The sequence below is a fragment of the Lygodium microphyllum genome, chromosome 24, assembly GCF_053477565.2.
Source record: "Lygodium microphyllum isolate KBCC chromosome 24, Lygodium_microphyllum_v1.1.10, whole genome shotgun sequence".
Lineage (NCBI taxonomy): Eukaryota > Viridiplantae > Streptophyta > Polypodiopsida > Schizaeales > Lygodiaceae > Lygodium > Lygodium microphyllum.
Window position 1 is genome coordinate 45,986,547 of NC_141158.1, and position 72,089 is coordinate 46,058,635.

The following is a 72,089-nucleotide window of genomic DNA, read 5'->3' on the forward strand; positions in this document are numbered from 1 at the left end:
TTTGATGGCATCTATGGGTCAACAAATCAGCTAGGCAAGCTCGAGTAGAATCCTCCACCTTGAAGGTGTAGTCAAACTCTTGGAGTTGTATCACCCACTTAACGATTCTAGCTGAAACATCCATGTGCTGTAAGGCATAGGGAAAATGCTCTTCTGTCGTGATCACTGTGAATGGCCTAGGGAGAAGATAAGGACAAAACTTTCTTACAGCAAACATTAGAGACAAAACCATCAGCTCGACCATCTTGTACCCTCGTTTTGATGCTGTCATTACTCTACTAGAAAAGTAAACCGGTCTCATTAGGCCAGTTTTAGCATCCTTTTGTATTAGTGCTGCCCCTAAGAATCTTCCCCAAAACTCCGATTGACAAAAAACTCTTGATCCCAACACGGCTGTAAAATTATAAGAAGGGTGCTAAGAGCCTTCTTCACCTCGTGAAAGCACCTTTCGTTGTCGTCACTTCATAGGAGCTCCTCAGAGTGGGTTAACTGTTGCAGTGGAAATATTAATTGGGAGAGGAGATGAATGAACCGCCCCATATATCGCACCTTCTGAATGAAAGAGGTTAGTTGCTTCACAGAAGATGGTGATGGCACCGCCAATAGGGCCTTAACTTTGTTTGGATCTGCTTCAATGCCCCTCTCACTTACGACATGCCCTAACAAAGTTACACTGCTTTCGCCAATGCGACACTTCTCATGGTTTAATTGCCCCCCCATTTGTGCAAGGCGGTTGAAAGCTTCATCCACCTTCCCTAGATGTAAAGCCTTAGAACTATAAATACAAAAATCATCAATAAAGACCCTGATGGATTTTCCAAAATATGGTTGGAAGACATAATTCATGAATCGCTGGAAGGTAGCTGGGGCATTTGTTAATCCAAATGGCATTACTTTGTAAGCAAAACAACCCCAAGGTGTAATGAAGGTTGTCTTCTGTTGATCCTCCTCAGCTATTCGGATCTGGAAATAACCTGAATACCCATCACAAACAGTGTATCTCTCATGCCCGACCACCTCGTTAAGTATTTCATCCTGAAAGGGAAGAGGAAAGTGATCTCTCTTTGTTGCAGCATTTAGCGGCTTGTAGTCCACACAAATCCTCCATTTTCCATTCTTCTTGGGTATCACCACCACAGGTGAAACCCACTCTGAGTCCCCTATTGGATAGATGAAGCCTGCCTTTAAAAGTCATTGCACCTCAGTGAGTAGAGCGTTTTGTTGAACTACTCCCAATCGTTGTAGTCGCTGCACCACTGGTCGTGCTCCCTCTTTTAGATTAATGTGATGTTGTACTGTTGTCACACCTGTGATGTGTTCATAATCAGAAATAAAAAGTGTAGAGTGTTTTATCACCACTTCCATGTAGACTGCCTTCTCCTCAACTGATAGATCCTTAGCCAACATTTTTTCTAACCCCTCCTTCTTGACCTTTGGAAGCTGCTCTGGAACTACACTACTAAAAGGCCCTTTTAATGTAATCCCCATCACTTCTAAAGAGCTTTCTTCCTCCTCATTAGAAGACTCTCCCTCTGTCATAGATGACCAACCCTCGCTGGAACTCCATTCATCAGCGGTGGTCTCTAACACAAGATCCTCTTGTCGGCCCTCCTTCATGTTGTAGATAGTGCTCTTCCATTTTTTATGCAGCCCCTTTTGTGGCCTTAGCTCTAAAGCCCCTGTCTCCCAATCTTGTCTGGCTTTCATTCCCATTAGCCATGGTCGCCCACGAATGAGCGGATAGCTGTCCCCCTTCACTAGCATCACATACATGTCAAGCTCCAATTGCACTCCACACACCTTTACCTTGACTTTCTTTATAACTCCCAAACAATTTACTACTACATTGTTAGCCACTTTGGCCCCAAATTTAGTAGTTTCATTTACCTCTAATCCCAAACGATGCATCAACTTTTCCATCATGACACAAATCTCTGCACCTCCATCCACATATGTCTTTGAGACTCTCTGCCCATTGATTTCGGCTTCCACTAGAGGCACAATATCTTTCATCTTTTTAGCCTGGATTGCATTCACATGTCTATTCTTCATGGGTCTAATGCTTACCATCTTTGACCATTGTCGCTGCACTGTTGGAGACAGATATAGTAATTGTGGCCATGAAATTTTTGGCCCTTGATTCCTCACATCAGTAAGCAAATCATAAGCTCTAGTACCTTTACCCAGGGAAAAATCATGTGGCTCAATGTGTCAGCGTGAGCGAGCCCTCCTATTTTTACTGTTGCGTGTCTTTGCAGCCATTGATGACTCTGCTTCCTCTTCCATGTTTTTAGCCTCCTTTGGTGGTGTAGGCTCCATTCTCTCAATTCTACGGGCTTTCTTCACCGGCATTGCTTCAACCTCTACTACTTTGGCCTTCCCTTTGACATCACTCTCATCTAAACTAATTATCCTAACATCATGATCCTCTGGCAGTTGGACAGGCAAGGGAGGCACCTCTGCAAGTGGTCGAGGATGCTGGAGAACTTGAACCGGTGGTGGAGGCCTTGGATTCGGTGGAACATACCTTTCCCTAGGTGGTGTCACTTGTTGTTTTTCCTGGAAAACGCCTAGGATGAGGGCAAAAGTACATACCATGGCCAGTCTCCCCACAATTATAGCAAACCTACTCTCTTTCTTGTCTTCTTGGACCTCGATTGCCTTTATTTATGAGGGGCGGGGGTCGTACTCCTTGCACCAAATTTAACGAAAGGCTTTCAAGTTGATCGGTAATGCATTGTAGGAGCTCTTGCTGTGGTATCTCTGATTCAGGTGGGGCCTCTGCTATTTCTCTAGGCCTTGGCATGGTTGGTAAAACCTGTATGGGCTCAACTCCCCCCTTCAACTGGGCTTGATATTTCAATTTTCTATCTTTCTCCCTCGCATAAGTGACTGATTCTTCATAGGATGTGGAAAAATTTCCTTTGACCTTATCCCTTAGTAGAGGATGGAGTCCGGCCAGAAAACAATCTTTCTTAAGGCAATCAAGTACTCTTTCTCCCTCGGCTAAGGAGGTTGTCTATTTATCCCACAATTTTATAAACATGCCTTCATAGGCTTGGTACTCCCCTGCTATAGTTTGACGAAGATCTAAGAGTTGTCTCCAAATATCTTCAGGTGGCTCTATATCTTGGTACTTGTGCATGAATGCGGTCTTGAGATCCTCCCAATTACCCTTTGTAGCCTTTGAGAGAGCTTGATACCACACTCGAGCATCACCCTTTAGAACTAAAGGAAAGGCTCGTACTTTGATTGCTTCATCATCCCGGCCTGTGACTAGAAAGGCCATTTCTAAGTCATCCAAAAAGTCCAGAGATTTCTCCCCTTTGTGCCCAAAAAAACTTGGAAAAACCATGATAGGAAGATGTTGATTTAGCTCAATACAAAATAAACATGAACATGTCTAGGCCCAAGTCATATCTTATTAAGGGTAGAATAAATGGATTTACAGATGCATTAATCTCAACAAGACGACAAGGGCCCAATAAGACCCTTATAACATTTTGAAACCTGAGCTTTGTGCTAACAATTATATTCACGGTTTGTCTAGCAAGTGGACCGATAGGTCCGTACAAGTCCCTATGGTTCATGGGATACACTTAGAGTAGAATGAATATGTGTACATTGAAGGAGATGTTATAATCCAAAATAGGGAGTATTATGGGATCAGGAGACAACAAGATCTCTCTCAACCTCTCGGCTCCAAAATAGAAGACCAACCTTTGTTGAAAATGTATCTTTCTACTAATGCACACATCCACTCGAATGTTTTGAACCGATTGAAAGTTGTAGAAAGTAGGAGTAGTCATTTATGCATTAACTACAAATTTACACTACAAACTTTCATGAAGCGTGTTGTTGAAGCTATGGCCTCTTAGATCCCACCATTCGAGAGATGCGAAGGATTTGCTCACCACTGATTAGCGTAGCTTTTGTGTGACCATCATCAGCCTTGTAAAGTTCATAGGCTTCGATAGCTATTTTTCAATTACTTTGAGTCTTCTTGCTAGTAGTAGTTGAAGCGCATCACCATATGTAGCCTCTCGCCAATACCGCACACTATTGATGTGTAACTTACCCTCCAAAAGCTTGTTAATCTCCGAATTTGAAAGCGCATTCACCACTTGAAGACGAAGCTCCCTAGGGAGTGTCTTTACACTAGACACCAAGCACTCAACACAATGCCTTGACCTAGAGACTTGATGAGAGCAAGATTTCTCATGAATCAAAGAAGGGTGTGTGTAATTAACTTGCTTTACCCGCATACGTGCCGTTTGTCGATAAACATCCTTCTTCTCTTGAGCTTATTTTGGAGACCATAGCGGTACTCTTGAGCGGTGAATCCCTTGAATAGGGTTTGATGAAGATTCCTCCTTAGTGATTTCTTGACAAACACTCGTTGAAGAAGAGGACAACTCCTTAGATGTTTCTTTCTTCATAGAAGTTGTAGAGCATAGCTTGAGAACTCCTCAGTGGGGGCACAAAAAATGAGGGCTGAAATGATGAATGGGTTGCCTCTTACCCATCCAACCTCCAATCCTCACTAAGCGAACTAAAGAGCGGCACCACCTAGCCAAAGGGCTAGGACATCCCTTTTCTCAAAGAGAATCAAGAGAACCAAGACACAAATTTACAAGAGAGAATATATGTACTAGACACCATATTGGAATAGAAGAGAAAGAGATGAGAGGAGAGGGAGACAAGAGGAGAAGAGGTAAAGGAAGCTTGCCATTATGCTACATGGAATGAGAAGATGAGAAGAGAGGGAGATAATAGGAGAAAAGGTAGAGGAAGCTTGCCATTATACTACATAATAAAAGAACTTACTCATAGCTTATCTCAAAGAGATGAGGATATTGTAGAGTGCTCTCATGGACTTGTCATTGTCTCCCCCCTTCATTCTCCATGGGCTCTTTATATAGCCTCCATGAGGGATTAGATTAAGCTAATCTTCTTGATTAACATAATCCTAGATGATGTATGGCATCTTTGAAAATATGGAGAATAGTGGATGGGACAAGTCCACACCTTGGTCATCATGCAAGAAGCCAAGGGTGGTGGTAGACAAAATAGAGAAATGGAGCTAGATTACAAGAGGTGGGTGCCCAAAGCACATTATTATAATATATTTACAAGAAGGATAGAGTGGAAAGTTGGTGTGGTGAAAGAGAGAAGAAAATTGCATGTAGCCAGTAGTCTGCGTCTTTGTAACTTCAAATCCGTGAAGAATTTGAAAAAAATTTCTTCTGCAACTCTGTAGACCAGGTCAAAACCGATCGAGCATCGTGAGAATTTTCTTGAAATTTGCTTTTTCTTGGGAGTTATTGAGATTATAAAAAACGGCTTCTAAAAGCTGCTTTGACTTTAGTCCCCCATATGTATATAAATACATATAAGCATGTGACAAAATGGGTCCGTGCTTGTAAGCTTTTGTGCAAGATCTAAATGACACCATGATGTGGATATTGACTTGTGTTCTAGGGTGAGGTATCCTCTAATGATGGTGATAGATTCCAGATCTTAGTGATGCAGACGGAGCCCATGTGTAGTTGGAGGCTAGCTCTTTGAAAAATCTATGCATTCACTCAACTCCTAGGTGTAATCCATTTTCATCTTCACTAAGATAACCATCCCTTTGACCCTTTACATTGACATGCCTTCTAAGAACTTGTTCCCCCCATTTGCTAGAGTTATCGTAATCGAGAAGCAATGTAGCATACCTAGTGCTTGAAGAGTAAACCCAAAGTGATATGGTAAGCTCTTGATAGGGGCTTTGGCCAAAATTTTGTGGTAATAATCCGGGTTGTAAAAAAGCCGGATCAATATGTACTCCTTCTCCTTGAAAGGTATAGATGGTAGAGAAGGAACAGTATAGTGAGACCTCTCATCAATTGCAAGGTTTGCATTTCCTTGGCTCTCCTCAATGATGGTCTCAACTTTAAACTGAGCAACATCCAGCTTCTCAGCAATAGAAGCCTCCAAATCTACAGCTACAATCTCCTATGTTTCCTTTTCATCTGCCATGTCATCGAATATACAAAAGCTAGGAGACTTTGCTCCTTCTAACTGTTGCTCATCAGCTTTCATAGGATATTTGACAAGGGTGAAAACAATAAAAGCAGCAAACTTTGACATAATCTTGCAGTTCTTGGAATGAGTGGAGCACAATATGTCTCTTGCATAAAACCTGTCCAGAGAGTGGGCACCATACCTCCTAGTAAACACTGACTTTTCATTGCCTGTTGACCCAATAGGAACATAGACATATTCCTTTGTATCAACTTCAATAGCAGAACCTGCTAGATTTTCAAACTCCAAAAAGTCCTCCAAAAAATATTTTTTACAATATTGCAAAACACTGTCAAGATCCCAATCAAGATTAAAGACATTCTTAACAACTCCATAGAAAGAGAGATCCATGCCATTTTGAAGGATAAAGTCAAGAAGCCTCTCTGATGTAGTGACATCAGTAAGCTCTCATACTCCAAGAACTCTCATTGCAGTCTTTCCCTTCCCTCGAGATGTCCTTGGCATTCTAACACTGGTGGTGGAGCATGGGGAAGAAACAGAATGTATAGGCTCATCACATGTTGAAGCCCTTGAGCTTGTAGAAAGCCTTCTCCTTTTCCTACTCCCTGGCAGAACCTTGGAGCCCTCAAAATCTTGAGGTTCAGACATATTTCCAAGGCTTGTATGATACAGCGCGATGAGATACAAATGCTAAAGACATATATTGCTACTCATGTCATATCGGGACAAGAATCTGGGAACGAATGAGAATCTGGGAATGCAAAAGGCGGCGCCCAAAACGACACGAGAAGGCAAACCCGAAAAAAACGAACACTCGCCCTCGCACCATATCGGGTTAAGAATCTGGGAACGAACGAGAATCTGGGAATGCAATAGGCCATGCTGAATCGAGACAAGAAGAAGGCTACACTTGAAATGACGCGAGAAGGCAAACCCAAAAAAAACAAACACTTTCCCTCGCGCCCTATCGGGAGACGAATGAAGAAGTCCAAAAAGGTAGCCGAAAAAGCCGTACAGATGATCGACACCTCCTTATATAGGGCATGCAAATATGCCACGTGGCACTAGCCATTGGGCACTGACACATGGCATCCACACGTGGCACTAGCCATTGGGCACCGACACGTGGCACTAACCGTTAGGCCAAGACACGTGGCACTGTCGTGATGTAACACATGGCCGGAAAACACGTGGTGAAACCGGGGTGCAACACGTGGCAAGCCCAAGTTGCGACACGTGGCAAACAACACGTGGGATGAGACACGTTAGCAAGACACGTGGCAAAACGACACATGGCCCGATCGTTAGTCGACACGTGGCATATAGACGTTAGGTGGATACTTGGCATAATTAATGCGAGACACGTGTCACGACACGTGGCATGGTTGACGAGGGTATATAAGGGACCCTTTTGCTTACGTGTACACTTTACATTATCTCGAGCTCTCACGCCGTGCTTGCCCAATACGGAGTGATCCCACTTTTGCGCCTATTGCGTTCCTCTCCTGTCACGTTGTATCGGTTTCCCTCACCCAATACGAAGTGAGGGTGCTTCTATGTCTTTCTCGGTTTCCTCATTTCGCGTCGTTTCATGGCCCCTTGTTCGATATGGAGCGAGGGTGCTTCTACGTCTTTTTCAGTTTCCTCATTTCACACCGTTTCGTGGCCCCTTGTTTGATACGGAGCGAGGGCGTCTTTCGATGGTCCACATTATTGCCCTCTCGCGTTATATCGGGCTAGCTTTTCGCGGGAATTGGAGTTATGCCCGTCTTCGATACGGCGCGAACGCTTAGATCCGTCTTCCGCGTTTATTCCTCCTCGCGTCGTATCGTGCCTGCTTCCCACCAAGCAAATGCTATCTAGTCAAATTTTCTAGAAAATTCCTATCTCTCTTTTGTCTTTCTAGCTCTTTTATTTTCTCCTCTGCATGGCAAGGACAAGGCAAACTGCAAGAAAATTTTATGTAGATAAGAAGGACATTGGGGGTAGAAGGAAGTTACAATTTGATGAATCTGAGGAGGAAATCCCTTCAAATATTGCTGAGGCTGGGCCATCAGAGGCCCCAAAGGATATTGCCATAGAGATCCCCCCTACACCAGGTGTTGGCCAAGCATCTTCCATGGAGTTAAATCATTCCAGTGCAAAGAATATTTCTTCTCCTGAAGTTGAAGAAGTTAAGGGTGAGGCTTCCCCTGTGGAGGATTCATCCCCTCCAATTGCATCGAGCCTACTTCTGCTGCACCCAGTGAGCCTCCCAAGCCACAAAAGAAAAAGAGAAAGTCTCGGTTCTTCTACAGGTAGAGGTGTTTTAGTGAGATTAGAAAAGCCCAGAAAGCCACATAGGACATGATTCCAAAGGCTAAGAAATCTCTGACAGATTTTCTAGAGTGGCAACTGTCTCTGGTCTTCATAAGAAGTGGCAACTCTCAGCAATTCTTTCTCTACAAGAGGGGATAAAAGATTTTCTCATTGATTTCATGAACGATGCTTACATTGCCACTGCGCATGCTCATAGAATTACCCTAATGAATAAAGATTTCAGCATGATCAGCAGAATCAGGTATAGGTTCCATAAAGTGTTGAGGCCCTTGCCTTCCACCGATCAAAAAGCCTATGACATCCTTAACATTCCCCCGAAATTGTCCAGGAAAGGGAAAAAGCCAAAGGTCAAGGATGTCACTCACCTTTACTCTACAAGGGGTGCCACTCAGTAGAAGTCTATCTTGAAAGAAAAAAGGCAAGAGGTCTTGGAAACTGAAGACGAAGTTTACAAGAGGAAAGCCGCATCACTTGATCCCATCAACTACGAGAGGATGGGTAAAGTGTATGGGCAAATATTTGTGAACGTTTGTGCGGAACGTAAGAAGGAGAATTACCTTAGTATATCACCTGAGGACAAGCCCATGTTGGAGAAAAGGGATGTCCAACTATCTGACTCTGTTTTTTTTGTTGCATAAGGTAAGGCTTATAGGTTCAAGTATATTTTATATGTAATTTGTATTGATTTTGATCAATTCAAACAGCTTTTACTATTGACTGTAGGGCATTCGTCTCCTCTCTCACTCCTGATATCCGTAAAGCCATATATGTTGTTGATCAACTTCTCTCACTGGAACTATTTGCAAGATCTGGGTCTAATATTGCACCATTCTTTCCTACTTTTGATAGTGTGACAAATTACCACATATTTTTCCCTTATGTAGAAAGGTATTTTTCTTTTCTATAGAGGAAAATTTATATTCATTTGTTTTCACCCTTCTGCTAACCTCTATTTTGAATTTGTAGAGGGCATTGGAGTCTTATCTATATCAATTGTCTTACTAAAGAAATTATCTTTATGAACTCTCTCAGTGGTGTTCATGGCCAAGCACGAATGTATGTTGAAAGAAAATTACTTGCTTTGATTATATTTACAAATTATATTTTGAACTAACAAGGCTTCCTTTTGTAGTGCTGGTAGACTTGTTTCTACGTTTTTGGATACTACATATGAGGATCTTGCTGATCCTCAAAAGCCTTATATGTTTCTTCTACAAGAAGTACCGTTGCAAAGTGATGTGCATTCTTGTGGATGGAGAGTTATATCAAATATTTGCAGAACAGTGGATTCAAAGTTGCTACAAATAGAAAGAGTGAATGTAAGTTATTAATTTCATTTGATTTTTGTGTGACCCTTATCATGATGCCTTTTCACTAACTTATAACATTTATTCTTATAGTGTAGAGACTATCTTGATTCGTATGTTTGGTGAATAAGGGAGAGATGCATTGAGTTGATTTTGGACAAGGCAATCACACTATATGATCCTAAATCCCCTCTTCCTCCCAAAACTTCAATGGCCAAGGGCACAAGCAATGGAAAGGGCAAAGGCAATGGTAATGGCAATGGCAAGGAAAAGGGAAAAGGCAATGGTAACGGCAATAGCAAGGGCAAGGGAAAGGGCAAAGGCAAAGGCAATGGCAATGGCAATGGCAAGTCAGCCACAAAGACCGCTTCTGCCAATGGTAATGGTAAGGGCAAGGGCAAGGGCAATGGCAATTGCAATGGTAATGGCAAGTCAGCCACAAAGACCACTTCTGCCAAGTCTAAAAGAAAAGGAATGCCAACGCTTTCTCCTCTGAAATTTGATCCATCCCCTCTTAAGCCCCAAGAAAAGAGAGTACCTGTGAAGGTGAAATTCTTTCAACAATCAAAGAAGAAAGGCCCTATGAGAAAAAACATCTTTGAAGAAATCGAGCCACAAAGCCAACAAAGGAGAAGGCAATAGATAAAGAAGAGTCAAAAGAGCAAACATAAGCATACATAAGCCTTATTATTTTGGATTTGTACATTTATTTGACATTTTTGTACCTCATGATGTAATGAACTTCTTTTTCACTTATAAATCGAATGTAATGTACATTTGTTTCTATACATTCGAAAGGCAAGTTGCTTCATGATAGCTTATGAGTTCCCACTAAGAAATATCTTAAGTATAATCACTCAATTAAGATAAATTCTTGCAAAGTTTTCATTATCAAGGCTCAAAACTCACAATTGTGGGAGACAAACAACTCGTACAAGAGAAAGAGCACTCGACTCTTTTACCAATTGTTAGGCCATTCACTTTGAACTTATATCTAGGGGATATATTTTCTAGCAATTTCAAGGTATCCCTCACATCTTTCAGACTCCAATTGGAAGTAACATTCACCTCCTTTGCTTCTTCACGCGACAAAACGTGCACCGCAAGTTTATACGGTGTGGAATCTATATCGGAATCCAAGGGAACCCAAATACCCAATCTTAGTTTGTATCTCCTGTAATCAAAGCCCAAAGCAAGAGTTTGGGGAGGGATATTGTAAGACAAAGCTAAGGATTGAGGGCATGCACTACACCTCAAGTTATCACCCTTATGGTCGCACTCTCTAGATTTCCAAAGCGTCCCTATAGTGTTGTCTAAATCCTCTTCCGAAAAGTTTCTACTTAGCTAGGATACTTTTGTTCTTTGTAAATTTGCTGTTTTGAAGTAAGCCACGAAGATATGGAGACGTACAAACCATGATAAACGTATTCTTCTTGAGATCGTTCCAGCTTTCATGGACTTTTGAATATCCTGAGATATTTTGAATTTGAAACTCTGCACCATTGCCTTGTCAAGAATCTCCTAGTTTAGAGATGAAAGACTTGGCAATGGCAAATCTTCGATATGCCCATACCTATCCGCTCTAGAGGGAACCACATACTGCGCATAATATATAAAAACCTTGCATTCACTAAAAAAAGACACAGTTTGATTGGCATAAATAATGTCTGTCAATACCTTATGAATGGCATGGAAAGTCCCACTTAGGCTTTCCACAGGTTGCCATTCAATACTTGTTGACGGAAAGATACGTGCAATGTCAAATCAGTTGTTAGTACTTGCCTAAATGGAAAAGAATTACATACGTTATTCAACTAATAACTTACAATGTGTTTGTTGGGGAACACGTGCGTTTGGAGGCAAGTGCATATCCTTGGCCATGTAAACATGTTGCACCTTGACAAACCACCCTTCCGGTATAATTTTGAAGGTAATGATACGCCCCTTCCAGTGATGTTTTATATCATCTCATTTTCTTCTTTTCACCTTATGAGAGCCCTTGCAAGATGGTACAATGGTAACCCAATTGTTTACACTAAAGGTTTTGGGCTCCCAATTTCCATCTGCTCCCTAGCTATAGATTGTGCAAGAGTGTATTAAACAAGAAGGGCACCTAGAGGAAGCCATGAAAAGAATAAAAGCACAGAGAAAGAAGCTCAAAGAGGGGTAAATGAACTAAAAAGTAGCGTCAAGAACACAAATGAATATGTATTGGGTGCCAAAAAGAATATTGAAAGATCTTCTGACTTTCAAAAAACTCATTATTAATTTCATCACATCTTTGTCACATATTTTGTCAGATTTGTGCGTAAATAAGGTCTTTGGGACTCCAAAACATGCCAAACTTTGAGGATTTTGGCTAAAAAAGAAGAGAGAATCACGAAATAGACTCCACTATCTCTAAAAAAGAGGAGACAAGAATACCATATTCTTGCACACAAGGAAAACTCTCTTTGGCCTGTTTCTTAATCCCGTGATTAACACAAGTACATTTTTGAAAGTGTTTTTTGCCCTAATGTACACAAACTATACAAAAAAAAGTAAAAGAGAGAGAGAATGTACTCTCCCTCCCTCTCCCTCTCTCATTTCATCCTGCTCCCTCTCCCATTTCCTCCCTCTCCCTCTCCCTCTCTTTCTCTCTCTCTCTCCCTCCCTCATTTCCTCTCCCTCCCTCACCCTCTCCCTCTCCCTCTCTTTCTCTCTCATTTCCTCTTCCTCTCTCAATATACACAAATTATACAAAAAAAATAAAAGAGAGAGAGAATACACTCTCCCTCCCTCTCCATCTCGCATTTCCTCCCCCTCCCCCTCCCTCTCCCATTTCCTCCCTCTCCCTCTCCCTATCCCTCTCTTTCTCTTTCTCTCCCTCCCTCTCCCTCTCTCATTTCCTCCCCCTCCCTCTCTCTCTCCCTCTCTTTCTCTCTCATTTCCTCTCCCTCTCTCAATATACATAAATTAAGCCCGAAACAAGTAAAAGAGAGAGAGAATGCACTCACCGTAAAGAGTCTAAGAAGGGTTTGGCGAGCCGCTCCTCTTCGCAATAGCGGCTCCTCTTCGCCCTTCGTACACCTCCTCCTCTTCTTCGCGAACAACGGAGGTGGTGGCGGCCGCGGTGAGAAGCCTTCTTTCTCTTCCTCTAAGCAAAATAGTTGTTCTCTATCTCTCTCACTCTCCCTCTCGAAAACTTTCGTGAATGCGCGAAATGAAACGCGCTCCGGTTTCGACCTGCGTTTTTTTTCTCTGTGGAGCGTCGCTATTTGCGCCACTCTCAGCGACACCGCTGTTTATCGTCGCTAATCGGCATCGCTATGGCCTCATATCCTTGTAGTGATGCTCTATAATTGTAAAATGCATGTGACATGCTAAAATTAATGTTATGTACAGGGTATCCATCAAGCTCCAAAGCTCCACTAAAGTAGCTCCAAGGATGTGAATCTATTGATGACATGTTTAGGACAACTAGCCTTACAAAATTGAAATCTTAAACAAAATCCATATACATGTTGATTCATCATGTGGTTGACTAAAAAGATAATTGTTCCAAATCTTTTTGCTTATGGGATCAATGTTACCTCTTGTCCTATGTGGTTTTATCAGGCACAAAACCTATGTGGTTTCATCTAAACAAGATATGCTTCTAACACACCCTCCTTTGAATTTCTTATGTTAGAAGAAGAGAATAAATATAGGAAAGAGAGAACTGAAGACATGCAACCACTTTTTTTTTTTTTGGTGGATTACCTGCTTTTGGCTTCTTGAGGTTGATATCATGAGCTACAATAGGCATCATCACCTAGTTTACTATACTTTTTGCCTTTTGGATACATACAAGTTACTACCTCCTTGCTGCAACCATTCTTATCTTGTTTTCCTCCTCTACTTCTTTACACTTCTTCACAAAACGAAATATGTCTACATGAGTGGTTGAATATCCGATACTAGGATCACTTTTCTCTCTTTTATACAAATCACAATCCTAGTACTAGTTAGTTGAAATTTTCATCTCAAAACAAAGCCTCACTCACACACTGAAATTCGCTAAACAGAGGACTCATCCTTGGGTGTGATCATTGTAATGCAACTCCAACATGAAATTGATATTCATGCGACAAGCCATGGCTACATTGGAGTGGTGGTGCTAATAGTCTGGATGCCTCCTTAATCCTCCTTAACCTTTGTGCTGGTATTGCATCCCGAGCTTCATCACTTCTAGGCCATTAGAGCTCAATAGCCTCTTGCTACCACACTTGATTACCTTTTGATTTGTAGCCTCAAATTAGGTTATGTGGTACTAATGTTGGTTGTGGAGCACTACTGATTGCTCAATATGCATCGTATACTATGGCTCAATGCTCAACCTCAAGACATTGTGCTTTTTGGTTATTCAAAAACTAAGGTGTTTTAAGCCTTAGCTTTTTCTTCCCATGTTTGAAGAAACTTAAAAGCCTTTAAAGGCTTTTAGCTTTCAAGCTTTTCTCAAATCTCTTCCTCAAAAGCTTAAACATTAAGCTTTTCGCCACCCCCTGCGTTCACAAATCTTGGTCGTTGTATTGCCCTTCTGCGGTCAACGCAGTCTTCATCATTAGACTTCAAAGTTTGAATCTCTGACTTCAAAGCCTCATTCTCGACCTGCCTTGCCCTTGCACTTCTCTGTAAGGATTCGATGGCTGTTGACTTCACCATGTCTGTCCGCGTGTCAAAGCATCTTTTTTGCCTGCGATTTATAGCCGTCATCTCCGTTCAGTAGGCTATATCTCTGTCACATCTGAATTTTGTCGCCTAGTGTTGGCCGACGAATTATTTGCCACCACATTTTCTTCAATCATTATTAGCCTATGGGAATAGTTCATTCTTCACGGCTCTCAAGGAATAGTTCATTCTTCACGGCTCTCAAGGAATAGTTCATTCTTCCAGAAGCAGATTGGAACCTCAACAAGCCACTGACGATTGTGCATGAAGACATACGGGGTGTCCAAAAACAATTCCCTTCCACGATACCATGGCTGCTGAAGAAATCCAGTATACGTGAATTAATATACCTTCTATATACATCAGCCACCCTTGCAATATTCAACTGAATGTCATCGCCATCGCTCACAGGCTAAATTGCTGCGTTTAAAAATTCCGTCAACTTCGACTTCAATAAGAACTGGTGGATTTTGACAATAAAAAATGATTCATTGAACTAAAGGGTCCAAGATAATTCTCTTCGTGGAGCAAACCAAAATTTAGCATTGCGAAGATGCTTAAAATAGTCTCTTCTACCTAATTTCATGGAGCCACTAAATGCCACTTCGAGGGCTTTTAACTAATCTGGAAACCTCTTAGCAAGCTCTATGAGCTTAAGTCTCCCGATTTTTCCTTATGCACGTCCAAGAAAATTTGCGATAAACTTCATTTGTGACTGGGGTAATGGTCGGACCAAAACATCTGATGCAGATACAACCAAGGATATTGTCTCATCAACATTTCCAAGGATAATGATATCTTTTCAAGTATGAAAAGCACTTGTTCCACACTTGTGTGTTTGGTATCCCTGGGGTGTAAGAAAAATGGACCAATGCAAGGATACCACCCAATCTTTAGACAAATGATCACCAACTCCACTTGGAAAAACAAATATATGATCACATCCACTAGGGGGCCTAAAGTATGGCATCTGCTACAAGATCTACTAACATGAACAAATATATGGTTGATTTCTTTGTCATTCAACCCTCCACTCATTCACATGCACTTCACTTAGGAAGGTACAAAAAGTAGTTGTGCATCTTCATAGACTTGAGCCAAGGTCCTTCAATTGGGTACACACCATAGTTATCACACTGAACACCATGATGTACCACTTGAACAGGAGACATGCCACACTTGCTTCCACACAAGAACTCCAATCATGTCTCTTTAGTTTCAAGACAGTTCTATTTTTCTGCCCATCTGCAATAGTTTTGAAGCAATTCTTGAAGAGTTTCGTGCATTGATTGAAGCAAAGTTGTTACAAGAAGCTTCAAATCTACCACTGGTGCATGTACTTATTATTTGCTTGATTGCATTTGTAGTCCATTTGAAGAAGACTATATGTAAATAAGCATCAAAGTTGATGTCATCTTGTAGCTTTGGAAAAAGCTCTAGCCGATGCTTTCTAGTTTAGTACCTCTAGAATAATGACAAACACGATTCAAAGTTCAATTTAGTTTAATCAAAGTTCCTCAATGTCTTCAAACTTCTCATCCAAATAGTATTCTGACATCTCAAGTATCTCCACTTCACTATGTTGTGCCATTACTGAATCTCACCATCGCTTGAATATCCATAATGGTTTGTATACCTCCTTCCATGTCACAACTCTATAGAAACAGAATTTGTATCCTTTTTCATTAATTTGTCTATATAATGATTTATTAAATTTATTTCCTTTTGCACTAATTAGATATAAAGAAAAGTGCATTGGAGCTGGCCACTAATGAGTGGTCACAGGTTATGGTGGATCCACGCGGTGGGTTAGAGAAAAGATAGTTCACACTTCCACCTATATGACCCGATTGGGCACCTGTGACTAGAACTCACGCATATCAGGGTTAGACTCGCACATAGAAAGGATTGATGCCTTGAAGTGTGGGCTAGATCCACCAGAACAGACAGTTACAATCAACAAGATGGCATGATCATGAAATGCTTGTATAATGTGCATGTGTGGGCTGAAAGCTTGAAATGCACATTTCTTTGCATAGGAAAGTCACATGAAGATTCGAATACCATTTTTGCGATGTACACGGAAAAAGCTTTCATATGATACCCATATTGGGGGGGTCCCTAAATTTTAGGAGATCCCTAAATTTTAGGAGGTCCCTAAATTTTAGGAGCCTCGAATTAGCCTAAAAATGCTAGTCCTAAAAAATAGGGATGTCATTCTAAAAATAGTAAGTTCTGTACTCTGACTATGCTTACTAAATTTGATTGTTTCTATTCTTGACAGTATTCAACCCAAAAAGGAAGGCCATAGAGAAGAGACAAGTGTCAAGACACTTGTCACACAAGTTTCCAAGTGTCCCACCACTTGTCACATCTCATGACATGTGGCTGGACACTTGTCTTGTGCTACTCCACTTTCCCCTTTTGTACTAGCTCTCCCCTCTCCTATAAATAAGAGCTCGTTTTTCTTCATTCATCATCATTTTTCTTTGCTGTAAACTCATGAACAGCACCCACAGATAGCCAGAAACTGGCCCCATCCATCCCCATCATCATCCCCCACTTCTCCATTATCAAATTCCTCCATATTCCCTCTTCTATCACTGTTTTTTTTTTACAAGTCAGCAAGCCTGTAAATTCATTACAGCACCTCCTTCTCGAGCTCTTTCTTCCATTTTAGCTACAAGAAGTAAGCCCTATCCATGTACTGCTGATCAACGATGGAGAAAGGCTGAATTTCCCTTTTTCTTTTCTCATATTGTAAAGAAATCAGTTCTTATCATTGCATAATAGATAATGCATGTGTGTTTGTACATCTTTGCATGATCTTGTGAGAGTGAGAATTACTTCTTCTCACTCTCAGGTTGATTGTAACTGAGCTCTTCCCTAAGGGACTTGGGTTGAGCAGAAATACATTCCTTCGGGGGGGGGGAGGGGGGGGGTTGCCCATCTTCAACCCTCAATCTTGTCTCCATTACTTTTACATTTTCATGGCTATAATTTTGTGAGTAATTTTCATTTTTAGCTTTAAGTGTTCATTCTCTTTTATATTAAATCTTGAAAACAAGCGAATATCATAATTGTTAAGCATACTACGTTGTTCGGGGCGTTTACAGTGGTATCAGAGCTTTGGCTCGGTCCTTACCCCCAACACTAGTAGTGCTTACAACTATAATTTTGTTTGTTTTCAGCCCTTGCATTGAGTGCTTGAGCATATTTTTTTTCTTTAATCTCAATGGATCAATCGAGTGCTATCCTTCAAGCCATTCAAAGTCTTAGAGAGGAGAATCAGCAAATTCGTGAGCAACTTCTCAAACTAGAAAAAGTTGAGAATCCCAAAGAATTCAAGGAAAGAAGCCCCTCTACTTCAAGGAGACAAAGCCATACCAATGAAAGGAGCCGATCAAGAAGTCCAACTACTTCTAAGAGGCAGTCCCATTCTACTTCAAGACAAAGAAAGAGATCGCGTCGAAGCTCATCCTCTTCTTCAAAGTCATCTGGCGCCTATTCTGATGGATCCTCTTCTAGTAATGAAGAGTCACACCCTTCTCGTGGAAGACCTCATCATCGTCAAAGGCGTCGACATTCTTCACCCTCGTCTCCATCTTCATCCCCATCAAGCACTTCATCATCTTCAACCTCAAGATCCGAGCATGGACGAAGGCATAAGAAGAAGAAGAAGACTAAGTCACTATCTCAACTTGAAAAGAAGATCAAGTTCAGTATGTATGATGGTTCCCGAAATCCTGATCTTCTTCTGAAGTTTATTCGTCAATTTCAAATTTTGTATGGTCATGACAAGTATAAAGAAAAAGAAAAGATTAAGTTTGCAGCTTTACATTTTACCGACTTAGCCCATACTTGGTGGACGGGGTTGGAATATGATCATGCTGCCCCAAAATCATGGCGGTCCTTTGTTCGCCTGATACAAAGCCAATTTCTTCCTGTTCATTTCAAAAGAGATGTAAAAATGGAATGGGATCGGCTTTGGCAAAGGAAAAATGAGTCACTTGGTGACTATACCAAGAGATTTTGGGAGCTACTTTTGAAGGTCCAACATTTCAAGAAGATCAGCAGTTCGGAAAAGCTTAGGAAGTTTCAAGGAGGTTTGCATTTTAAACTTCGTACTGCTCTTAATCATTATCATTGTTCTAGTCTCAGGGAACTCATTGACCATGCTGAGACATGGGAAATGGAGCACAATGGTAACAAATCATTCCAAAAGAATGATAAGAAGAGAGTAGCTGATGATGAGGAGTATTGAGCCCCAAATGAAGGACAAAAACAGTGGCAAAAGCAGCCATCAAATCAAAAGAAGATGAAGCCCTATGCACCTCCTAATGCTCCTCAATTTCGCTCCAATCTATACCCACAAGCAAAGCAGCTTTCCGAAGAAGAAAAGCAACGCTTCATGAAAGAAGGGAAGTGCTTTAAATGTGGACAAACAGGCCACATAGCGAAGCAATGTTCAAACAAGGGACAAAGCAAGGTTTCTGACAACAAGCCTAAGTCGCCAGTGAAAATCAATGCTATTAGTGATGTAGTTGCAAACACAACTCACACTCCAGAGACGCGCAAATTATTAAAAGCTTGGGGACAGTTGCAAGGTAAGCAAGCACTATTCTTGATAGATCTTGGGGCAAATGAAAATATTATTTCCTTGCAATTAGCTAAAGAGCTTGGATTAAAGAATGAAGAGATGGACACTCCGGCAGAATTTCGCCAAGCTTTGAATGCTGATGAAGGTGACACAGTGAAGACTGTGATACCCTACATTGGCAAGCTCAAGTTTCAAATTCAAGGCTACAGTGACGAAGATACCTTCTGTATCGGAGACCTTGATGGTTGCGATGTGATTCTTGGCATGCCCTGGAATCATAGAGTAGATTCAACCATTTTCTCTCAGAAAAAGAAGGTAGAACTCACCAACAAAGGCAAGAAGTACGAGATCCAAGCTGGAGTTTCTGGAGACACCATACCTATGGTAAGCCATATGCAAGTCTCTAGAGCAATTAAGGATTGTGTTCAATGTTGTCTGTTTTATGTCACTGATGTAAAAGATAATATGAATGCTAAAAACCAAGAGCAACTTCAGCTCTTGGAAAAGTATAAAGATTGTTTTTCGGAAGATCTTCCTTATCAGCTTCCCCCAGAAAGGCCAGAAGACCATCATATTGATATTATCCCGGGCAGTTCTCCTCCTAATATAGCACCATACCATGTGAGCCGTCCTCAACAAGAAGAAATCAGAAAGCAAGTCGAAGACCTACTCAACCGTGGGCTAATTAGGCCAAGTAGCTCACCATTTTGTTCATCCGTTCTTCTTGTTCAAAAGAAAGATGGCACATTCAAGATGTGCATTGATTATCGAGCCCTCAACAAAATCACTGTGAAGAATCGGTTTCCTATTCCCAGAATTGACGACATTTTGGATCGTCTAGGAGGCTCAAAGGTTTTCAGCCGCATTGATCTAAAGAGTGGTTATCATCAAATTAGGGTAATACCACAAGATGTACACAAAACTGCTTTCCGCACTTCATACGGTCTTTATGAATTCTTGGTGGTTCCTTTCGGATTAACCAATGCACCAGCCACCTTTAATCGAATGATGGAGCGCATCTTTAGAGAGCATCGACAATATGTCGGTACTTTCTTTGATGATATTCTTGTCTTTAGCAAGAATGAAGAGGAGCATCATCAACACTTGGAAATTGTTCTACAATTACTACAACAAAATCAACTCTTGGTAAATGGTAAAAAGAGTGAATTTTTCATGCATAAAATAAATTACCTTGGGCATGTCATCACTTCTGAAGGGATTCAGATGGATCCTGAAAAGATTAGGATAATCCAAGAATGGCCTCATCTTCGTGATGTACATGAGGTGCGATCGTTTCTTGGCTTATGTTCTTATTACCGCCGCTTCATCAAGCATTTTGCACATATGGCTTCTCCACTTCATGACCTTACAAAGAAGAAGATCTCTTTCCAATGGAAGGAAAAAGAGAAGGCAGCCTTCACAAGGCTGAAAGCAGCTCTTACTTCTGGACCTGTTCTTATCATTCCAGATCTGGTAAAACCATTTGTGGTGGAAGCAGATGCTTGCGGTGATTGTATTGGTGCAGTGCTAAATCAAGAAGGCCATGCCGTAGCCTTTGAAAGCCGCCGTCTAAATGATGTAGAGAAAAGGTATGACATTTATGAAAAGGAGCTCTTAGCAGTGGTTCATGCTTTAAAGATATGGAAACATTATCTTTTAGGCAATGAATTCCTTATTAAAACCGATCATCAAAGCTTGAAGTATTTCAAGACTCAAAAGCATTTGCAGGAGAAACATGCAAGATGGGAAAATTTCTTGTCTATGTTTCATTTTCAAATTATGTACACTCCAGGGAAACAAAATGTAGTTGCTGATGCACTTTCTAGAGTGCCTCGCATTGCAACTATTACAGTGGCTCATCATGAAGATTTTCAAACGATGAAGAATACTTATGATGAAGGTACTGATTTTGCAGCAATTTGGTCAAATTTACAGCAAGGAGATTCTCATCCAGATTATTCCATCAAAGACGGTTACCTTCTCATGAACAATCGCCTTTGTGTCACTCTTCCTGTTCGACAAAAGGTGCTTAAAGAAAGTCATGAACCCCCTTATGCAGGGCATAGAGGGAGGGCAGCCACTCTAAGTGCAATTGAGCACTACTTTTATTGGCCAACATTACGAAAAGATACACATAACTTCATTGAGGCTTGTCTGGTATGCCAAAAATCCAAATATGATAGGCAGAACATTCCAGGATTGTTGCAACCTCTTCCAGTGCCCAAAGATCCATGGGAATCTATCACAATGGATTTCATCTCAGGTATTCCAAGAACACCTCAAGGTCATGATATGATTTGGGTCATAACTGATAGATTCAGCAAACAATCACATTTTATTCCATGTCATAAAACATTGAAATCCTCACAAGCTGCAAGACTTTTCATTCAACATATCTTCAGATTACATGGTATGCCTTCTGAGATCATTTCAGATAGAGACTCCAAATTCACAAGTAACTTTTGGCGTGCTTTATTTGAGAATTTGGGAACCACTTTAAAGTTCTCTTCAGCTTTTCATCCTCAAACTGACGGCCAAACAGAGGTGATGAATCTCACTCTTTTGGATATGTTGAAAGCTTATGTTAGTGAACATAAGTCACAATGGGAGAAATATCTTCCATTATTGGAGTTTGCTTACAACAATACAGTGCACTCATCCACAGGGAAAGCTCCAAATGAAATAGTACAGGGTAAAGTGATTCCTCCTCCAATTATTCGCACTAAAGATAAGATTTTTGCTGCTGATGAGTTTGCTTCAGATTTAAAAACAACAATGGATCAAGTTCGAGCCACTATCAAAGTGGCCCAAGAGCGACAAAAGAAGCAAGCAGATAAACGAAGAAGACATTTGGCTTTTGAAAAAGGTCAATATGTCTTGCTAAAGTTTGATAAAAGCAGGCTCAAACAAGGTTCTGGTCAAAATTCATCTTTTCCAAAGCTCTCCAGTAGATACTTTGGACCCTTCAAAGTGATTGAGAAAATACATGAAGTTTCTTATCGACTTGAGCTTCCTACTCATTGGAAAATACACAATGCTTTTCATGTAAGTTTGCTAAAACCTTACATAGGACCAGAACCAAAGGAACCCATTACTGAAGATCCCCCAGAAGTTGAAGAAACAGAGCAACTCTTGGAACCTGAAAAGATTTTGTTTCTCAAGGATCGAACCACGAGAAGTGGCCTTGTGACACGAAAATTCTTACTAAAATTCAAGAATCTACCCACAACAAATGCACAGTGGGTAGATGAAAAATTCATGAAGGATTACCCAAATATTCTAGAGCAATATCAAGAAGCTTTTCAGCTGAGGACAGCTGAATAAAAGCCAGAGGGCTGTCACAACTCTATAGAAACAGAATTTGTATCCTTTTTCATTAATTTGTCTATATAATGATTTATTAAATTTATTTCCTTTTGCACTAATTAGATATAAAGAAAAGTGCATTGGAGCTGGCCACTGATGAGTGGTCACAGGTTATGGTGGATCCACGCGGTGGGTTAGAGAAAAGATAGTTCACACTTCCACCTATATGACCCGATTGGGCACCTGTGACTAGAACTCACGCATATCAGGGTTAGACTCGCACATAGAAAGGATTGATGCCTTGAAGTGTGGGCTAGATCCACCAGAACAGACAGTTACAATCAACAAGATGGCATGATCATGAAATGCTTGTATAATGTGCATGTGTGGGCTGAAAGCTTGAAATGCACATTTCTTTTCATAGGAAAGTCACATGAAGATTCGGATACTATTTTTGCGATGTACACGGAAAAAGCTTTCATATGATACCCATATTGGGGGGGTCCCTAAATTTTAGGAGATCCCTAAATTTTAGGAGGTCCCTAAATTTTAGGAGCCTCGAATTAGCCTAAAAATGCTAGTCCTAAAAAATAGGGATGTCATTCTAAAAATAGTAAGTTCTGTACTCTGACTATGCTTACTAAATTTGGTTGTTTCTATTCTTGACAGTATTCAACCCAAAAAGGAAGGCCATAGAGAAGAGACAAGTGTCAAGACACTTGTCACACAAGTTTCCAAGTGTCCCACCACTTGTCACATCTCATGACATGTGGCTGGACACTTGTCTTGTGCTACTCCACTTTCCCCTTTTGTACTAGCTCTCCCCTCTCCTATAAATAAGAGCTCGTTTTTCTTCATTCATCATCATTTTTCTTTGTTGTAAACTCATGAACAGCACCCACAGATAGCCAGAAACTGGCCCCATCCATCCCCATCATCATCCCCCACTTCTCCATTATCAAATTCCTCCATATTCCCTCTTCTATCACTGTTTTTTTTACAAGTCAGCAAGCCTGTAAATTCATTACAGTACCTCCTTCTCGAGCTCTTTCTTCCATTTTAGCTACAAGAAGTAAGCCCTATCCATGTACTGCTGATCAACGATGGAGAAAGGCTGAATTTCCCTTTTTCTTCTCTCATATTGTAAAGAAATCAGTTCTTATCATTGCATAATAGATAATGCATGTGTGTTTGTACATCTTTGCATGATCTTGTGAGAGTGAGAATTACTTCTTCTCACTCTCAGGTTGATTGTAACTGAGCTCTTCCCTAAGGGACTTGGGTTGAGCAGAAATACATTCCTTCGAGGGGGGTTGCCCATCTTCAACCATCAATCTTGTCTCCATTACTTTTACATTTTCATGGCTATAATTTTGTGAGTAATTTTCATTTTTAGCTTTAAGTGTTCATTCTCTTTTATATTAAATCTTGAAAACAAGCGAATATCATAATTGTTAAGCATACTACGTTGTTCGGGGCGTTTACATTCCATAAATTCCATTATGGAGTACACACCTTGGAGTCTTCGAATTCTCTTCATATGAACTTGTTTATCATGCAATGTGCTCGAGCAAGAATAGGCTATGAAATAGAACTTCATGTCCAATCATTTATGCAATTTGAAAAATGTATGTGATGCAATCAATCAGTCAATACCTCCACACAAAAATTATGAATGCACTGTAGAAAATGTGCCGAGCCTAACTACATGTGCTTGTACATTATGCAAAATGCAAACAAAAAGACACACAATGAAATAAAAATTCCTAGTGACACTGACTAATGAGATCAAATTCATGGAAAAAAACTCCGCCCTCAAGTTTGCAGTGGTGGATGCATAGCGTCACAACATCCGTTGCCTCCAAGCCTGCACATCCTCCGAGTGGGCCACACCTACCCATTCTCATCATCACCAAGCTCTATGATCAACATAATCTTCTCATCATCTGCAGAATCATTTGCAATATCCACATCCTCATCAACATCATCTCATGGCTCAAGTCGTGGCTCAAGTCCATCATAAAACTCATCATCCAACTCCTCAACTACATTGGCTGCCTCATCTCTTCTCTTGAATAATTTGATTTTCTTTCCTGCAATGAGAATCTGCAAGGCTATACCATCAAGCTTTGCTAAGGAATACGTAGCATTGTCATGGACATATTGTACCAAATAAGGCCCACACCATCGTCTCGAAACCTTGCGAATAGCATTGTACTAGTTGTCTAGAGACTATTGTCATAGACCAACACCCAATCTCTCTGCTTAATCTCTTTAGGTCTCAATCTGTCTACTATCAAATCTTTCTTTTCTTCAAATTCTAGCCTCTTTGAGATTCTAAATATCCCTCTCAATATCTTCAGTTCTCCTCTCCAATTGACGAATAGGAAGAGCCAAAAGATCTTGTTTAGTCATCTCATCTAGTTGCAATGGTAAAGCACTGCAAGTGAGTGTGCAAGTCTCTGTAGGCATGATTGGTTTTTTCCCATACATCAACTCAGCTGGCATATATTCATCCACCCCATGCTTTGGCCAGGGCTTTCACAATTGGCAGATGGCCTCTTTCACTCTTCTCGTTACCTTTTGGATTATATGATAAAGTCAAAGCAAGTTGAATTCCAAGTCAAGAGAAAACACCCTAACCTCATCAGCATCCAGCTCACCTCTATCTACAGTAATTTTCCCAACGCATCCATACTTGCAAATAACATCCTCCAACACAAACTTAGAGACCACTGAAGTAGTTTTTGTTCTCAATGCTCTTCCTTCCACTTGATTTATGAGATCCTCTTGTGCCAAAAACAATGTAACACATTTGCCACAATCCAACAGCCATAGTAATCAAATTAAGAACCCACTTGTAGTGAATATATACCCAGTAAGTAGGGTAAAGCTTATCTCTATGCCTCACTAAAGAAAACAACTGACAATCAGTGCATGTCTCAACAAACTGTGAGATACCTCTGTAAATGCCTCTCCACTAGTAGCGCTCTCCAGTCTTCTCATAGGTTGCCCAAACAACTCGATGTCCAGTCCAAAGACTTTCATGAAACTCTTTCATGATTCGCACATGTGAAGCTTTGTCACATACAACTCTAAATGGCTGTCATCCTCACTTCCATGGATGCTTCCAAAGTAGTCCAGTCCACAAGAAGAAACCATAAGCTTCTCTTTTGATATTCTTGAGGTCCGCATCAATCCATCCATCGTGTCTAGACATGGTACTCAAATAACGACCAATTTGTAAATACTCTCATGTATACAAAGATTCATCAAAGTTCTCCAAAAGCATACATAACAAGTATGATCAACATGCATGACTACAAGATCAGCCCCATCATCACTACAACAGAAACGAGGCATACACGCTGTCGTGTTGCTGCGCATCCGAGTCGTATACACCTCCATTTCTTTTGTTGTGCATTTGTGTCAATTTCTGCGTGTGATTTATTGTTTGTGTGATGCATTTTAGTAATCCGCAGCCAATGTATATATTTCCTGCACTTTGGATCCAAGAAATCATTAGGAATGGACTCCTAAATCTTCTGCTCTTGTAAACAGGGCTAATTTTTATTGTTTTCGTGAGGCAAGAGCTGAGGCAAAGGTCATGGTGTATGCAAGCTCATTGACACTGTAAGAGAGGGCTGGGTTGTATTGGTGAATTATCATGGTGATGCATCTCTATTATTGTTCTAGGAGGCTGTGTTCCTGGTACTGCCCTCTGCACAGCCCCAAGCAAGTCTAAGCTATGAGAATTCTCTGGACTGAGATATGTGGAATAATGGGATGATATGTATTGTCATCACCCTAATCTTTACTAACACCTAAAGACGTGTGAAGCACATGTTCTCTAGTGATCCAAAAGGCAAGAAGTTCTAATGAAAATAAAGCTAGTCTATTCAGGGAGGAGGATATTTTTGAAAAGGGAAAAAATGGCGGGCTGTGTGGCGAAAGGAGAGGGAGCAATGCTAAAGGGGAAGAAGAGAGCTCTAAATCGGGGAGACTCCTATCGCTTGGTAGACTTCATCTTCCACAACGGCAAGGGGGTTGGAAGGCCATACTACTTGGAGTATATAGCTCATGTGAAACAGAGATGGGATATGAAGACCATTGTTGATCTTTTTGCAAACGAGTTTAGGCAGAGACCCCGTTAATACTATGCATGAGCCACCTGTGACTGCTGGCTCAGTGGACATTCTAGAGTTGGGATCAGATGTGGTGACTGTCTGCAAACCGCCTTCTGTCCCTGTTTATGCTTGTGGACAATATCGGAAGAACTCCGTCCTTGGAATTTTACAGGTGGAGCATCAGCTTGGACTTCTTTATCCAATCCATCGCCTTGATCGCCTGGTGTCTGGTCTGCTTATTCTTGGAAGGAATGCTCACACAGCCGATCGCTTTCGCCAAGAGATAGAATCTGGGACAGTGAAGAAAGTCTATGTTGCAAAGGTGCAGGGTGCCTTTACAGATAAAGAGGTAGAAGTGACTATGCCTGTGATCTATGATGCTAAAGAGGGAAGAAGCACAATTGAGGAGCGAGAAATTCAATTAGAGAAAAATGGGACGAGAAGACCAAAGGGGCAGACTTATCAGAGAAGGGAGGAGGATATGGGTGCCGTTCGTGAGGTACACACGGCCCATACACTGCTGAGCCCAAGGCAACCGCACCACGCCTTCATACGTTGCCTTCACTGACACTGAACGCCTCATCGGTGATGCTGCCAAGAACCAGGTCGCCATGAACCTCACCAACACTGTCTTCGATGCCAAGCGTCTAACTGGCTGACGGTACACTGACGCTTCCGTCCAGAGCGACATCAAATTGTGGCCTTTCAAGGTCTTTGCTGGCCCTAGCGATAAGCCTATGATCTCTGTGCAGTACAAGGGTGAGGTCAAGGAATTCGCCGCAGAAGAGATCTCATCTATGGTGCTGACAAAGATGAAAGAAATTGCAAAGGCTTACCTGGGAAGCACCGTCAAAAATGCTGTCGTTACAGTGTCTGCCTACTTCAATGACTCATAGAGGCAAGCTACAAAGGACGCTGAAGTCATCTCTGGTCTGAATGTCATGCGGATCATTAACGAGCCTACTGCTGCTGCCATTGCCTATGGTCTTGATAAAAAAGCTACCAGTGTTGGGGAGAAGAATGCTCTCATTTTTTATCTTCAGGAAGGTGAAACACTTAAGGAATCATTAGCTTGATTCAATGAAGATGAGCAAATTCACCACCTACTAGTGGAAACTACTCTCATGCTTTTGAAAGTTGGTTGATACTATATAGTGCAGGGGCATTAATCAACTATAAAGTGCTTCTACATCTCTGAGAGGGCCCGTATACTGAATTAGGAGTATCTACCTATGGTACAGGGTCAGCTTAAGTTGGCTTTAATCATCATCCTCTCAGTTTTTGCCATTATCCTGGTTACAGCACTGGGTACATGAATCAGATTTTACTTCTAGGATCTTACTTGTATGTCAATCTGGACTACGGAACTTCAGCCTTCTTTAATACTCCTAGCTCTTATAATGGTTATGGATATGGTTCTAGATGCATTCTTTGCAAAGTTCTCTTCACAAACAGGAAACTGAATATGTTCAGATTTTTCGGAGCATGAGCTTCATGTAACTCATTTTGACAAGAAAGATAGTGTATTTTGGCATCAACAATTCAATTTTCTTCTTGTTAGTCTCTTCCATTGTTGTACCTTGAACCCCGTGTTCTGCAGCTCTTGCACGAACTCTTTGACATTTCTGGTGAACCCGACGTGAAAGTGCTGTGTCATCAGCAAGATGGGAGACTCGCAAGAAGAGATGACAGATGATAATGTCATGAAGAACCTGTTTTAGTCATTTACCATGTATATGCAACAGCAAGTTCATGCAAAACGAGACAGTGATGCTATGGATGCCTTGAAAGCTGTCCAACAGGAGATGAAGCAGTTTAATGGCCAGCAAGTGTCAACTTACATGCATTTGTATGAAGAAAAGATGAAGTTTTTTGGAGTTTCTCAAGATGTTTGGAGCCGCTACTTCTTGCGGATCGTGGTGCGCGCTCTTGAAGGTCGAATTGCAGAAATTCAAGAGGCACATGCAGGTTGGGATGAATTTAAAAAGGCATTAAAAGATGAATATTTCCTGGAGGATACAGGTCTTATGATTCGCAGAAATTTTTTAGCATGGGTTTCTATGCCTAATAAGGGACTTTCTGTTACCGCTCTTCTGCGAGAGTTTGAAAGCCGTTATGATCAGTTGGATGGGACTGAACAGCAAGCTTTGGAGATGCAAAAAGTGGAGTTATTTTTGCAAGCTGCAGATGCTGATTTACAGGAAAAGTTGGATGATCTTTTGGAAGATCAAGCTACTGATTCAGGTTTAAAGACTGATTGGAGACATGTCATTGATGCTGTGAATGCTCTTGTCAAGAAGCAGCGCAGGAGAGTTAGATTGCATCGTAATACAGGATTAGTTCCTGAAAAATCTTTGGAGACTTCTTCTTCTACCCCTGCTGCAATTTCTTTGCCTAAGCCTACTCCTCCTGTTGCGAATCCACCAGTTCCTGCTGCTCCAGTGCCCTTATCTGTAGATGATGTTATTAAAGGCTTGGCGGATTTGACGATTGAAGCAGTCAAAGCTGAAGTTGGTAAGTTAAAGGAGCAACTTATGTCAGTACCTGCTGTAGCACCAGCTCCAGTGACTGCTTTTCCAGCTGGTCAAAGAAAAGGGCGTCGATGTATTTGGTGTGATAGTACAGAGCACCAACACTGCAGAGATTGTGATGCTTTTCAGGAAGCACGTAAGAAGAATGTAGTGTTATGGGGACAAGATGGGAAGATATGGCTGACAGAGACTGGTGCTCCTCTTGACACGAACTTTGGTAAGGGAGGTATGAAGAAGCTTGTTGATGATATGGCTGCGCGATCAGCCTATGTGAGTGTTAGAGGAGATGCTTCAGCTTTTGGAGTCCAGCTAGAGCAGAAATCTGATGGAGACTCTGCTTTATGGTCTTCTGCCTTGGAGATAGCGAGAAGAGGGAAAGTTCAAACTTCTACTATGACTTGTGTGGGCTCTAGCATCCGAGGAGAAACAGGATGGGATTCTCCTATTGACAGGTATTCTATTTTTGCTTATATGGCTAAAACGCAGGGTTTAGATGCCATGGTTGAAGAAAAGAGAAGAAGAGATGAGGAGGGTCCTAGTTCCTCCAAAAAGACTAGAGGGGGTGACTTTGTTTCACCACCTGTTACAGCTCCACCTATGTCAAATTCTCCAGCTCAAACAGATTCTGATCAACCAATGGGAGATAAGCAGAAAGAAAAGAGGCAACCAAGAAAAGAGCCAGGATTCAAGCTCTTGTCAGACCTTGATATGCAAACGGATATGAGTAAGATTTTTCATGAAAGAATTTTGAATAGTGAAGTCACTTTTACTGTTGGAGAGGCTCTTGGGATTGCTAGAAGAGAAATACAGGATCAGATGCAGGATCTTTTGCGGAGGAAACGACATGCGATGGAAGGACCTGCTTTATAGGGATTGTGGCATGGAGCTCTTGGAGAAGAGCATGATGATGCAGTGATGGTTGAGAATGCTTCTGTTAATCCGTAATTGGAGAAAATAGTGCAGCCTATGCAGTATGAAGATGATGAGTCCCCTATTCTCATTCCTCGCAGCCATTTTTCACGAAGTCATTGGGCTAGAGCAACCACTGAGACAGTGGTAAGGATTGGAGAGAAACAAATTCCCTTGATTGCTTTAGTTGATCATGGTTCTGAAATTAATCTTATTGCTCGAGGTGTTTATGAGAGTGGCAAGTGGCCTATGGATGCAGAGCATGGCTGGCGCATGAGAGCCGCCAATAATACTTCTGGTGATATGTATGCTGCTTGTCCGAGTATCAGAATTTCTATTGGTAATGTTGAAGAGGATTATCATTGCTTTGTTCAGGATTCATGCTCTTATCCAATTATTCTTGGACAGCCTTTCATTACAGAAGCAAGAATGGAAACAAAAGTGATGGATGACGGATCAGCTTATGCGCGGATACGCAGTAAAGATGGTATGCGAGCTGTTCAGTTTATGACTGTTGGGGTAAATCATCCGAGAAACAGGGACTCCTTGCGTGAGGCACCACTACCTGCGAAGGAGTTGGATTTTCATTAGGTACCGCTGTCTTGCGAGACGCCAGTGGTACGGAGCGGAGAAAAGAGGAGATCTCGCCTCCTGGCAGCCAGTCTTTCTCCAATAACTTTGTTGGGTTTACTTCAGATAGTTCAGTAAGTTATCAGAAAATTTCAGATTTGCCTAGAGCTGCCAGGCAGTACATTGGTCGTAAGGAGAAAGAGTTGAAGAATGCATGAATTTTGCAAGCAGAAGAGCATGTGGATGGATTGTATGAAGGGATGTCTTATGCAGATACATTGTTTGAGATGAGAGCAATGCTGAAAACTGATGTATGCAAGGGTTCAAAGATCATACCTGTGCAAACCTTGGATATGTTTCAGGAAATTTCTGGTTTTATGCTGCAAACAGAGTTAGAGGCTGAGAAAACTCAGCAAACTGAATTTATGGCTGATCTTGATCAGCTAATAGAACTGCAGAGGGCTGAATCCATTCAGCCAACAGAGTTGAATGTAGAAAAATTTCTGCATACAGAGTTTCAGGATGCATCTATGCAGTCCATAGAGCCGAGGGCTGAATTCATTCAGCCAACAGAGTTGAATGCAGAAAAATTTCTGCATACAGAGTTTCAGACTGCACCCATGCAGTCCATAGAGCTAAAGGCTGAAATTTTTCAGCCAACAGAGTTGAAAGATGCTGAAAATTTGCAGAAATTGCAGCAAAGGAAAGAGTGCTTGAATGATGCCAAGGTTGACACAAAATATAAAACAGTTGATAAGAAGGTTAAGCCGGTTGCAGGCCCGCTTCCTTCTGATAGTGATGAACAGATTGAAAAAGCTATGAAGCAGCCTATGTTGAGGGATCCTGCAAATATTGGACATAAGTTTACAGCTGAAACTCTTGCAGAATTGAAGATTGGAAATGAGGATTTTTTGCTTCCAGTGGAAAAAGAATGTTTTAGAGAGATGCTTGGACGTCATGGTAAGGCATTTGCTTTCTTTCCACATGAAATTGGCTGCATTAGCCCCGAATTGGTTGCACCTATGGTCATCTTCACTGTTCCTCATGTACCATGGAATATACGTCCTATACCTATGCCTAAAGCACACTTGCCAAAGCTGATAGAGTTGCTGAATGAGAAGATTAAAATGGGGATTTTGGAACCCTCTTCTGCACCCTATTCTAACAGGTGGTTTACTGTTCCAAAGAAGAATGGTACTTTGAGATTTATTCAGGATATGCAACCCGTGAACAAAGTGACAATCATGAATGTGGGTACAGGTCCAGTTGTGGATGAATTTGCTGAGGCTTTTGCAGGATGAGCCATCTATTCACTAGGTGACTTGTATTCAGGTTATGATCAGTTTCAGCTTGCCTTGGAAAGCAGGGATATTACTACTATGCGGACACCTATTGGTCTTGTGAGGATGTGTACCTTACCTCAAGGTGCTACAAACTCAGTTGCTCATATGATGAATGCTATGCATAGAGTTCTTCGAGACTATATTCCGCAGTATACCATGCCTTTTCTAGATGATGTGCCTATTAAGGGATGTGCAGAAGAAGAAAAGAATGAAAGTCTTGATTTGCGTGGATGTAGACAGTTTGTGGCTGACCACTTGATTGCTTGTGAGCAAATTTTGACACGATTAGAGGAAGTAAATTTGACACTTTCAGGGCTGAAATCTGTCTTTGCTGTTAATGAAGTCATCATAGTTGGGCATATGGTTGGATATTATGGTAGAAAGCCTTCTCCTACAAAGGTGGATGCCATAAACAGGATTGCAGAGTATTGCTCAACTACTTCAGAGGTGCGGAGATTTGTGGGAGCTTGTGTATTTTACATGATTTGGATTCCTCATTTTGCTCATATTGCAGATGTTCTCTATCAGCTGCTTCGAAAGGGGCAGAAATTTCATTGGGATGAGAAGCATTCAAAAGCCATGCGTAAGCTCAAGAAGCTGTTGCAATCAGCTCCTACTTTACGCAGGGCGGATTATCAATGTGGACGGCCGATCATGTTGACAGTTGATACCAGCCCTATTGGCATAGGTTGGGCTGTGGGACAGGATGATGCTGATGGAAATAGGTATGCAATCCGCTTTGGAGCTAAAGTTCTTAATGAGCGACAAAGGAGATATCCGCAGATTAAAAGAGAGTTGTGGGGAGTAGTCACTGCTCTGAAGTGTGACAAAGGATATTTTATTGGAGCTTCAGTTATTGTGGAAACAGATTGTTTGCCTTTGCTTGGCATGATTACTAGTTGCTCGACTCCAGATATAGCGATGCTTCGGTGGATTGCCTATATCAAATCATTGAATCCAGAATTTCGACACATAGCAGGGAAAGATAATCCAGTTGCAGACATGCTTTCTAGAGCGAGATATGAGGATGAGGAGTCAATGCTTGCAGAAGATGATGAGACAGAGTTTGCTGCTTCTGTCCTTATTCATGATTGTCATGTATCTACTGTTGAAGCCTTTATTGAAGAACTTTATGTTGATGAATGGCTGCAAATTGGACAATATCTAAGTTCATTGACTCGAAGAGCTGATTGGACAGATGATGAATTCAAGAAAATCAGAAGGAAGGCTTATGGGTATTTCTTGAAACATGGTTTTCTTTGGAAGCATCCAAAGAAGAGAGGAGGCTTGCCCTTGAGAGTAGTTTGTGATGTAGCGATGCCGGTACAGATTATGCGAGAGTTTCATGAGAGCTCATGGGCTGGACATAGAGGTGTGTGGGCTACCTATGAGAAAATCAAAGGAAGATACTGGTGGAAAGGGATGTATAAAGATGTTTCTCATTTTGTGGAAACTTGCAGGGACTGCCAGCTTTACTCTTTAGTGCGACATCGTGATGAGCTGCATCCGACTTATCCACTATGTATGCATTACAAGTGGGTGGTAGACTTGGTTACTTTGCCAGTGGGACTTTGGCAGATGAGATATCTTGTCCTGGCTAGGGAGGATCTTACAAACTATGTTGAAGGTAGACCGTTGCGGACGAAGACCACCACTACAGTATGTAAATTCTTATTGGAAGAAATATTTTGCAGGTATGGATGTATAGGCAAGATTACAGCTGATCGTGGAGAGCTAGATGCTGATGAAGCTAGAGAATTCTTCTCACGGCTTGGGATTAAATTGGCTCTTACTACTGCCTATAATCCAGAGGGAAATGGCAAAAGTGAAAGAGGACATTCGCCAATAGTTAAAGCATTGGCAAAAGCTTGTAGAGGTCGGATTGGAGATTGGCCGAGATTACTTCCTTTTGCATTGTGGGCTGATCGCTCTACACATAGTGTGACTACTGGATACATGCCTGCGGAGTTGATGTATGGGCAAAAACCTGTCATGCCTACTGAAATTTGTGCTCTCACTTGGAGTGTTCTTCCTTGGCATGAGAATTTATTAAGGGAAGAGCTGTTAACCCTTCGGATTCGTCAACTAGAGAGAAGGGCAGAAGATGTGCAGCTAGCCGTTGACCGTTTGAAGGCAGCCCGTCTCAGAAATAAGGACAGGTTTGATTTAAGGCATCACTTGAGGCCTAGAGCCATAAAAGAAGGAGATTGGGTTCTAGTCTATGACAGTAGTCTAGAAAATCAGCATAGTAGCATGAGAAAAATGGTTCAAAGATGGTTTGGACCGTATGAAGTGAAAAAGGTTTTTGACAATGGTACCTATGAGCTGGCTGAATTAGATGGAACAGTATTGAGGGTGCCTATTGCTGGAAAACGAGTCAAGATTTTCAAGAGAAGAGAAGATGACAAATATGCACTTGAAGCATTGACAGAAGAAGAACAGATAGGAGAAAGAGAAGCTGATGAGACAGAAGACATAGATGATGAAGCCGATGGAGAAACAGGTCTACTAGAATCAAAAGATGGACTTGACCTGTTTGTGGACTTGAATGATCCTGGATAGTTGGCACATACGGAGGATGCGCAGGTTTAGAGGGGGTGGATGTCGTGTTGCTGCGCATCCGAGTCGTATACACCTCCATTTCTTTTGTTGTGCATTTGTGTCAATTTCTGCGTGTGATTTATTGTTTGTGTGATGCATTTTAGTAATCCGCAGCCAATGTATATATTTCCTGCACTTTGGATCCAAGAAATCATTAGGAATGGACTCCTAAATCTTCTGCTCTTGTAAACAGGGCTAATTTTTATTGTTCTCGTGAGGCAAGAGCTGAGGCAAAGGTCATGGTGTATGCAAGCTCATTGACACTGTAAGAGAGGGCTGGGTTGTATTGGTGAATTATCATGGTGATGCATCTCTATTATTGTTCTAGGAGGCTGTGTTCCTGGTACTGCCCTCTGCACAGCCCCAAGCAAGTCTAAGCTATGAGAATTCTCTGGACTGAGATATGTGGAATAATGGGATGATATGTATTGTCATCACCCTAATCTTTACTAACACCTAAAGACGTGTGAAGCACATGTTCTCTAGTGATCCAAAAGGCAAGAAGTTCTAATGAAAATAAAGCTAGTCTATTCAGGGAGGAGGATATTTTTGAAAAGGGCAAAAATGGCGGGCTGTGTGGCGAAAGGAGAGGGAGCAATGCTAAAGGGGAAGAAGAGAGCTCTAAATCGGGGAGACTCCTATCGCTTGGTAGACTTCATCTTCCACAACGGCAAGGGGGTTGGAAGGCCATACTACTTGGAGTATATAGCTCATGTGAAACAGAGATGGGATATGAAGACCATTGTTGATCTTTTTGCAAACGCGTTTAGGCAGAGACCCCGTTAATACTATGCATGAGCCACCTGTGACTGCTGGCTCAGTGGACATTCTAGAGTTGGGATCAGATGTGATGACTATCTGCAAACCGCCTTCTGTCCCTGTTTATGCTTCTGGACAATATCGGAAGAACTTCGTCCTTGGAATTTTACAGGTGGAGCATCAGCTTGGACTTCTTTATCCAATCCATCGCCTTGATCGCCTGGTGTCTGGTCTGCTTATTCTTGCAAGGAATGCTCACACAGCCGATCGCTTTCGCGAAGAGATAGAATCTGGGACAGTGAAGAAAGTCTATGTTGCAAAGGTGCAGGGTGCCTTTACAGATAAAGAGGTAGAAGTGACTGTGCCTGTGATCTATGATGCTAAAGAGGGAAGAAGCACAATTGAGGAGCGAGAAATTCAATTAGAGAAAAATGGGACGAGAAGACCAAAGGGGCAGACTTATCAGAGAAGGGAGGAGGATATGGGTGCCGTTCGTGAGGTACACACGGCCCATACACTGCTGAGCCCAAGGCAACCGCACCACGCCTTCATAGGTTGCCTTCACTGACACTGAACGCCTCATCGGTGATGCTGCCAAGAACCAGGTCGCCATGAACCTCACCAACACTGTCTTCGATGCCAAGCGTCTAACTGGCTGACGGTACACTGACGCTTCCGTCCAGAGCGACATCAAATTGTGGCCTTTCAAGGTCTTTGCTGGCCCTAGCGATAAGCCTATGATCTCTGTGCAGTACAAGGGTGAGGTCAAGGAATTCGCCGCAGAAGAGATCTCATCTATGGTGCTGACAAAGATGAAAGAAATTGCAGAGGCTTACCTGGGAAGCACCGTCAAAAATGCTGTCGTTACAGTGTCTGCCTACTTCAATGACTCATAGAGGCAAGCTACAAAGGACGCTGAAGTCATCTCTGGTCTGAATGTCATGCGGATCATTAACGAGCCTACTGCTGCTGCCATTGCCTACGGTCTTGATAAAAAAGCTACCAGTGTTGGGGAGAAGAATGCTCTCATTTTTTATCTTCAGGAAGGTGAAACACTTAAGGAATCATTAGCTTGATTCAATGAAGATGAGCAAATTCACCACCTACTAGTGGAAACTACTCTCATGCTTTTGAAAGTTGGTTGATACTATATAGTGCAGTGGCATTAATCAACTATAAAGTGCTTCTGCATCTCTGAGAGGGCCCGTATACTGAATTAGGAGTATCTACCTATGGTACAGGGTCAGCTTAAGTTGGCTTTAATCATCATCCTCTCAGTTTTTGCCATTATCCTGGTTACAGCACTGGGTACAGGAATCAGATTTTACTTCTAGGATCTTACTTGTATGTCAATCTGGACTACGGAACTTCAGCCTTCTTTAATACTCCTAGCTCTTATAATGGTTATGGATATGGTTCTAGATGCATTCTTTGCAAAGTTCTCTTCACAAACAGGAAACTGAATATGTTCAGATTTTTCGGAGCATGAGCTTCATGTAACTCATTTTGACAAGAAAGATAGTGTATTTTGGCATCAACAATTCAATTTTCTTCTTGTTAGTCTCTTCCATTGCTGTACCTTGAACCCCGTGTTCTGCAGCTCTTGCACGAACTCTTTGACAACGCACATGTTAGACGCGCAAGGTCGGGCGCGTCTATCACAGCGTCTATAAGTGCGTGTAAACGTGCATGTAAATAGATGCGAATTTTGCGTCTATATATCCGCGCAAATAGACGCTAATATAGACACGCTAGCAGACACACAATTATTTAACCACCTAAAATTAGCAATTCACATAATTAAAAAACCAAAGTTAATAATTATTTAACCACCTGAAATTGATTCTTGAGCATGCATATGTGCGCATGATAAAAACCATAGAATTAAGAATACACATTGAATCATTGAATTAAAAAAATAGAGTTAATAAATACTTTTTCATTGCTCTCTAATGAATGGCAGTTCCTCCAGTTGACAAGCCTGATATAAGTAATTAGCGGCAAGCAACAGAAACCTTACAATTAGTAGCAAGCATTACAATATGTATCTCGTAATTTCTATTCCTACTTGAAGATGATAAAAGATACTTCCTTTTTATTATGAAAAATTCAATTTAGCTTTAAAATTGACTATTGATTCTTGAGTATGCACGTGTGCGCATGATAAAAACCATAGAATTAGGAGTACACATTGAATCAATAAGCAAATTAAGTATGTTACAGTGAATGATCTATCTCATCTTCAATGAGAACATCCCTTGCTAAACTATCTACTTCTAGGTCTATGTTAACAAGAGGTAACGAAACAAATAAGTCTATCCCACTATCAGATGTGTTGCTATATTGCTCAATAACTTCATCAATATCATCGACAATCACATTATTGTCTTCTTCTGTGTTTCCTTGAACATCCTCGGGAGGTTCATCTTGTACTATATCACGCATATCATCCATTATGGTGTCATCATGCACATCATCATTAATTGTTGGATTGTCATCTGCTATCGCCTTGTCAGTAATATTACCATATATTGGTTTTGAACGCTTAGATATAGGGATGACATACCACCATCAGTTATTGTTTACCATTGGATGATACACAACTTGTATTTGAAAAACAAAAGCAAAAAACTTAAGTATTTATTATATTGTGTATATGTATCACATGTATACATATAAAAAAATTAGTCTTTGCATATATACCTGCTCGCATTGTTGAGGTAGTACTAATTTGTCATTCTTGTTTTGGTGAAATTTTGTAGAGTCAATGATTACGAAACCACTTGGATGACGTCTGATTGTGCAATGCTCACCATTTGTTACCACTTCTTTAAACCACTTCACATCCAGTACATATATAAAGAATCGTCTGAAGTCAAGCTTCAGAATATCTTGGATCAAGCCACAATAACCTTCCCTGGTACCATTGGCATCCTCGAAGTGAGCAAGGACACCACAATCTTGGGTATTTCTCTTTTCATCTATATGTTGAGTTCGAAGATGTTTACCCTCACACCAAAGTGCATTGAATAATGTGCACTAGTAGTAAAAGATAAAAGATCAAACATGCCAATTATTTATATAAAATAAAACTTATAGAAACAAATTAATTGATAGTATGTCTCACCTTTGATAAGCAACCTCGTGCGTATTCCCACTTTTCTTGAGATATATTAATTTCCTCCTCTTTTTCCATTCTCTCCATTTCCTCATGTAACCAATCTATATCAATATGATGTGGGAGCGCATTTAGATGATCTCGAAATGAGACATTACGTCCATATCTAGTGCAAAATTCTTGTCTTTTGCTTTTTCTTCTTGCCCTTGCTTCATTATATAGTGTCACCCATTTGCTCATTACATCACTATTGAGCACACAAAAACTATTTAACTTACGAAGTTCTTCTTTTGTTAGCACTTTACTCATTACTTTTCCTTGAGGTACTATAGAGGTCATCCTCAAGTCTTCATTATCTTTCCATAGTCGTGGTTGAGAGGGATCCACTTCAGCAAGATATTCAGAGATATAAACAAGGGATGATTGCACTAACCAAACCTCAGCCATGCTTCCCTCAGGCCGTGCTTTTTGCCTCACAAAATCTTCCCTGGTTTTCATGAAGCGCTCAAGAAAAAACATCCACCTTACATGAACTGCCCCACAAAGTGTGATCTCATCAATCAAATGTACGAGTAAATGTAATTGAGTAGTCAAAATGGATCGAGGGAAAATTTCCTCCACCAAACAAACCACCTCAACAGATAATACTCGAACATCTTGCAATGTGTTTGGATCAATTTCCTTCGAGCTCACGTATCTGTCAAGATGTATTTGAGAATTATTTATTTTTGTGTAGAAATTCAAAGATATATAATGAAAAAATACAATGTATACACACCTCACAAGCTCTCCCATCTTGTAAATGATATCACGTACATCTTTGTATACACAATGGGATATGCTAGTAGGAAGTACGAACTGAATGTAAACAATATTCATAGATCAAATGATTAGTTGAGGAAAAAGTCATCATACCCCAAAGTTTACACATAGTTACTCCACTAATTACTATATTCATGGTTAGAGATACCCTTACTTGAAACATTTTGTGCCAATCGTGGGACTTCAAACCAGATAGTTGCTCCACACCTCTTTTCTTTTTCTTTATGAAGGCTCCCTTGAGATATCTCATACATCCTGTGGGTGTTCGAAAGCTATATATTTGTTCCTTCACTATTTTTTCCGCGTTCTTTGACAACATCCAAGGTGCATAGGGTAGCTCAATCTTTCCTCTGGGTCCAATGAGTGGCCAGGCTCGTCTCATGCGACCAATGTTACGTAAATCCTCCCTTACATTAATTGAATCACGAGCCCCATCAAGTAATCCCATAATGTAGATACAACATTTTTGAATATGTACATGGGGTCCAACAGGTGATTGATCTTGAGTTCACTCTAGTACGGAAGACGAAAAAATATAGAGAACCTAACAAACAAACAATATATTATGTAAACAATTCATCATGCTAAATACTTTAAAGTCAATTGAGAGAAATGCACTTCTTACCGACTCATGCCGAGTGGAGGGTGGCTGTCGGCATTAATCCATCTCTCCTTCCAATCTCAAATGATTAGAGATTGTGGAGTCATTCCATTAGTAGGGAGAACATATTTGGGATGGTCAACAGGAAGAAATCGATGATGATTGTCATAGATAACCTTCTTTAAACGTGCTGGCCTAGAGGAAACTAGAGAGGGACCGCAAATAGGACATGCATGATATCTTGACGTGGTTAAACCTGAAAAAACAAGTGAATGCAATTGATTCAAGTCTTGAATTTCAAATATAGAGTTATATATACGTACCTGAACACTCTCCGTATCCTGGAAAGTCGTACATGGTCCACAACAACATGGCCTTCAATGTGAAATCTCCAATTGATTCAAGTCTTGAATTTCAAATATAGAGTTATATACATGTACCGGAACAGTCTCTGTATCCTGGAAAGTCGTGCATGGTCCACAACAACATGGCCTTCAATGTGAAATCTCTAGAGAATGCAGATGCACTTGTATCTTGCACCTCAATACCTTCCCATAACATTTCTAACTCTTTAATCAAAGGCTCTAAGTAAATCTCCATGTTTTTTACCTTGTGCTTTCCAAGAATCAGAAGGGACAACATCACATGTCCCTTTTTAATTGCCATTGATGGAGTAATATTATAGTTCACCAATACCACTGGCCATACACTGTATGATGTGCTTTTGATGCCAAATGGATTGATTCCATCCATACCTAAACCAAATCTCAAATTTATTGGCTCTTCTTTGAAAACGGGCCACAAATTATCTATATGTTGCCATGCCGGTGTGTCTGCAGGGATCCTCTATTTTCCATCACTTGAACGATGACTAGCATGCCATGACATGAGGTTTCCAATAGACTTACACTTGAACATAAGTTTTATATGTGGAACAATCAGAAAATGTCGCAAAACCTTACGAGGCACATCCATTGACTTCATCTCCACTTCGTATCTTGATTCGCCACAAACAAGACACTCTCGTGCGAACTCATGAATCCCACGAAATAAGACACAATCATTGACACATGCATGGATCTTGACATAATCGAGGCCTTCCAGAGATGTCAAGTAATGTCTTGCTTTCTCTCTCTTAGTTGGCAATTTGTTTTCTTTTGGAAGCATTTGTGATAATAACCTACATATATTTTTAAAAGTGAGTTAAAAAACCACCAACATATTTTTTTTTCTAATTTCAAAATAGAACAATTAATATTATGATTCATAAGCCAAACTGAATTGATACCTACTTCAATAACGTATCCAAACTGACATTACTCCATCCATAAATTGTTTGCAAGTTAAGTATCTCGAGGGACGCAGGAAGAACGGAGTATGTACAACCTTCATACAACGGAGTAGATGATGCTACATATAGTGGATCATCTGGCTTTGTAGAGTGACCTTCTCCCTGAACCGGTTGCGAAAATAGATGGTGTACCATGTTGTCCAAAATCTCATCCTCTATGACTTGATGGGGCATTTCATGAGGGCTACTATCATGGTCGTCAGTCTCTACTCTTCTTGAAGACTCTGCCTCCTGGCATCGACATTTTGCAGCCTCTTGACGCCCGGGAGGGAGCATCTGAAGATGTGGCACCGCATCCTGCTCAACCACAAAAGGGAGTTTCATGTACGTTGATATATAATTCCTATAACATAGACATACAATCTTAGTGGTAAAAAAAAACAATGAATACCGGTGATTTTTCTCGGTCCCATTCTCCATACAAGCTGAGGTGTGACATTGCGATTCGACGTGCTCGAAAAATACACCCTCGACAACGATCACACATGCATTTAATTTTTCGTCGTAGCCATGCATCTCGATTACGAAGACGCAATGTTTCATCCTCACTTGAGGATATGCTCATTGACTCATCAGCTTGCACCACACTAGGTGATGACGACGTCGACATGATTAAACCTAATTCAAGATAACATCAAAATATTTGTCATTCATATATTTACATAACATCTCAATTTTAAATACACAAAAATCATCATAAATATATTAAAACTTATGATAAGAATTCACTATCAAAACTTATCTTAAAAACAAAAAATTATGATAAAGCCCAAATGCGAGTCTATATCCACGTTTACCTACGCGTCTATATTGGCGTCTATTTCCACGTCTATGTTCGTGTTTATACTCGCGTCTATCTGAACAATAGACGCGCATATACACGCAAAAATAGACGCACATGTCAAAATTCAAACCATACTTAAATCATTTCTTTTCAAACTGCACCTTTCCTTTCCTGCGTTTTTTGCAGTTCTGAAGCTTGAGTTTAGCCGACATGTAGTCTCTTCATGCCTCACCTAGTCTCTTCATGCCTCACCTCCTCATCACTCACCTCTTCTTTCATTTCAAACACACAAGAAGGGAAAAAGGAAAGCCAAGGAAAGGAAGAAAGAGAGAACAAGAAAGAGGAGAATAAGAAGAAGCAGCGCAAGCAAGCAAGCATCAAGGGAGGGTAACTTACCAAGGAGAGGAAGAAGGAGAAGGAAGAAGCACCACCGCCCGCCACACCAAACACCCAAGGTGAGTCTCTCTCTCTCTCTCTCTCTCTCTCTCTCTCTCTCTCTCTCTCTCTCTGTTTCTCTCTTCCTCTCTCTGCTTTGTCTGTGTATTTAGGATTTGTGATTCCATTATGTATTGCATTTTGTAAATCATCAATGGCGATCGTCGGCCTAAAATCAATCGACCGAGCGCGTCTGATAGCGCGTCTACATCTCAATGTAGACGCATATATAGATGCAAAAAATGTTTCCTCTCATTGCGTCTGAGGGCGTGTCTTACAGCGTGTGTGCTGGCGCGTGTGCTCTGTAGTGTACACGCGATGATACACGTGCTGCATAGAAGGTTGACCTTCAGTCTACACGCGATTATACGCGCGTATTGACCTGGAATTCGTGTCTGACAGCGCGTCTGTGCTGCATCTTAGATGCCAGATAGATGCACTGGACAGAAGGTTCACTCTGGAGCGCATCTGAGGGGGCATCTAACCTGCAATTTAGACATGGGGATACACGCGACAGGTCTCCCAGTTCTAATAGTAAACAATATATTTTTGCAATGATGAATGTGACCAATCCCATGTTTCTGTTTATCAGTTTTCTTGTTTAAGAGAAGCATTAGCACTTAAGTGTTATGCTTAATGTCTAAAGAAAGCTCTTTGAAAATGTAGGTAATATATGATTTTTTGTATGAAAATAAATTTGTCTTTTTCATGTGTTTTTTTGTAGATCTTGTATCCTGGTTCATCTAGCAATGACCCGGATGTTGATCGCATGAATGATACATTGGCCTCCTTTGGCAGGGGGTCAATGCATTTTTTGGAAGTTTTTCTAGTAGGGAAGACTTCATGGGAGAGATGACTAGATACCTTGGCCGCTCTCCCACAGCGGATGAGGTGTTCAGTGTCATGTCTAGGACGCCTCTGACGTCTTTGCCTCGCACTACTTCCCAGACTCCACATGTGGTAGTCCATATGCAGGTACTCCACGTGCATCGGCTGAAGCACAAGAATCTGCAAAAGCACGTGCATCTACATAAGCTCGTGCATCCAGCGAGGCAGAGGGTAGTCGACAGAGAGGGAGGAGGGAGAGTCGAGGGGGAGGACGAGGCTTGTGTGGGGGTTGCCTAAGAGGTGGCGAGCGATCACCCTCACCAGTAGATCACGTAGAGGAGGTTGTACGCCAGTACTATAGAGTTACAGATGCTGGTGGCATCTTTCATGATGATGAGGGAAGGGATGTAATGGCGTACATGAGGAGCGTCGTGCATGCGACGTATAAAGATTGTTTCATTGCCTTCAAAAATCAGAAAAGCGGCTTGTGGCAGGAGGTGTTGAGGGCAGTCCATAGGAGGTACCCAAATCCTGAGAGTCAGTGATTCTAGGATGATTGGGGACGTACAAAAGTGAGGAATATGCTTCACAACAAAAGATCCCACCTCATGACACGGGCCAGGGACTCACTGTAGAGGCTGGAGGAGGGGCGTGGAGCCTATAGCCAACCACCTATGTGCCACCGCATAGAGTGGAAGAAAGCCAAGAAGAAAGCAGCTAAGAAAGTGAAGAGTCGCCAGCACGCAGAGGCGCGACGGATCCAAATGGAAACCATGGCATCGTCGCATTATGGATCGGGCGGCAGAGAGTCGTGGGAGGCAGAGTTTGTAAGTATATTTTGATTTTTAGTTTTTTTAAATTTATATTTCTTTCAATTCTTTATATATTTTAGTCTAATATATTGTGACTCATAATTGTTTGTATATCTCTAAATGTTTTGCAGACTACCATTGTTGGTAGGACACCTACTCCTAGAGAGGTAGGTTACCATCGAGGCCATAACCATGCAGCGACATGGCTTTACTTTTATGAGGAGGGTCTCATCACTGAGGACCAATACAATCAGGCCATGAGGATTCGACATCTAGAGGAGGTATGTTTTTCTTACTTTCCTATTAAAAGTATAGCTAATTATAACTTTTTCTCCACTTTGTCTATGTAAGCAACCTTGATCTTTTGTGTGTGTAGGCGAACCCGGATGTGGAGCATAGCGAGGAGGGGGATAGCGACGCTAGTAGCCATGGCGGTACTAGCGAAGATGTTTCCTCTTCAGATTCATAGAGGAGCACCATACCTCCTCATGAGGCCTACTTTTCTTGTATATGTATGATATCTCTTTGAGCCTACTGCTTGCGGCCACACTTTAGGTTGCAAGCACTTAAACTTCCCTTGTAAATGCTTTTGATATATAATGAATACATGGACTTTTATTTTCAATTCTCGTGCACGTAAGATACATTGTCTTTTTCCCAAATACACAATTTGATGTATGGGAGGGGGATTTTGCGCGTCTATCTGCACGTCTAAATTGCAGATAATTCACGTTTATACGCGCGTGTATAATGCAGACTACACGCGCTTCATAATTCAAATTTAAAAAAGAAATTAAATATCTTTTTAAAAAAAGTGTATTTTTTGTTTTTCGTTCGCGTCTACCAGTGCTTGTAAAAGTGCGTCTACCAGCGTGTCTATATGCGCGTGTATTTGTGCGTGTAAATTCGTTGATACATGCGATTATAGACGCGAAATGGTAGACGTGCAAATAGATGGGCGGATAGACGCGCCTGTAAGAATTTCTCTATATTAAAAAATCGCGTCTAAATGTGCATCTATGAGGCCTTTTTTTTGTAGTGCATCAACTTCTTCAATGCAAGAAAATTTTATATCATCATACCTTGCTTGTGAAAGCATATCGGCTACTGGGTTGTCTTTACCTGCTATGTGCCTGAACTCACAATTCATGGATTTTATGTACCCAATCCACCTAAGCATGGCAATGTCTGGAGTAGAATAACTCATGATCATACCTAGAAGAGGCAAGCAATCGATCTCGACCACCACAATAGCACCAATGAAGTACTCTTTATCATTCTTGAGAGCCGTGACAACTCCCAAGAGCTCCCTCTTAATTTGTGGATACCTACGCTACCATTGGTTTAGGACTTTCATCCCAAATCGAATAGCATACCTATTTCCATCTGCATCGTCTTGGCCAACAACCCATCCGATGCCAATAGGACTAGTATCAATAGTGAGTATAATAGGTCTCCCACACTCATAATCTACTTTCCAAAGAGTCAAAGTAACTCTCAACTTTCTGGGAACCTCCGTAGGAGTAGAAGAGCAAGTCTCTACAATCTTCTCTATGGCATCAACCTTCGCAGGGGAAGGCCTCCTGCTATCATAACCACACACATGTCCAACAATCAAAACCCCTATGGCACCAAAAATATACTTCAATTCTAACAAGGTCAAATTCACTTCCTCTAGCTTGCAAAGAATCCTCTTAACATCTCTAATATGCATGGCCACAAAGAGCCTTCATCCACAATCATCTAGAGTATCATCCTTCTCTTTCTCCAAACAACCCTTGATAGGCAAATCATCAATAAAAGGCATGGTAAGCTCTAGAAAAAAATCTTGTAAGACCTTGTTCATTCCATTCATCATATGTGCAACCAAATTAGTAGCTCCCTATAGAAGTGCACACAATAGTTCCAGCAAAAGCCTCTACAAACTCATCCACAATAGGTCATGTACCAACCTTCCGTTTAGTGACCCTATTCACGTACTATAAGTCCTGTATGAATCTAAGTGTCCCATTGTTCTTAGAAACTGTGAACCATCTATTAGAATACAAATCTGAATATGGTTCTAGAATTCCCATCTTAATCTTCTCATTTAAAAGCTCCACCAATCTGGGTAAGTAAGCTCTAGGCATAGGAATAGGCAGTAGATTCCAAGGGACATGCGGGATGGTAAAAATAACCATAGGTGTCACAAACCTAGGATCAACACATCTAATATGATGCTGCAAAAAAGAAAAATCTCTCCCATGTTTGCTCAACATCTCTTCAAAACATCTCACCTTTGCTAGAAGTAAAAAATCTTCAGTCCCAATCTTCATCTCTTTCAATGTCTTGACTGAAAACATGTGTCTAATACATGCAGGATCTCATAAAGAAGGCTACATAGCTGCTCTCCTAATCATCTCATCACTATCCAAAGGTAGAGGTATTGCAATTGGTCTAATCTTCTTGTCAACTATCTTATATTTTTCTTGAACTCTGGCTTCTTTGCTACAACCTGCAAATTTCAGCCCTTGTTGTAAATATCCTAGTAAACACAAATCTTCCTATGTATAAACATCACCCAACTCTTTTTGCTGAAATATTTCAACAAATAACACTTTTTGCTGAGAATTCTCAGCACCCAAATTTTCTTAAAACATGAAGTCAGAAATTTTTCAATATATCACCAAAGAATGGACCCGTAAGACATATGACAACTCTTGATTTTTAGTTTTCAGTAATGGTAAAAGATCCTCCATAGTATCTGAGCATGACAACCCATCATTAACCTTATACCTTGTCTTCATCATATAAAATATATGCAAGCCTCAATTATTTCTCTTCTCTTCAAATATTGCATGGCATCTCTAGGCATATCATAAATATGATGAAAACACAAAGTATTTTAGTAGAGTCACACCATAAACACCTGAGGAAAAACTACCACTGCAAGGAGGCGTGAGCTTTCCTTGTCTCATACCACCATCGTCTCATAAGATAGTGGTACCTAACAAAAATCTGACTCTCCTGCTAGAAGAGGAGAATCCCTCAAAGAATCCTTATTTCACTAATGGTTGACACAAAGTGTCATGAACTGGAAAACCCTTTTTCCATCCTTGCTTTGGATCTGCACATAGGCAGACCCATCATCCAAAAATTTAGTCTCCATCCGAGACTTAGAAATAAATGGCTACCCTAAAATAATAGGATAGGAACAAGAGTTATGCACAAAGAAATTATAAGAATCTCCCACATCTCCAATAGAAATCTTTAAGTTTGGACAAGTAGCATACAAATCTCATGTAGTATTGATGGCAGCATGCATGCGCCAACCATGATCCACATCAAGTGGCCATCTACTAGTATCATGCAATCCACACACTATGATATTATTCTTGGAGCCATGATTGAAAAGAGCAACACAACCCCACAGCCTCACGGACCAGGAGCGTGGATGACACATACATCATCTTCCTAAACATCTTGCGTTTGTATCACATCTCATAGTCCAACTCTAACCCAATTAACACTCCTCAAAGGGAGTCCCAGCACATTGCCAAATAGCACGAAGCACAAACACAGGAGGTCCTCCAATGGCTGAATGTCGTTACCTCACTGCGACTCTCCTACACCTTGGGGATTGGCCCCTCGATGCGTCGCTAAACATATATAACATACGAACACAAACTTCTCTCTTTTATAATTCACGTATTTCCAGGAGATATACTATGCTTGCTCACTTTACTTTCCCTTAGACCCAACACCTAGCCTACAGCTTGGACAACCTTACTCACTCAACGTTGGTCATATTCCTAAAAAAAGCAATTGCTATGCATCCAGGAGGTATTATCTGATACTTTTTAACTTTCATGCTTCATGCAAATTGTGAATGTCCACATGCTCAAACAATTAAGAAAATCAACATTTGTGCTTAGTGCAAAAGCATTCTTTCAATGAATTTCACTATTGCTCGTATGCAGCGTTGCATGAACCTAGCACCGAGAAACCCTCGTGCTACTAGGTTCTTAATCTTTAAATATCGTCCAATCTATATGGTATGCATAAAAAACCAGCAAGATTTTCATCATTTCCTTCAACATTTACACGCTTTTCATACACTCCAACCCCCTCACCCGTTTAGGTTGTGCATGGGGCATAGGTTTAGGGTTCATTTTCCATATTTTTATTGCATAAAAAGCCATAAAACTCACTAAAACATAGAGGCAGGGCTGAACTGAGGCTAAACCTCATACTTCAGACCCCCCATACATTCACAAACATGAATCTTATTTTTCCTTAATTTTCGACACTCAAAATTCATTTTTTCCCTATTTTTTTCTTATTTTTCCTATTTTCCTTGTATTTTTTCCAATATTTAATGATTGAAAATTCAAAATGGGTTATGGGCTGTGGTCCTTAGGTTCATTTATAGAAAAAAGACAAGTTTAGTTGGTGTATCTTATGATATTTTTCATTGATATCTCAAAAACACCCAATTTTCCCATATTTTGCATATTTACGGGTTATTCACTACTAATTTCATCCACAACACTTATGATTCTCTGATTTTCTGATCATAAACAGTTGAAAGACATTGAAGACAACATTATAATACATTATCATCTCATGGGAACAAGAATGCATCAAGCAAATTGCATAAAAATACCATTTTCCTTTATAAAAATGAGATTACCGTTCTTTGCGGGTTGCGGGTTTTTATTTGCCATATTTTGGGACTGATTTTCAGCCACCATTAATGCTCATGACATTCCACATTCAACAATCTTCAATCTTCTTACACTATGGAGCAACCCGGTCTTCATTGGGCAAGCATCCATCATCCATTCTTCTTCTTCCTCTTCACCACATGAATCTGCCTTTAGGGGAGAGAGAGGGAGGAGAGAGAAATACTGAAATCAGAATTCTTCATAGAGACCGCCATTGGAGGAGAAAAGCACGGCGATAGAGTCCACAGACAGAGGGGATTCAAGCCCCATGATCAATTAGGGGGGTTGTTTGCAGCAGCCATGATGCCTCTCATCCATTCATGGCGCAAATTTCGGGCGTCATCTTTCTCCACGTTTTTTCATCCCTCTTCATTCTCTCTCCACGTTTTTTGCTTCGTAAGGTGCATAAAATTTTTGGGGGGGTCCAAACTCAAAAGGCATGCTCAATTTTGGCCTCCCAAGTGTCCACCTTTTCATATCTTGACCAATTTGTGGTCATTTCTCCGTCCGGACTCCGAATTGAGCTCTGAAAAATCCTGGGCGTCCAGCTTGACATCCCACATTGGCCGGTAACTCTTTTCAACCTACACGAAAGTCTGAGAAATTATGAAAAATCAACAAGTGTCGCTCGGGCGCCTTTAAAGCACTTGACGCTTAAAATCATCCCAGCTGGAGCCGCCCCCTTCGACGTTGAATATTTTTCCCTTGATATTCGTAAATTTTAGCTATTTTTAAGCACTTCTCGACATCAAAACTATGCTCTCAGACTATGAGAAAAATGGCTACGAGGCACCAATCTAGGTACGCTATCACTCTTAGCATATTGTATGGGGTTGAAGTATAGGCTGAAGAGTCTTCTTGGACTACATATATAAAGATCCATCTATAGAATCCTTAGTAATATCCTCATCAGAGTGAATCTCCTCAATCTGCAAGCCATAGATGATAGCCTCAGCAATTGCTAAAGCCTCTTGATGGATCATATCCTATGATGGCTCTTCAATAACGTGTTATTTTCTTTCAATGATGTCGATGATAACATCATGAAATGCTATTTTGGCAATCTTCAAGACTTCTCCAAGAGTGAGCTCAACTTTGCTGTTAAGAATCTAATCCTTAAGTACCTTTTTTAAGTCCATAGTCATCTTAATATCGGAAAGCAACTTAAATCCAGGTTGCTTTTTCAGCTTCAGATCCTTTGTCTTCGAGGGTTTTTGATCTTCCTGTACTTTTAGCTTTTGAACATCATCCATACTCTACTCTCCTCCCGAAGAAGAAGACTGAGAAATTGGATCACTCCTCCTAGTCATCCTCTTCAAACCTTTAGGCTGATCATTATTTGTTTTCCACTTCTCTTGAATAAGCGCTTCAAATCCTTGATATTTCGCCATATAAGTATAGATAGAAAAGACATCAACTAGATCATCTCATCTAGTCCGTTTCTTGATCGCATCACCTATTGGTGAAAGTCTCGATGATGAAGCTTTTCCCTTTTTTTTCTGCGTCCAAGGCATAGGACTGTAAACAAGATTTGTCCTTCAGTAACTGCTCCAACTGAAGGTCATAGGCAACAGCTTCTCTTGCCATCTCTCGCATCACCTAAGAAGAGCACAAAAGAGACTCCTCCAACAATTTCTTCATACCACCCTTATCGAAATTTGGTTGCTCTTTGTATCTCCAAAACATATCATCTTGTCTTTCTAGACTACCAACTTCAGCCTTCTTGCCTCTTCAAAATCTTGAAAGTCCCTTCACTCATGGACTATCACACCACATGCAACAAGGGACACTATAATTGTGGTAGAATTTGCAGGAGTAGAAGAAGGGAGGATTGAAATTGGAGCTGGACTAAGTGGCTGCTTCTCCATTTCAGTCATCTTGATTTGTAGGTCTTTTAAGTTCTTTGAAATCTCCTCCACCATATCTTTGAAAGTCTATTTTGCAGATGGTCTGACAACCACAGTAGTAATAGGCATAGGCACAAAGAGAGGATGAGAAATAGAAGAAGTAGTGAATGGTGCAACAAGAGAAGTAGGAGAGGTCTTGGTAGGAGAAGACATCGCTAATGGTGACTACATTCTATTTTGCAAGCAAGCCTTCCATCTCTACCTCTTTGTCACTGTAGAAACCGCATCAACAGCATCGTGCCAATCTATCTTCAATCCCATAGGCTGTGTACGGTCCTCTAGCAGCTCTTCCAACTTATTCTGAAGTGCAGGATTAGCTACCTACAAGAATAACTCCACTTTTTCTAAGTTCATAGCTCTTTGCTCTAGTGCATCCAACTAGTTGTATTGCATTCAAATTCCCATAACAATTCAAAAGCAAAAAGTCTTTTGCTGGGCTGATAAACCCACTCTTTGAATGTCTTTTGCAGCAATACCATAATGCTCTAGAAAATATTTGACTTTAAGTGCTTTCTTGAAAACATTCTAGCATGCAGCCATTTTTTCCAACTTCTCCTTTTCACATGTAATGTAAATAACAAGTGCTCTTGAGATTCACTAATATATTTGAGTTAAATAATGCATTTAACCATTCTACCATTTCATTTAATCATTCCTTTGTTCCATGATAATAATCTATGCATTCTGATGGTATTATGCCTACGAACAGAAACATTCAAACTTAAAGAATAAAATTTCTCTTACAAGCATGCAAACACAAGTCTCCTGGCTATTGCACACACATCTCAAATTTGGTTTTTGCATACCCCCTCCCTTCTATTATTTTCCACAAACATGCAAGCAATTGCACAATTGATGTGCGCTTAATTCCCCTTAGTTTCAACACCAAAGCCAAAATGTTGTGCTTTGATAAAACTTTGGACACCCTCTTATTCATTCAAGAGGTTCAACCAGGAAGTACAGTGACCATCTCTCATGTAGCCTCTTGCATGCATTACAAATATTGAGATCCATTTGTAGTGAGCTTACATGGCCTTCCTTCGAGCATGAAGGATGCTCTTGCAAAGGTCCATGATCCATAGATGCATCCTTCTGTTCTCAACCCTCTATGGCCTTTGCATGTAAGAAAGAAGCATGAGTGTAGACATGAGAGAGTGCTAAAGAGAAAGAATAATGATATATTGCCCACACACACACACACACACACACACTCTCTCTCTCTCTCTCTCTCTCTCTCTCTCTCTCTCTCTCTCTCTCTCTCAACTTAAAAGCAAGAAGACAAACTCAAGATTTTCACATACATGAATATCTTATTCTATTCTTTCTCATCTAAATACAAGAAAATTGACGTTATGATTTTTCCATTTTCCATGGACATCTTGCCCCTTTTGTGGTCCTTTTAGCTGGTCATGGCTTTATTTATATGCAATCAAACTTTAGCCTTAATGAAAAAATAAATTGGACTTGAGATACTAGCTCTTACATGCAACTTGCATGGAAGGGAGCTCGATTTCGATTAGCTTGGACTCATAAAGACAATCTTGTGTAATGGACTGACATTAACAAGACACTAAGTGAAAGTACAAAGCATCATGATATTGTATTCATTCTATGTGTAAGTGATACTCAAGTACAATGCTTTATAGAAGTTGGGTTTGTTCCACTCTCCTCACTATGTATATGGGATTCAAAACATCTCTTCCTGGAGCATACATCATTTCTCTATTTCTCAACACCCTCCCTCAAATGATGAGTTCCTACACTTGTTGGCTTTTGCCCCCCCTTCATGATGACATGGCTCAGGAGACTAGCTCATAGGATGTCTAGTCAAGTTAAAGCTTGAAACTTTACATCTTTGGTAAGGGTTTTGTTTTACAAATAAAATCCACTAAGCGAAACAAAAATTCCACTTTGGGAAAGTTAATTTCTTCAAAATAATATGTCAGAGGTGTTATTAATGGTAGCGAAAGCATCTTCTTTTTCAGCTTCATTCATGATTTGGTTCTAGTGGTGATCATTTTGTATCTGTTGTGCTCTTTTCTTGTGGAAGCATTCATTGGCTATATGGCTAGTCTTACCACAATAATGACATGTCATCCAATTTTTGTTGTCATTGTTGAATCCTCAACCTCTTCCTTTGGGTCAAGCAGCTCCTTTGGTGTATAAGAGATTTTCCTTAGATGATGGAATATCATCTTTTGCATTCTTGTTCTTCTACTTGTTCTCTTCATCAAGAAGAGAGTGCTTAATATCTTTAAGTGAGAGACTTGGAACATTACTTGGGGTGGATACAAGATTCTCATATGGATCCTTATTTATACTTGCAAGCAATATGGCTATTGCTTCATCTTCATCGATATTCTTCTCAAGAGTTGCAAGCTTGGTTCTTAGGCTCTTGAACTTGTTGATGTATATGTTCATGGAAGCATTGTATTTTATATCTAGTTTATAAAACTTCATGAGTAATTTTACCTTCGAATCCTTTGCTTGGGTACCAAATATCCTGTCAAGTTCCTGCCAAGTAGTTCTAGCATCCTTAATGCCAAAGATATGATGTAGCATATCATCACTTAGTCCCCAAGCAATGATGCCTAGTGCCTTGTTATTCATATTCTTCCATTCTTTGGTTTTTGGTGGAGCTACTACAAGGATCCCGCTTTTTGAATCTTCTTTCCCGTCATCTGCATCACCTTCATGATCTTCAAAGAGATCCCAAAGGTCTTTTCTCATGAGGTTGTACATGGTCTTTTCCTTCTATGCATGAAAGCCTTCTCCATTTAACTTAGCTGTTTGTTTAAGCTTTACCATTTTTTATTAGTAGAAAATCAGCTAGCAAAGGAGTTGTTCCTCAATGTGTCAAGAGACACAAGTAATAGTAGTGTTAAAAAACACTAATTGGTATAAAGATATACTATGTAGTGGAAGTTTGATGTTGAACTTTGATAGTTGATGCTTGAAATTACAAATCTTCTTCTTGGAGATTTCTGTTGCTCAAAGTTGAGTAAATCTGAGTGGTAGTGGCCTAAGTATACTACAAACAATGAGAGAGTGAGATGATAAATGAGCTTGTAGTTGAAGTGGCTATGGTGGAATTAGGGTTACACAGGTAGGTGACTTGTTTTTCACTTAGGAGAGCTTGTAGACGCACTCATTTGATGAATCGTCTAATGAGAAAGAAGACTATGAACCAAGCTTCCAAACCCCTATATGCTAGGCAAGGATTTTGTCTTGTGCAGGGAGTACAGACATACAGACAACCAACAGGCACATTTCAGGGCAACGCGATGAATTTCGTTAATGTTGAAGCCAAGGAGTAGCCATTTCCCACTGTAATGTGGCAAGCAGGAGCATAGGGAGTTCATAAATGTTTCCCCAAAGAGAGCTTGGAGAAATATGGCTTGTATGTGGAGATCCAACCCCTCCAAGTCAGGTAGGTACTGTTGTCCATAGACACAATTATGGCAGCGACTTTGAAAAGAGGCAAAAATGAGGCTATAGTTTCCCAATTCAGTTTTTGAGGTGCAAGGGAGGAGCTATAGAAGCAAGAAAACATTCTTCAAAAGGAAACTCAGAGAACTTTGGCTTGTGGAGAGAGATATGAAAGCTTCAAGCTAACTATGACTGGTGCTAGCTATGTCTACCATGGAAGCTTTATTGAAGGGTAGAAATGCAAATGAAGTTGGAGATGAGATCTAGCACTCAAACTGAGCTAAGAAGATATGGAGATGAGCTAAGCCATGCCTAACTAGGCTTTGATACCATGTTAGAATGAGCGGATCTAGAGCATGGTTGGAGCTATGGAGGATGGAACATGAAGACAAGACTCATGTTGACATAGGCAAAGAGAGACCAATTGTTACACATGTGAATTAGGTTCCAATATAGATTAGCTTGGACTCATAAACACAATCTTGTGTAATGGACTGACACTAACAAGACACTAATTGAAAGTACATAGCATCATGATATTGTATTTATTCCATGTGTAAGTGGTACTCAAATACAATGCTTTATAAAAGTTAGGTTTTTTCCACTCTCCTCACTCTCCATATGGGATTCAAAACATCTCTTCCTAGAGCATACATCATTTGTCTATCTCTCAATACTAACTACATGTGCTCGTGTGTCATGCAAAATGCAAACAAAAAGACACACACAATGAAAAACAAATTCCTAATGATGCTGACTAATGAGATCAAATTCTTAGCAAAACACTCCGCCCTTAGGTTCTCAACGGTGGATGTGCAATGTCACAACAACGAGTCTATGTAAACTATATATTTATCAAGTTACAATATTCCAAGTGTATCCCAAGCTGTGAAATTTAAGAAGATGGATATCATATTGAAGAGCCTAGAAACATTTAAACTTCACATTATCCATATTGCAATGCTTGGAAAAAAAATTTAAAGTTAAGTCGTGAAGTTACATCATATACGAAATAGATGAGTTTAATATGTACATATAAATACTCTCAACAATAACCATAAGAACTAGTTTTTCAAGAATAATTCATTTGCATCACAAGAGCAGTCTAGCATAATATTTACCCATCTTCAAATATTTAGCATTAGCAAAGCATCATAATAGTTAGATGACCAAAATATGATATGAAAGGCATTTCTAATAGCCGTAATAATTAGTAGGCCATACTCATATAGCCAAATGGAATAAGCTACATGTAGAATCATTCCAAGTGCAACCTAGAACTAAGTTTAGATACTAATAGCAATTAAAGACAAAACTCAACCAAGAGCAAACAAACCTCTAAGGCAAAAATCCCAAGAATGGGTAACCAAAAATTGTACATCGTGATTCATAAAAAATAATAAATCCATTCATTATAGAAGCTAGATATAATCAATTTGAAAAATTATTACTCAATAAGCTTTATTATCACTTACTTAAGCTCGAGAAGAAGAGGTTCACTTCAATCTTTCATGGCAATTAGATCTTGAGCTATGCATTAGTCCCATGCACCAAATATTTTTGCAAAGAATCTTGTTGTTGCACATGCTTGAGGGAGTTCTCAAGAGCAAGCTACAATGCAAATATAAAGATGCTCTTTCATCAGCCATGAATGAAAATCCAAGAACTGGGAGATGAAGAAGGAGTGATCTGGCAAAATTCTAGCCACGTGTCCTAGTATTTTACCCTCCTTTCGAAGCCAATGGAAGTATTAGATTGGCAGTCTGAGCAGCATAAAGGAAGTTATTGTTTTATACACATTTTTTTCTACAAGAGATTTGTCTTCTCATAATGCAAAAATAAATTGACAAGCTTCACCTCTGTGAGTATTCTTCTAGATCTTCTATTTCTTTAAACCCCTTCTCTTCCATCTACTCCTCTCCCTGAATCTTCCTTCACCTTGTTGTTGGTAGATTTTTTGATCCCAAATGCTCCAACAGTGATAAACCTAACGTGAAAGTCGATAGCAGGTGTGTAAAGATGGGGGATTCTGCAAGTTCAAGTGGTGATGATGCTTTACATTAGATGATTGCTTTATTGCAGCAACAACAATAGCAACAAATGTTGTTACAACAACATATGCAAACTCCTGAGGAAGCAAAAAGACTTCATTCCTTAGCTGTAAATACATTACAGGTAGTGGGACAAGAATTGCAGCAATTTAAGGGTCAAATGTTTTGGCTTTAATCCAATTGTATGAAGAAAAGATATTGTTTCATGGGGTATTGCAACATGCATGGAGTCGGTATTTCTCTTGTTTGGCCATGCATGCGTTGCATGATAGGATTGATGAGTTACATAGAAGAGATGTTGATTGGGCAGCCTTTAAGAAAGCTTTAGGAGAAGAGTTTTTCTTGGAAGATGCATGATTAGTAACTAAAAATACATTTACATATTGGATTGAAAAGCCCAATAAAGGGTGGGGTGCTACAACTTTTCTCCATGAATTTGAAAGTCGATATACACAGCTGGATGTCGATGAGCAACAATCATTGGAGAGTCAAAAAATTGATTTGTTTCTGAAAGGCTGTAGATCGTATCTTGCACGAGAAGGTGACTGATTGTTTAGAAGATGCCTCTTCTAAAACGGGACTGAAATTAAGATTGGGTACAGGCACCACACCTGCCAATGCTCAGAAGGGAGCTGAATTTGCAGCCAAGGTGTGTGTAGCTATGGTAGAACATCTAGCTACACCTGTTGGTGCGGCTCTTACAAGTGATGCTGTGGATGAATTAATTAAAGGCGTGCATGATTTGAGGCTGAATTTGATAAAAATCAATGCAAATGTCAAAAATTTGGATGTTAAGGTAGAAGAGAAGGCTCAGACAACAACCCAAAGATCATACAAAGAAGAATACAATAGGATACGCATTTGGTGTGACAGTTTACAGCATGAAAAGTAAGACTGTATAGCCTACTGTGAAGTGGAAGCAAAAACATTAGTCTTTTGAAAATATGGCAAAATACATGCAACGGATGGTTCATGAGGGCAGCAAACAATTCATCAAGGGATCTTTATGTGGCTTGTCCAAATGTACCCATGACTATTGGAGATGTTAGGGATGGATATCATTTTTTTGTGCATGATTCATGTAGTTATCTGGTGATCTTAGGGTATCCCTATATTTCAAAATCAAGGGTGGAAACAATATCCTTAGATGATGGTTCTTCATATGCTTGGGTACGGAGTAAAGATAATACAAGGGCAGTATAGTTTCTCACTATTTGTGTGAATCATCCTAGCAATCGGGATAGGCTGCGGGATAATCCCATGCCACCTAATGCATGAGAGTTTAAGGGTTTTTAAACATCACTAGTATAAGTGGAGACTATGGTAGTGCCTCTAGGAAGATAATTATAGGCAGCGAAGAACTAAGAGATGAAGAAGGAGTGATCTAGAAGAATTTTGGCTAGATGTCTAGATATTTTACCCCCCTTTCAGAGCCAATGGAAGCATCAAATTAGTGGTTTGAGTAACATAGAGGAAGTTATTGTTTTATGCACATTTTTGTCTACAAGAGATCTGTATTCTCATAATGTAGAAACAAATTGACAGGCTTCACCTCTGTGAGTATTCTTCTACATCTTCTATTTCTTTAAACCCCTTCTCTTCCATCTACTCCTCTCTCTGAATCTCCCTTCACCCTACTGTCTCTTACCCGCGTGGTAGACTTTCGACCCTAAAGGCTCTCACAATGTGTTTACTGTAGAATCTTTCAAGGAGCTAAAAATTGGATGTGGTGAATTTCTTTTACCTGTAGATTGGATGTGGTGAATTGGATGTGGTGAATTGGATGTGGTGAATTGCCCAACCAAAACCTATAGGCAATTGGATATAGGATGATGATGAGAAAAATAAATATACAATCAGCTTTGTGGGAAAGGTGCAAAATGAATGAAAAGGAAGGTTTCCATATATTAAGAGAAAATCATGGCAAGTGGTGATAACTTTTAAATGCAACAAAGGGTATTTTATTGGAGCACTAGTAATTGTGGAGATAAGTTGTAGGTATGCCTCTTCATCAGTCGATACAAGTTAACATCATTAACCAGACGAAGCTGATCTTCATCGATAATCCTTTAAGTGATGTGAGCTTTCATCCTAACCAAATTAGAATGTGAGTATGGGCTACTCTCTATATTTATCAAATGAATGTGAGAGAAAGGGTGGGGTGAGTGATCAATCCTTGTCATTTTTATTAAAATGACAAGTGAGATGCGTAAAATGGAGCATTGCATGTAGTAGAAGTTGGTCCTCTCAATGCATAAAGCACAATTTGTATCTATGCATGGCACTATAAGGTTCACTGGCCTTCCTTCTTACATATATGTCGGCACAGGGTGGGATGCACTTTTGCACCACTAATTGTGTACAAGGCATACTCACGTAAGTTAGTCATGAATATATGTGTGTGTCATGTGGGTTCAAAATAAGGTATTTTAAAAATACCATTTTTATACATTTTTTGTATACAAAAGGGTGTAATATAAATAATTTATTCACAAATTGAATAGAAAAGGGTTCTATTTTACTTGGGAAAAATTTACAGATAAGGATATTTATAAATAGGCCTTGAACGCACGTGATGTAGATGCAATATATATAGTAACTTTCTCGAGAAGGCATACAACCTTCGCACACAAGGCATACAACCTTCGCACAAGTGACAGTGAGGATTAAATCGATGGGTTTGATGTTGGGGTAAAGGCGCCTCCGCCGTGCCGCCCCATGTATTACTACACTAACAGTACCCACTACTGCACACTCCAGGTGGCGGGCGCCCATCACATCACTTTATTCTTTACATTCATTTTAGTGACTAGTAAATAAAGGAAGGCCCGGTCACACATTGTGACTGTTGGAGTTACCATTTCTTGTCTCTCTCTTTCTTGCTCTTGCTCTCCCGCCATAGCTCGCGTGCAAGCTTCGATCCTTCTCACCTTTCAATTGGTATGAGAGCTTGGCTTCCTCTTGCTCGAGCTCGACTCAGTGCTTCTCTACCTTCACATCGACTCCCTCATGCATTGGATCTCCATCCCGGCAACCATATCCGATCTCCCCGAGCTCCCGTCACTCCCCGGCTTCCGGAGCACCTCTTGGCCTATTGAGGCACCTTCAAGGCATTGGTACTGAGGTATTTGATCATTCTTTTAGGGTTTTATTTCAGTCTACAGGTTGCAAACAGTAAGGGCAGCCATGGCTTCAAACTCTTGAAGCTTATTCCCCTCATATTGTGCCTTACACCTATCAAGGCTCAAAGAGGCTTGTCATAGGCCTTTGATAGGCCCTTCTTGAGCCCCCCATTATCCCCTTTCAACCCACATGGAGCAGCAGCAAGTTCAGCACCAACATGGCAGATTGCGCCATTTTTCCAAGCTGTTAGCATTGGTCTACTTCAGCTCCACACTTGGCCATTGCTTCTTGCTCTCTACCTTGATCAAGAGGGCTATTAGACTTCATGTTTGATGTCATTCAAGCTATGGGCATTGATCTTGATCATTCGGGGCTGATTTCTTCAAATTTGGGACTCTCATAAACTATCAGAACAGGCTGAAAACAGGGCAGCAACATTGGCATTAGCATTTGTTGCTTACACTCCATTCCGGTTGTGCTATTTGATGCTTGTATGCGGCCTACTTGATGCCCAAATGTCTTGGGAATGTATGCATTCGATTTGCCCATGATTTGGCATTGTTGTTGGGCTGGAAATTGACAGCGTTGGACTGTTTAGAGCTGCTATACATGAGCGGGCTGAAGCTCATTTATCACATGTATTACTTCTCTATCGATACCAGATGTATGCTATGGGTTATGTCATGATGTATTACACTTTGGGGATCGACTTCGAACTCATGATCGTGATTCCGGAATGCTTTTGAGCATCGCATTTGCTCCATTGTTATTGGTTTTTCATTGGTAGTTTGGTCAACTTGACTGGCATTTGGGCCGCTTATGCCTATTGTCTGTACTTGACGGATAAGCTCTATGCATTACATGCTTTGGTCCGTGGTTGATGCCTCTTAGTTCGTCCATGCTTGACAGATATTTTGGAGCTCCGATTTGGATGTTTTGAGCACTTCCGACTCACAGGGATATTGACTTTGGCTTGCTACTGGATGTATTGACTTGACATAGATCTTGCCATTGGGATTATGTCTTGCTCAATGGTTGCTATGACAGTTGCTTCATGTATGTCATGCTCTCTTGGATGCGTCTGACGCATTGACTTGGTCACTTGTCATCTCTGGTACTTTGTCTTGGGTTGCTTGAGCCCTTGAGCCCATTTGTACGCCTTTTGCGCTAGTGGGAGCATCTTGCATGCTTACTTGACCTTAAGCAGGGATTACATGCTATTGGAGCAGTTACATGTATTGGAGTAGTCTATGTCATTGAGTAGTTACAGATGTATTGAGACTTTGGGATTATACTCCAACAATTGGATGTTGCATTGAGTATATGTCTTGGTTCACAGGATGCTTATGAGCTGAGTCTTAGTTTTGGATCCGCTTTCTTTTGAGCAAACACCTATTTGTGTCAGGTTTTGGCAGTTGGTTCTACATTTTGCCTAGATTGTCTGGGGGTGTGCCTCTTACTGGCAAATGCTATTTGACATCTCTCGGTGTTATGCTCATGTATTTTCACTGTCATTTGGCTTTGCTTTGTCCTCTTTATGCCGGCTTTGAACCTAGCATTGTTTAGTTGACATTAGATCCAGTTTTGGGACAGTTTGCTCTCATTATTGCAATTCTGAAATTTATTACAACAAGCATTTATTGGTGGACTGACAGTATTTTTTATGCTGAAATATCTTGATTTGGTGTACCGCACCTAGTACTAAGTGGGCAGCATCTTTTGGCACACTTTTCTCGCCATTTGGAGCTAATTTCAGTGGATTTTGGGCAGTTTCTGCAGTACAACAACAAGTAGTTTTAGACTGTCTGTGCATTTTTAGCCTGCATTATGGCATCCTCTTCGACTGATAATGCCATATTTAACATTAGAAAGTTGGATGGTAGCAAGTACTCTTATTGGAAGAGTCAAATTTGGCAGGTCTTGGTGCAGAAATCTCAGATTAAGCCACTTCGGTTGAGCGGGGAGCAACCTGAAACTATGAATAATGACGACTGGCTTGAACTTGATGAGCTATGCAAGTCCACGATTGTATTGTCTCTCACTGAACAGGTACATTATAATGTATTTGAGGAAGCACAGAGTGCATGGGACCTATGGAATAAGATCAAGACTCTTTATGATAAGAAAAGTCCAGCGAGTCAGATGTTGGTGCGCAGATCGGACGCAGATAGCTCACGTGGTGAATCCCGGAAGGTCCCCAAGAACAAAGTACTCTACTTTTTAGCACAAAAACCCATGTAAAAGCAAGCACGACAAGAGGCAAGAGACAAATTGGGTTCAATCTTCCCCATGCCTTGTGTGAGCGCTTCACAAAGCATGTATTTAATGTATATTTTCAATCTTCATGCTCAATAATAGCCCAATTACAAAAATATGACAAGCTTTTAGCTTTTGAGTTTGCTTTCTACCAAAAATAGGAAAATAAAGCTAATGGACGGTGCCCATAAAGTCTGGCACGCCCAATCTCAATGTCCAAATAGAAATAACATATCCGGGCGCATAAGCGCATACAAAATAATAATAAATAATCGATGTCTCAATAGACATAACAAAATATAGGCGTGACGCCTATCAAAATCTAGTCCAAGAGTCGAAAACCCGCTAGACTCCAATGCTTTCCTCCGCAACTGCTGCTATCTCTACACATCAACTGAAGCATTCACAATCGTTAGTAAAATAACACAATTAAACCGACAAAAGTGAATACCTAGCAGTCTTCAGCTACATAAATAAATCAACTGGTTAGAAATAAATCCTAACCTTAATTTATTACGAGTGCGCACTCTAAACTCATAAATGTTTATTAATTTAATATGCATTTTGCAGAATCACCCGCTATGGAATCACCCATGTACACACTAAATTAATGAAACGCCCGAAAAGGACAGGCGTCCCCATCAACTTCTCGCACAAAGAATCCTCTTTGTGTATGAGCCCCGGTCATCTAAGTTTACGAAATCCACCGTAAAACCTCACGGAATCCACCGTGGAATATGCCTCCTGGCATCATAGAGATAGCAGCAGTGGCGGAGGAAAGCATTGGAGTCTAGCGGGTTTTCGACTCTTGGACTAGATTTTGATAGACGCCACGCCTATATTTTGTTATGTCTATTGAGACATCGATTATTTATTATTATTTTGTATGCGCTTATGCGCCTGGATATGTTATTTCTATTTGGACATTGAGATTGGGCGTGCCAGACACTATGGGCACCGTCCATTAGCTTTATTTTCCTATTTTTGGTAGAAAGCAAACTCAAAAGCTAAAAGCTTGTCATATTTTTGTAATTGGGCTATTTTTTAGCATGAAGATTGGAAATATACATTAAATACATGCTTTGTGAAGCGCTCACACAAGGCATGGGGGAGATTGAACCCAATTTGTCTCTTGCCTCTTGTCGTGCTTGCTTTTACATGGGTTTTTGTGCTAAAAAGTAGAGTACTTTGTTCTTGGGGACCTTCCGGGATTCACCACGTGAGCTATCTGCGTCCGACAGGAGGCATATTCCACGGTGAATTCCGTGAGGTTTTACGGTGGATTCCGTAAACTTAGATGACCGGGGCTCATACACAAAGAGGATTCTTTGTGCGAGAAGTTGATGGGGACGCCTGTCCTTTTCGGGCGTTTCATTAATTTAGTGTGTACATGGGTGATTCCATAGCGGGTGATTCCGCAAAATGCATATTAAATTAATAAACGTTTATGAGTTTAGAGTGCGCACTCGTAATAAATTAAGGTTAGGATTTATTTCTAACTAGTTGATTTATTTATGTAGTTGAAGACTGCTAGGTATTCACTTTTGTCGGTTTAATTGTGTTATTTTACTAACGATTGTGAATGCTTCAGTTGATGTGTAGAGATAGCAGCAGTTGCGGAGGAAAGCATTGGAGTCTAGCGGGTTTTCGACTCTTGGACTAGATTTTGATAGGCGCCACGCCTATATTTTGTTATGTCTATTGAGACATCGATTATTTATTATTATTTTGTATGCGCTTATGTGCCCGGATATGTTATTTCTATTTGGACATTGAGATCGGGCGTGCCAGACTTTATGGGCACCGTCCATTAGCTTTATTTTCCTATTTTTGGTAGAAAGCAAACTCAAAAGCTAAAAGCTTGTCATATTTTTGTAATTGGGCTATTATTGAGCATGAAGATTGGAAATATACATTAAATACATGCTTTGTGAAGCGCTCACACAAGGCATGGGGGAGATTGAACCCAATTTGTCTCTTGCCTCTTGTCGTGCTTGCTTTTACATGGGTTTTTGTGCTAAAAAGTAGAGTACTTTGTTCTTGGGGACCTTCTGGGATTCACCACGTGAGCTATCTGCGTCCGATCTGCGCACCAGATGTACTGGTTGAAGCGGCTTATGGATCTGTGCATGAAGGATAATGCGACTATGTCTGCTCACTTGAGCCAGTTCCATGCTATATTGAAGAACCTGACTTCGCAGGATATCACCTTTGGAGAGGAAGCAACTTTTCTTTTCTTGCTTGGGACTCTGAATGAGTCATGGGATGTATTCCGCATTGCCCTATGTGCCTCTAGTGCTACTCTGAAACTAAATGTTGTTGAGAGTGCTCTTCTGCAGGAAGAGGTTAATCGCAAAACTTGGATGCCTCTCGTGTTTCACATGCTTTGACAGTTAGAGGCAGAAATGACACAAATGATCGTGGTCATGGCCGTGGCCGTGACTCGCAGAAGGGTCGGTCTAAATCTCGTGGAAAGTCGTGTAGTAAGTCACGTGGGCGCAATGCTAATGTCACTTGTCATCATTGTGGGAAAAAGGGCCATATCAGACCACAGTGTCATGAGTTGCACAATGAGAAGTGCAAGGATAAGGGGAACGATAAAGTGCAGGAGAAGTCCTCTGATCGCAGCATAGTACCTGCAAAGTCCAGCGTCAAGATTGAAGAAATTAATGTCATGTAGACCGAGGATTCCGATGGTAGTGATGAGTTCATACTTGCAGCTAGTTCTTCTGATGCCTCACACTTGACTGAGACACCTAGTATGTATGCACAGTGCTGGTTATTGGATTCAGGTGCGTCCTTCCATGTGACGCCTTACCGTGAGTGGTTTCACTCTTACCGTACTGTATCTGGATCAGACAGACTTGGAGATGACAGGTCTCTTGATATTGTGGACTGTGGAGATATTCAGTTGCAGTTTTCCACTGACAGTTCCTTTTTGCTCAGGGATGTACGTCATGTACCTGTGCTTACGCACAGTCTTATGTCTGCAGGACAGTTGGATGATGCAGGGTTTCATGTCTGTTTTGGGGATTCTGCCTGGAAGATTACCAGAGGCAGACTTGTGCTTGCTAGAGGCGCCAAGGCTGGCAGCCTCTATCCTCTTCTTGTATCTGGGTCTTCTATAGACTATGTTTTGGCAGTGGGTTCTATCCCACATGTATCACTTTGGCATGCCCGTTTTGGGCATATGTCTTTGAAGGGAATGAAAATGTTATCTGGTTTGCAATATCTTCTGCCTTTGGACTATGCGCGTTTTGACTTGTGTGATCATTGTCTTTATGGTAAGCAGAATAGGTCTACGCATAAGAAATCGAGTAGGCCATGCATGAGTGAGCCCTTGGCTTTGGTGCATTCAGATGTTTGTGGGCCCATGCCCTGTATATCTATGGGTGACGCAAAGTACTTTGTTACCTTCATTGATGATTTTTCTAGGAAAGTGTGGCTTATCCCATAAAGAAAAAGTCCAATGTCTTGGCAGTCTTTCAGCGTTGGCTTGCTCTTGTTGAGAACCAGACTGGGTATAGGCTGAAATACCTTAGGATTGAAAATGGGGGAGAATATATCTCACGTTTTTTTGAGCAATTTTGTGATAACAGGGGTATTAAGCATCAGTTGACCACCCCTTACACCCCCGCCTAGAATGGTTTGGCTAAGCGCATGAACATGACTATTCAGGAGCGTGTCCGCTCTATGCTTAGCCATGCAGGCCTACCACAGAGCTTTTGGGCTGAGGCAGTTAGTACGGTAGTGCATGTCATAAACCGATCACCTTCTAGTGGATTGGATTTCTAGGTTGCAGAGGAAGTTTGGGCTGGTAAGCCACCCTCTTATGCGCATCTCCGTGTCTTTGGATGTGAGGCATTCTGCCATGTGCCCAAGGACAAGAGGAGTAAGTTGGATCCAAAGAGCATTAAATGCATCTTTCTTGGTTATGGTGATTCAGGAGAGATGGGCTATCACCTATGGGATCCGCAGGCGCAGAAAATAGTACGCAGCCATGATGTAGTCTTCCATGAAGACAAGATGCACAGGCAGCCTGAGAAGGTGGTTGAGATCTGCAGAGTGATCTTTCAGGAGGAGACTAGAGCTCCTGCACAGCCAGTTGGACAACCTACAGCTGCAGCAGATGCTCATGGTCAGGGTGTTGGACAGGCAACTGGGCAGGCAGCAGAGCCTGCAGTGAGACGGTCTGCTAGAGACAGACATCCACCTTATAGATTTAAGCCCTCTATGAATTATGTTTTGGTTACAGATGCAGGAGAGCCTTTCACTTATGATGAGGCTATGCGCAGGGGTGGCAGTCACTCCTAGGAGAGGGCTATGCAATCTGAGATTGACTCCTTGCATAAAAATGAGACTTGGGATTTGGTTGCCTTGCCTAAGGGCAAGAAGGCTTTGCCATGCAAGTGGGTGTACAAGCTGAAAAGTACCCCTAGACACCCCAAGCCGACATACAAGGCTAGATTGGTAGCAAAGGGTTTTAAGCAGGAGCATGGTGTAGACTTTAATGAGGTCTTTTCTCCTATGGTTAAGATGACCACCCTGCACTTGGTCTTGGCTTTGGTTGCTCAGCTTGACTTAGATCTATATCAGATGGATGTCAAGACAGCTTTCTTACATGGGGACTTGCATGATGAGATCTATATGGAGCAGCCTAAGGGCTTTGCAGAACCTGGCAGGGAGCACCTAGTGTGCAAGTTGAAGAAAAGTCTTTATGGCTTGAAGCAGGCACCTAGGGAATGGTATAAAATTTTGATGCCTTTATGCAATCACAGGGCTACAGCAGGAGTGCTATGGATCCATGTCTTTACACAAAGAAAGCCCGTGATGGTTCATTGCTTATTTTGGTACTCTATGTGGATGATATGCTGATAGCAGGGAAAGCTTATGATGAGCTAGATGCTCTTAAATCTCAGCTAAAGAAGAGATTTGAGATGAAGGATTTGGGACAGGCCTCTCACATACTTGGTGTGCGCATTAGACGCGACAGGCATCAGGGACTCCTCTAGTTGTCACAGAGGGAGTATATTCATAAAGTCCTTGAGCGCTTCCATATGCAGGACATAAAGCCTATTGGCTGTCTATTGCCTTCTTATGTGAAGGTATCACAGGCCAATTGTCCGCAGACAGATGAGCAGAGGGCCGAGATGGCCCAGATCCCTTATGCTTCAGCCGTGGGTAGTTTGATGTATGCCATAATAGCCACTCGTCCAGATATTGCATTTGCAGTTGGTGTTGTGGCACGCTATATGGCTACACCTGGCAGGAAACATTGGGATGCTGTGAAGGGTATCATGAGGTACCTGAAGGGCACAACAGATATGTGTATTTGCTATGGTAGCCAGGATACAGGGGTCGTGGGGTACAGTGACTCCGATTATGCAGGACATGTAGATAGTAGGAAGTCCACTTCTGGCTATGTATTCACCTATGCTGGAGGTGTTGTCTCTTGGATATCCAGGGTTCAGAAGTATATGGCTTTGTCTACCACTGAGGCCGAGTATGTTGCAGCCACTGAGACTTGCAAGGAGGCTATATGGCTAGGCCGTCTAGTTGCTGACCTTGGGATTGATGCTATACCTACACTGCATTCGGATTCTATGAGTGCCATTCAATTGGCTAAGAATCCGGTCTTCCATGTGAAGACGAAACACATTGAGGTGAGGTATCACTTCATACGCGGTGTCGTGGAGGACAAGTCTGTTGACCTTGTCAAGATCTCCACTGACGAGAATCCTGCAGATCTGCTCACCAAAAACCTCACTACTGAGCACTTTACCTTCCTCAGGAGATTGATGGGCATTGGATGAGATGTTGCCTTTCCTCATCCCTTGTACCTATGTACAGTTGTACTGTCTTTTTCTTTTCTTTTCTCTCTCACTTGGGCAGATTTGCCTTTAAATGGGAGGTTGTTGGGGTAAAGGCGCCTCCGCCATGCCACCCTGTGTATTACTACACTGACAGTACCCGCCACTGCACAATGCAAGTGGCAGGCGCCCGTCACGTCACTTTATTCTTTACATTCATTTTAGTGACTAGTAAATAAAGGAAGGCCCGGTCACACATTGTGACTGTTGGAGTTCTCATTTCTTGTCTCTCTCTTTCTTGCTCTTGCTCTCCCGCCATAGCTCGCGTGCAAGCTTCGATCCTTCTCACCTTTCATTTGAGAAATGGCTTGCCCTCTTGGATTTATCTAGAAAACATGAGAGAGAGGGGGATTGAGTGTGATTGATTTCCCTTTCATCAATTGAGAGGTGAGGATTGAGGGATGTTACGACAATTGGAGTTAGGTATGTTTTCATTTCCCTATGCACACAAGAGACGGACCACCATCATCACTATACACATAACTCTGTTTGGTACACTACGGAATAAGGCTCCTTGGCCTTTTTTCTTGCACCTATGTCAAATAGATTGGGATGCACTGATGCACTATCAACTATGCACACTAGCATACTCCTTTGGAACCATCCCTCTTGCTCATTTTCAAATCGAGTGTGAGATATGGATTTTCATTATTATCTATCAAGTGATGTGAGTCATGCGACAAGTGCCTGATCTATCATTCCCACATGAGTGACTATTGAGATGAGTGATGTATTCTTCCCCATCAACAAGATAACTGGCTCTTCATCAACAATACTACCCCCTGGGTGCTGCATGGTCCCTTCCATGTTGGAAGAGTGTGATATGGTGAGTCATGGTACCTTCTACCGAGCACTATGACCCTTCACATGTCAGCAACAAGTCACTTGGACCATTTGCACATCATCAGGCCAAGTTTTTTTTATGCATACCCCTTTTGTTTACAAGTGTCATTCATTTTTTAAGTGTGGGGACGTACGAGCATGGGTCATGGTCAAGTCTTGGGTCCCTGTTGATCAATCAACCTAATCTATTAAGGTCTTAAGTATGTGAGGATGCATCCCTACAGGTCTACTTTTCATATCCTCATGAAAATACCCCTATTTGATCATTCATGTATACTATGTCCTAATTGTTCCTTGATGGGGTCCTTTCCCACCAACTTGTCCTACTTTCTATAATGAGTGGGGGACATGAAAACATGGCATGGGAACATTGTCACATTGATGGTATATAAGGTGTAAGAGGGTATTCTAAGGTATCAGGGAATTATCAGGAATCTCTCTTTTCACCTTCACAAGCTTTCATGGCTTCTTCTTCTTCTTTCTCTCTTTCCTCTCTTTCTCTCTCTTCTCTCTCTTAGTTAGATTAGTTAGGTCTCTTTCATTTTAGTTAGTATCAGAGCTTTGTCTTTAATTCTTCTCTTTCCTATAGATTTAGGGTTCTTATAGTTTCTCATAGCTAGAAAATCTCAGTTACATATTTCTCACAGGTACACAAGGAGTACTCAGACAAGCAGTCAGCCCTATTGAAGACTATTGTAGCCTTTCTTGGAGCTTTCCCAAGAACCATGGACACATCTAGAGGTAGGAAGATAAATTTGACAAGTAGTCACTAATTTCCATGTAAGTTTCTTGAGGGTTTGGGGAAAAAAGAGTGTAGCAGAGTTAGAGAAGACCAAAATCACAATTACTTTTTCAAGAGAAGCTTCTCTCTCTTTCTGCCTTCATGCTACCATGGAACCTTCAGCTCAAGAAGTGTAGAGATCTTTCTCCCCCCTCTTTCTCAGCTGGAAAGGCTTGTCCCAAAGCTTCCCTCACTTCATACTCAACATCTAGAGCATCCTTGAGCCTTTTCTGCCAGCCTTGCTGCCTCGAGCCTCCTGAGGTTAGCCTGCAATTTGCGGCACATTTTGTACTAAGTGGTCTGCTCTCTTCCTCCTGCTCCATCTCAGCTCCAGCACTCCTTGCTTTATCCTCCATCTCTTGGCATACCTTTGGGCAAGACTTGAGCACCGATTGCTGAGCTTTCCCACCATTCTTGACATATCTCAAACCCTACTGTGGGCAACAGCCATGGCAGCTATGAAACCTTCAACCAAGCTCATGGCACACTAAAGCCCCTTCAATTTCTTACCCTTGGGAGTAGCCACAAGCTTCAACAAGTGAAGATACACGACATTGAAGGACCCCATACAACCACGAGCTGCAAGAAGAAGGGCAACCACAAATTTATTAGAGAGGGCAGCCATTAACTCTTCCTCCAGCTTGAATAAGATATGTCAATCGGTTCTTGGTTTCTCTTTTACATCCAATTGTTGAGCTCAGCCACTTGATGAGAGAGATGGAAGAATTGCATGCCTTCTTGAAGCTTGAGAGTACCAATTGAATTCCCATCCCCATTCCACACTCTTGAAATGCATGCATGGCTGAATGATCTTTAAATTTCTTTCCACATGGAGCAATATTTTACTCTAATCCTTAACCTTACTCTTGTCTTGATTCTTGACCGATAAGAAAGAAATTTGTAAGAAGGGTAAGTCATGCAATCAGTGAGTCACTAATTGCAGAGGTAACCCCTTCCCCTATCCCATTCCCTTATTGGTCATGCATCTCATGAAAAGCCTAACTCTTGAATTGAGATGCATAGCATGCTGATTTCTTGAATTAAAAATCCCTACCATGTATACATAGACTAGGCTAGTCAGGAGCAAAAGAGGGAACCCTGAAGCTACCTCCCGATTAAGACCCTAAAGGGGTGCACAATCCGGTCCGAGGGGGACTTTGCCCACCTCTCAGTGATCTGGAGCCCAAAAAATTCTTGCAGGTGCAGGTACACTTGAATGAATAGCCCAAGCCGCAATCATTTACATTCCACAACCTTGTAGATATATTGGTAATGAGATGTATCACTTGAGAATGTATGGTGGATGTATGTAGTGATGGGTAGGGTATGCAGTCCACAAATGGTCTTAGCAAGAGAACTATTGATGCAAATGATGTATGGCTCTATGTGGCATTGGGAACCACCATTGAGGCCCAAGATTTCTTGGAATAAGCACCTCACCGTTGGGATAATGTATGCTCATTGAAGGGGTTCTTGTAGGGTGTTGCAAACAGTCAGTCTCACATAGTCAGCCCGCAAAAGTCAAATACAGCAAAGCCTTCTTGTGTGACTGAGCATAGATCCCATATCTCGATTTCAAGAGAAAATTGTCCCCTTGGATCTAAGCCAATAATCTCCCCATTCCGCCCTATGGGAGATACACCCAATTTTGTGCTCAGAGGTACAGTGGGATAGGCAGCAGTCCTACACAGTTAGCCCAAAAAAATCAAATATAGAAAAGCCCCGATCATTTATTGTCAAAGATATTTTTACATAGCCTCATAGAGAGGATTGAGAGCTCTAATTTGAATCAGAAATTTTGGCAATCGGAGATTCCTAGCTCAAGATATTGCCATTTCTGTAATAGAGGGTCTAGTGGACTGCACTTAGGATGGCAGGCCACGAGGGAAAACCAAAGGCCCAAGAGGACTTCCAGCGTGAAATAAGGGACTCCCATGCCTCAATGAATGATCTTAGCTCAGCCCAAGAGGATGATAAAGACATGTTTGAAGATGGTGCCCCCGAGATGGACCGCTTGGCTATGCTTAACCATACTCTATGCCAACATGAGACCCGTTATGCCGACCGACATCGAGAGTTTGAACAACGCCATAGGGAGATGGAAACCCGCCAAGATCATTGCCATTCTGAGATGATGGCCAAGATGGTCTTACTCATCGAGCACATGGGTGCCCTCATCCCTGCCATCTCACCCTCCTCGGCTCAGCCCAAGGAGCATGTTCCTCCCCGTGAGGCCAACCGCCCTCCTCCCTTGGAGACCGAGCGTAGCCCACAAGGTTTTGGTGGCACCCATGGCTTTCCCCATAGCACTTATGAGACGGGAAAGCCCTCCACTTGACATGATGAACCCATCCTTCCTTCCCCCATTATGAACCCTTCAAGCCCATCCTTGGGAAAACAGCTCCCTCGTAATGGAAGCTATATGCATACTCATGGGAATGGCGAGCAAGGGCCTAATGCAAATTTTGGGCAGCATGGAATGCAAGGTGTACATTGGCAGCATGCACATGGCAATGGAGAGTATGCACATGGCACTTTTGGGCAGCAAGGCCCCAATGTTCAGCCTAGTTCGCACTTAATGCATGGGCAGCATGGTCATTTTCGACAGCAAGGTCCTAATGTATAATTTGGTCCTCATGTAATGCATGGGCAGCATGGCCCACATGGAAATTTTGGACAACAGTAAGGCATGTATGGGTAGCATGTAGCACATGGCATAGATGGGCATCAAGGCCCAAATGAATTGCATGGCAAGATTGTGTTTGCTAAGTCTAATGTGCAGTCCTCATCCCCGGCTGAATTAGAGGAATGGACCTCTAAATTGGAAGCCTATTTTCTCATTTATCCTCGTACTGACGAGACAAAGCTTATTTTTCCTCCCTTCACCTTGAGGGTTTTTCCCACACAACATGGTGGAGATTTATTCAAAGAGAAAACCAGTAGTTTCATGATTGGGAAGATTTCAAGATGCATATGGTCCAAGTTTTTGTCTCCCCCAAAGAGAAAGAACATTTGGCTAGGAAATGGTATTAGTTTGATTAGTGAAATCTCACCATGAGGGAGTATACCAACCAATTTATAAACCTATCCATGTATGTAGAGGCCGTCAGTGATGAGGCCGAATTGCATAAATACATTTATGGGCTAGATGCGCATCTTTCAGTTGATGTAATGGCTCAAAATCCAGCCACTTTGTTTGCAACCATAGAATTCGATGAATAGTATAGTGAGAAATACCGTTGCAATGAGGGCATGCAATCAATTTCAGGACAGCAAATATA

At 41.2% G+C, this 72,089-nt stretch overlaps 2 protein-coding genes and 1 pseudogene across 2 annotated transcripts; 2 read left to right on the plus strand and 1 right to left on the minus strand.

Moving 5' to 3' along the window:
• Nucleotides 1-14,757: 14,757 nt before the first annotated feature.
• LOC148015039 (uncharacterized) lies at nucleotides 14,758-15,936 on the minus strand (annotated as a pseudogene).
• Nucleotides 15,937-26,183: 10,247 nt separating this feature from the next.
• On the plus strand, nucleotides 26,184-27,454 carry LOC148015040 (RNA pseudouridine synthase 7-like). The gene is given in 4 exon segments (XM_087665163.1): nucleotides 26,184-26,410; nucleotides 26,412-26,877; nucleotides 27,062-27,178; nucleotides 27,275-27,454. Coding segments are annotated over 4 exon segments (990 nt in total).
• A 7,442-nt stretch (nucleotides 27,455-34,896) lies between these two features.
• Nucleotides 34,897-36,167, plus strand: LOC148015041 (RNA pseudouridine synthase 7-like). The gene is given in 4 exon segments (XM_087665164.1): nucleotides 34,897-35,123; nucleotides 35,125-35,590; nucleotides 35,775-35,891; nucleotides 35,988-36,167. Coding segments are annotated over 4 exon segments (990 nt in total).
• Nucleotides 36,168-72,089: the final 35,922 nt, after the last annotated feature.